Source organism: Lacerta agilis, chromosome 2, assembly GCF_009819535.1.
Source record: "Lacerta agilis isolate rLacAgi1 chromosome 2, rLacAgi1.pri, whole genome shotgun sequence".
In the NCBI taxonomy this organism is placed as follows: Eukaryota; Metazoa; Chordata; class Lepidosauria; order Squamata; family Lacertidae; genus Lacerta; species Lacerta agilis.
In genome coordinates this window covers 71147525-71219158 of record NC_046313.1, presented here as the reverse complement: position 1 = coordinate 71219158, position 71634 = coordinate 71147525, and the positions used below count along the sequence as shown (strand labels likewise).

General features: G+C 43.9%; 2 protein-coding genes across 3 annotated transcripts; both read left to right on the top strand.

Annotated features, from left to right (window-relative positions):
- Positions 1-17003: 17003 nt before the first annotated feature.
- On the top strand, positions 17004-28333 carry ALAS1 (5'-aminolevulinate synthase 1). Its single transcript, XM_033140681.1, has 11 exons — positions 17004-17129; positions 18584-18807; positions 20466-20681; positions 21603-21755; positions 21856-22078; positions 22504-22688; positions 24094-24273; positions 24369-24533; positions 25570-25838; positions 26507-26669; positions 28033-28333. The coding sequence occupies exons 2-11, from the start codon at positions 18609-18611 to the stop codon at positions 28191-28193; spliced, it is 1914 nt and encodes a 637-aa protein (XP_032996572.1). The 5' UTR covers positions 17004-17129; positions 18584-18608; the 3' UTR covers positions 28194-28333.
- An 8778-nt stretch (positions 28334-37111) lies between these two features.
- On the top strand, positions 37112-65453 carry LOC117041675 (hyaluronidase-4-like). 2 transcript variants are annotated; one of them, XM_033140679.1, is made up of 5 exons: positions 37112-37239; positions 56701-56811; positions 60167-61175; positions 63158-63247; positions 64635-65453. In XM_033140679.1, exons 1-5 carry the CDS (start codon positions 37205-37207, stop codon positions 65025-65027), a joined length of 1638 nt encoding a protein of 545 aa, XP_032996570.1. In that variant the 5' UTR covers positions 37112-37204; the 3' UTR covers positions 65028-65453. The 2 variants fall into 2 exon arrangements, with proteins under 2 accessions (XP_032996570.1, XP_032996571.1); XM_033140680.1 differs by lacking the exons at positions 37112-37239; positions 56701-56811 and adding an exon at positions 52261-52452.
- The last annotated feature ends 6181 nt before the right edge of the window (positions 65454-71634 follow it).

Genomic DNA, 71634 nt, shown 5'->3' with positions numbered 1-71634 from the left:
CCTGAGCGCCCAGTTTTTAAACCAGGAAGGGTGGGGTATAAATATTTTTTTAAAAAATGAATGCTCTATAAACAAGTATTAAGTATATGCAAGAAACAGTTTATAAAGTAGGCCACTCACAAAAGAAATGAAAGTAACACGATACAGCAAGAGGCTTGGTAATCATATATATATATATATATATATATATATATATATATATATATATATATATATTTGTGTGTGTGTGTGTGTGTGTGTGTGTGTGTGTGTAAAAGCAACAACACTAAGCCAATGTAACAAGGTAACTAAGCAGAAGCTTAGTTACTATCCACATGCAAAGCTTAGATAAGATCCACATATGAAGCATATAATTAATTAGGCCACAGTCAAAATAAGCCCATAGACTGAGGCAGGGGAGATACATCATCCGATCTATGTGTCACCAGATAGTTAACACACAGGAAGAATTTTCAAAGCACTGAGAAAACCAGGAACTGTGCAAAATGCGTCATGGACAGGGGCACTGAAGCAAAGCGGCATATACCAATGTACTCTGAAATGTACACCAAGCAGCTAGCTCCTGCCATAAGCCCATCTCCTTCTCCAGAGGTAAGAACAAGCAAGAGCAAGAGGGAAGTGGCATTCTTGGAGGTTCAAGAGGTGTCGGTGTACAGGCTCAGATTATGAAAGCGATTCATCCAGAATATCTGTTGACGCAAATCTTATCTAAAATGAAGGGGAGTAGCTGGAGGACGGGGCCCTTGAGCAACTCCATTCATTTCAGCACAGCTTCTTCAGGAGACAGTGCCAAGAGTCTAGATTCTAATCTGCTCTGCAATGTGATCGCCTTGGACAGTTTGATCTGCTTAATGTGTTGTTCTTCTTCTAGCAACAGGCAAGTGGCCAGTTGTGGTGATGAAAAACAATTCAAATTAAATTTCCTCAGGAGGCACCTCCTAGTATTGCCTGGTGAGCTAATTAAATGTGTGAATAAAGTATAATAAAAGGCAAGCATGTCATAAAACAACTGAACAAATGGGGGGGATAATGTGAAGACGCCGACACATGCCTACTTTTGGTTCAGCTCCCCTTGAGCTTTATTCTGGCTTATTTGGGGTTTCTTCTGTTTTTGTGATTCCCCCCTCCTGTTTTTGTGATTTATCTTTTAGTTCGGAATTTTTACACTGATTTTCAATCTGTTTTCTTCTCTCTCGACCCCTGCTGCCGATACCCTTTACTAATGAAAGCATTTTTTTTCATTTTTAAAGTGTGAGATTTTTAATGGAATGGTTCTGTCTGCTGAACATTGCAAGCTGTTTTGGGGACTCAGGTCAAAAAGTAGCATATTATTAATGCATTAAACAAAACACTGCAAGGAAAGGTTAATTTCAATGTTTTTAAAGGAAAGCTGCTGAAAACAAAAACCATCCCAAATCACACCTGAAATTGTGTCGTTAAAGAAGTTAACTTTTGAAAATCTGTATCAAATTCAATGATCTGTATTCAAAAGTAATACGTATACAGTACTCAGATGTAGTAGTCCTTTTTGAGTCAGAGTGAAATGTAGAAATCAATTCTGAGATTTTGATGTTTGGTTTTAATACCAGTATTTGACTTTTAAATGGATATTTGAATTTCAGCACAAAAATTGTTACAACGAAAATTTAAAAAAAAAAAACATGAGCAAATAATCTATGGCTACATACAAGTAATTAGGACATAATTTACTTCAGAGGAAGAGCCTTTCACTTCCCTCACTGATGAACCTCAAATCAATAAATCAATGGTACCATCATCATGGAATGCAGGTGGCGATGTGGTCTAAACCACTGAGCCTAGGGCTTGCCGATCGGAAGGTTGGCGGTTTGAATCCCCACGACGGGGTGAGCTCCCGTTACCCGGTCCCAGCTCCTGCCCACCTAGCAGTTTGAAAGCATGTCAAAGTGCAAATATGCTTACAGGAGACGCACATCCAAAAGCAACACACTAGAGTCCTCTGCAATAAAAAATTAGGGATAGATTTTGTATCTTCAAATAAATCTAAAAAAAATGGAGTTGTAATTTATGTAAAACCATACTTGGACCCAAAATTGATTTATACCGATCCACAGGGGAGGGTTGTGGTTGTGGAAATATCAGTAAAAGGGGAAAGAATTAAGGTGATTGGTTTCTACGCACCAAATGAAAAAAAAAGTGAATTCTATCAAAAGCTGTCTAAACAACTAGACGTTTGTATAGGAGAAAAGATTATTTTGTTAGGAGATCAAAATGGGGTAGTGAATCCGGAATTAGACAGATCTGTAAAGACAGCCAAAAGAAAACAATTAAAATTACCAACAACTTTTTTTCAGTTGATAGATTTATTAAATCTGGAGGATGCATGGAGAACCAAAAACCCGTGGAATAAAGACTATACGTACTTTTCATACCCAAATAACTCGGCAGGAAGGATTGACGCCATTTGGCTAACAAAAGATTTAATAACAAAAATATCTAAAACAGAAATCCAACCAAAAACCATCTCTGATCACAACCCAGTGCAGGTAAATTTATCATGCGGGTCAAGAAAAACTACAAGGTGGAGATTAAATGAATTAATACTGAAAGATGAAAAAATAATTGATAAGGCCAGAGTGACGTTAAAAGAGTTCTTTGATTTCAATTTAAACAAGGGTACAGATGTAAATACGGTCTGGGATACCAGCAAGGCGGTCATCCGTGGCTTTTTCATTCAACAAAGTATAATCCTAAGGAAACAAAAAGAGAAAAAGAAGCAAGATTTGCTGGAAAGTATTAAGAAGAGGGAGACTGAACTATATGAGAAACCAAATAATTTTCAAGTTAAGAAAGAGATAAAGATGTTGCAATCTCAATACTCAATGCTATTAAATGAAGAGATAGAGGTGAAATTAAGGTATTTAAAGCAAAGATATTTTGAGTATGCAAATAAACCGGGGAAACTTTTGGCCTGGCAATTAAAAAAGAAAGAGGCAGAGAGATTGGTAAGCAGAATAAAAGTAGGGGAAGAGATAATAGTGAACCCTAATGAAATAGAAAAGAGATTTGCCCAATTTTATAGAGATTTATATAGGGAAGGTAATGAGACGGGTGAAGAAGTAACTGATTATTTAAGAAAAAACTGCCTGCCAAAATTAACTAAAGAGCAAAGAGAAAGTCTAAATGGCCCAGTAACACCATATGAAATCCAAATAGCAATTAAAAAGGCAAAATTAGGAAAGTCACCAGGGCCGGACGGCTTATCAGCAGTATATTATAAGAAATTTGAAGATATTTTGAGTGAGCCATTAAAGAACATCATGAATAATATTCTAAAGGAGGGAACTATGCCGGACTCTTGGAAACATAGCTATATAGTATTAATCCCAAAACAAGGTGGGGACCCTCAATTAATGAGTAATTTCAGACCGATCGCACTCCTCAATAATGATTACAAATTATACGCAAATGTATTAGCAGAAAGATTAAAAAAGATATTGCAGTCTGTGATACATGAAGACCAGGCCGGATTCCTACCAGGGAGGCATATGTTTATGAATACTAGAAACATTATCAACCTGCTGGAATATTTGGAATTAGAAATCAATAAAGAAGCGGCCTTTATGGCGATAGATGCTGAAAAAGCCTTCGACAGGGTTTCCTGGAGGTTTATGATAAGAGCTCTAGAACAAATGGAATTTGGAGATCAGTTTGTAAAAGGAATAGAAGCCATTTATTCAAATCAGACAGCGAAGATCATAATAAATGGAAACTTGACGCAGGAATGCGAAATAAAAAAAGGGGTCAGACAAGGGTGCCCACTCTCCCCACTAATTTTTATTCTAACGCTCGAAATCTTATGTAAGCAAATTCGGGAAGAGAATGAAATAAAAGGAATAACGCTCGGGAAGAGTAGTTACAAACTTAGGGCTTTTGCGGATGATCTCATAATTACAACGGAACAACCAATTAAGAGTCTGACAAAGGCATTGGAGTTAATTCGAGAGTATGGCAAGGTTTCAGGCCTGAGGTTGAATTTAAATAAGACTAAACTATTAGTTAAAAATCTTCCAATGGCTCAGAGAGACGAATTAGAAAAAATAACACAGATAAAGATCTACCCAAAAATAAAATACTTAGGATTAACAATAACAGCAAAAAACATAAATCTGTACAATGACAACTACTCCAAATATTGGAACGAAATCAAAAAGCAATTGGAGATGTGGAACAAACTAAATCTTTCACTGTTGGGACGCATTGCAGCTATAAAAATGAATGTTTTGCCAAAGTTTCTCTTTTTATTCCAAACTATGCCAATCTTAGGAAAAATCAATAATATAGACAAGTGGCAAAAAGAAATCTCCAAATTTATCTGGAATGGCAAAAGACCTCGAATAAAACACAAGATAATGATAAATACTGTAGAAAAAGGAGGACTGGGCCTTCCGGACCTTAAGATATATTATGAAGCTGCCTGTTTTATGTGGCTTAAAGAATGGTGTATACTCCGTAATTGGAGAACATTAGATTTGGAGGGCCACGATTTGCGTTTCGGATGGCATGCGTATTTAAACTATGGCAAAACAAAGGTGCACAGAGGCTTCTGTAACCACATAATAAGGAATGCGATATATACGGTGTGGGAAAAATATAAAAGATATATTGAGACAAGGGTACCAAAGTGGATCTCCCCCTTTGAGGCAGTGGCAATGAAACGAAAGAATAATGAAAAAGCAGAATGGATTTCATACAATATGTTGCTAACAGAAAGAGGAGATGAATTGGTAGTAAAAAAATATGAGGAGATTAAAGAATATTTATCAAGTTGGCTGGATTACTTTCAAATAAACGAAATTTACAAACAAGACAAGAGGATTGGATTTGGGAAAGAGCCATCAAAATTCGAAAAAGAATGTTTAAATACCAACTATAAAATAATATCCCATATGTATAAGATGTTGGTGGAACATGAGGTAATGGAGGAGACGGTAACTGCCTCAATGACAAAGTGGGCGCAGGATCTGGGCCACCCAATTATGTTTGAAGACTGGGAGAAATTTTGGCAGGTCAATCTAAAATTTACTGCAAACCAGATTATAAGGGAAAATATGTTGAAAATGGCCCATAGGTGGTACCTCACACCGGCTAGACTCTCAAAAATGCATAAATGTGTTGCAAATGTTTGTTGGAGATGTGGAGTGGAAAACGGAGATTTTATACATATGTGGTGGAGGTGCCGAAAAATTAAAGCATTTTGGGGGGAGATATATGATGAATTGAAAAAAATGATGCAAATTGTTTTCCCTAAAAAACCGGAGATGTTTCTATTGAGCATAATAGATAAAGAGATACCGAACAAATTCAAGGAAGTCTTCTTGTACGCAACTGCAGCGGCCCGTTTAGTAGTGGCAAAGGTTTGGAAACAGCAGGATGTACCAAGTGTCGTTGACTGGCAAGTTAAGCTACAAGAACTGGCCGAGATGGCTCTACTTACGAGCAATATTAGAGGAAAGTCTAAGCAGAGATTCATTGGAAAATGGGAATGTTACAAAAATTATGTGTTGAAATATAACAAAAGTTTTGTCAGTATGCCAGCTTTCGAGGAATAAGGGAAGAGAGGTAGGATAAAGGGAGATGGTGGAGTAAATAGATTTTAGAGAATGCATGGGATAGTAAATATAAGATAAAGTGCGATGTCGTAAGCACTCAAATTGAATCTCAGTTAAAGCAAGGGGATTTACCAGGAAGTTGGACACAAGGGTTCATATGTATGTGTAGGTATATGTATGTATATGTGTATGTATGTAGGTATGTATGTATACATATATGTATATGTAGGTGGGTATATTTGCTGTTGTTTTTTTTTTCCTTTTTCTTTTCTTGTTTTTTTTTTCTTTTCTTTTTTCTTTTTTCTTTTTTTTTCTTTTTTTCATTGTTTTCCTTTGGTTTACTTTCTCCTCTTCCTTTCCCCCCCCCTTTTTTTTTTTTTTACTTTTTCCTTTTCTTTCTTTTTTATCTCCTTTCTCCCCTTCTAATATAAAAGGAGGTGGCAAAAGGCAAAAGGTACAGAAGGATGAAAAAGAGACATAAATAATCACTAAGTAAGGTTCCAGATTTTATTAAAATCTTGTGTTTGATGGAGTTGGTTTGGTAAATCAATGAATAAGATCTAAATGTATAGGCGATATGGATTGGTTACTTTGTCATTTGGGAATTTAGGGGGGAACAAGGTATTCTTTCGTTGTTTGTTAATAGGAATTTTTCTTTTGGTGTTTTTGGTTTGATGTGTTTATTAAGTTTATTTCCTTATTTTTTACCATGTATCTGTCTATTTGTGTATGTCTTGTGTTTTTGCGGTTTAATAATAATAATAAAAAAAAGAAATAATAAAAAAAAAAAACAAAGTGCAAATAGATAAATAGGTACCGCCCCGGCGGGAAGGTAAACGCCGTTTCCGTGCGCTGCTCTGGTTTAGCCAGAAGCGGCTTAGTCATGCTGGCCACATGACCCGGAAGCTGTCTGCAGACAAACATCAGCTCCCTCAGCCAGTAAAGTGAGATGAGCGCCGCAACCCCAGAGTCATCCACGACTGGACCTAACGGTCAGGGGTTCCTTTACCTTTACCTTACCATCATCAAATCTGCCTTTAAAGTTGCAAATCTATTCCAGCACAAGAAAGTGTGCATGACAGCAGCCCATGACTGCAAATTCAGCCAGAATAATGCTGACCAATTGAAGTGCTATTCCAAACCAAACACCTTACCTAGGCTCTGCATATAATTCAGCCACTTTCTGGAGACCGCAGTGGGGAGAGAGTGCTCTAATGTTTGGGTCTTGCTTGTGGGTTTCCCACAGGCATCTGGTTGGCCGCTGTGTGGGAACAGGATGCTGAATTAGATGGGCCATTGGCCTGATCCAGTAGGCTATTTTTATGGTACTGTTATAGTCAGTGTCAGCTCCAGGTTTTGGAGGATCCTTGGGCAACACCCCCTCCATGCCCCCCCACCAGTGAGTCTACTTCCTCATTGTGGCTGGTCTAAGGAGCTCTTGGCTGTGGGCTCCCTAATGAGGTGCAGGTTATCTGCGCATTCCCACCTATGCTAACCCTCGATCCTAGCCCTGAATGGGTCAAAGAATAGTGTGCATTTGTGCACATTGCCTTTTGTTCACCAGAAGACCAAACTGAGATGCCCTCAGCATAAATACTAAATACATAGCTGTGTACTGCAGAGAGCCAGTGTGGTGTAGTGGTTAAGAGTGGTAGACTCGTAATCTGGGGAACCGGGTTCGTGTCTCCGCTCCTCCACATGCAGCTGCTGGGTGACCTTGGGCTAGTCACACTTCTCTGAAGTCTCTCAGCCCCACTCACCTCACAGAGTGTTTGTTGTGGGGGAGGAAGGGAAAGGAGAATGTTAGCCGCTTTGAGACTCCTCCGGGTAGTGAAAAGCGGGATATCAAATCCAAATCCAAACTCTGCAAGGGCTCACACTTACCGGTATTTTTCTTGGCATGTTGACCACCTTATTTTTGTTACTTTCTATATATTATGTATACACGCTGCCAGGCTGTGCAACAGATCCTAACATGTACACACACCATTCTTCCCTCCATCTTTGCCCTGCCATTCAAGATTTCTCAATTTAAGGCAGAGTCTGTTTTGTAATAAAGTGCTGTAGAAATATTAAGCCACCCCCTTGCAGTTGCACACACTAATGAACATTAGCACATGTACCTTTGAGATGAAACGCTTAGCCCGCAGCCTAATTCAACTAAGCTCCTGCTACAGCAGCCATGAGAAGCGTCTAAACTCCTCTGAGAAATGTCCGGGTGTGTATTTTAAGCACAACAGCCTACCAGCCTGCTTCAGGGAGGCATGTGACTGGGGGGGGGGGGACAGGTGATGCTTATCAGCACTGCTATCTCACAACTCTGCTGCTCCTTATGGGATCAAAGCACTGAGAACTTCAGCAAGGAAGTTTTTAATGGGGCTACTGACTCATCCAGGCAGACCCCAAGAGCTTCTAATATTACATGCACACACACCCCTTATCCAAGGGTTACATTTTGGGGCCCTGTGTGCATAAATGAAATTGCATAAAGTGGGGAGCACCCTCTGAACACCCTTTAAACTTCAAACTGTACCAAAAATACTGTGTCCAAAAATATCCACAAGGACTCTCCAGCTCTCTCTGGGGAAACACCTGTACTGAAAATGCTAATGCTTTTAGGTAAAGGTAAAGGGACCCCTGACGATTAGGTCCAGTCGTGTCCAACTCTGGGGTTGGGGCGCTCATCTCGCGTTACTGGCCGAGGGAGCTGGCATACAGCTTCCGGGTCACGTGGCCAGCATGACAAAGCTGCTTCTGGCGAACCAGAGCAGTGCACAGAAACGCCGTTTACCTTCCCGCGGGAGCAGCACCTATTTATCTACTTGCACTTTGACGTGCTTTCGAACTGCTAGGTTGGCAGGAGCTGGGACCGGGTAACGGGAGCTCACTCCACCACAGAGATTCGAACTGCCGACCTTCTGATCAGCAAGCCCTAGGCTCTGTGGTTTAACCCACAGTGCCACCCACGTCACATACTAATGCTTTTACTTATCCCCATATTCTGCTATAAAAGAGGGGTGTGTGTGTGTGTGTGTGTGTGTGTGTGTGTACCCCAGCCCAGGGGCGTAGCAAGGTAAATTGGTACCCGGGGGCAAAAAAAAATTTGTCCCCCCCCCCCGAGGCATGGAAGGTCAGGTGGTACCTGGTGCGGAGACTTTCTTGTCAACCCCCCCATTGATCCCCCCCGCAAAAATGGTTTTACGTTATTAATATTTTCTTACAAAGGAATAATAACAAGTAATAATAATAATAAAACTTTTATTTATATCCCACCCTCCCCGGCCGAAGTCGGGCTCAGGGTGGCTAACATCAGATTAATAACATTGGTATAAAATCAAACAATAATTAAATTACCTCCCAAAAACATCTCAAAATCAAATTAAAGTCTAATTAGATAGTTTTCCACAGTGTTAGGGTTGGGAACAGTAAGTGTTCTCTGAACTGAAATTTCAGCCGTCAAGATATTAACTGATATGCATGAAATTTCATATATAGCTATATAATCCCTAGTATAGTAAGATAAGACCTTCGGAGCAGGCATTTTCAAAAAATTTGTCACCCCCTCCATTATGGAACCCGGGGCGGCCCGCCCCCTCGCCCCCCCTTGCTACGCCCCTGCCCCTGCCATCTGACTGGGTTGCTCCAGCCACTCTGGGTGGCTTCCAGCACATATAAAAACATAATACAACCATAAACCTTAAATAGCTTCCCTATACAGGGCTGCCTTCAGATGTTTCCTAAATGTTATATAATTACTCATTCCCCTAACATCTGAAGGCAGGGCATGCCACAGGGTGGGAGCCGCTACCAAGATATATGAATATATAGGTATTGTAGCTTTGGATAGGATAGGACAGGACAGGACAGGATGGGATAGTAAAGCAATCCAAGTAAATCAGGGTCACCTTAGAGTTCTATTTTTATAATGTTTGTTATAAATCTCTAAACATAGTATCATGGATACACATAACTGAGAAGCCTGTCTGAGCTTTGGTTTTTTTCAGGAGGCATTTGAGGTTGGCTGTTTGCTTGTTATTGTTACCTCTTGAAAGTGCTGCTATTGGCGGTGTTGTGTCTCTTTATTGCCTGCTCTTTTTGCTCTCTAAAGAAAGAAAAAAAGGTTTTTCTGGATATATCAAGTTGGCCTCAAGTGACAAGAGAGAATGACACAAATACCGTTCTCTCATACTGTATATGGTACTTGCAATTTCTCTCCAGACAAGCAACATAATTGGTCTATGGTTTTTATTGATTGTTGCTCCGCAAGGCTGCCTTTCTTAGAAACAGACTTCAGATAAGACTTCAAACATGAACACCTTTATTTAAGTATAGTCCAGCTTATTCCTCACTCTCCAGGCCTGCAGTGGTTTCTGCCTTCCCCTCAACTCTACAGGCATTTCCAGTAGGGAGCAGGTGGCGCTGTGGTCTAAACCATTGCGCCTCTTGGGCTGGCCGATCGGAAGGTCGGTGGTTCGAATCCCCGTGACGGAGTGAGCTCCCGTTGCTTTGTCCCAACTCCTGCTAACCTAGCAATTCAAAAGCACACCAGTGCAAGTAGATAAATAGGTACCGCTGCGGCGAGTTTCACATTTCCCAGGCAAGAACCTGGCACTGTGTGATGTCTTGTCCCAGCTCATGTATATGTGGCAGATTTTCCAGTTACTTCATTTGGTCTGTGGGTTAAAAGTAACATTACACATGTGATGAAGTGTAGCTTTAATATTGGGTTGCATCTTGTTGGTAGTTTGTGGGTTGTATCCTATTATTTGTTTTTAAGCTGTTACCTCAACTGTACCATTAGGAAGGACTGGGTAAAAATATAATCCTGTTGATTTATTTATCAATGTTGATTATATGCCTTCAAATGGATTTGTGAAAAGCAACCAAATTAAGTTGCTGAATCATCTGTGTCCACTAGGTCAGTCCAATGTCAAATGAGAAAATGAGGATACAGTGGTACTTCGACTTACGAGCGACTCAACTTATTTTTTTTCGACTTCCGAATGAGTTCCGGAAGCAAAAAAATGGCCGCCGCTTCCGAATCTTTCGACTTGCGAAGGGAAAGCGGTGGCACGATACCTCAACTTACGAAGTTTTGTATGCGGTTTTTTCGACATACGATTTTTTTTTGCCGTTTGGAGATGGCGCCTTCGACTTATGAAGATTTTGACTTATGAGGGCGCCTTCGGAACGCATTAACTTCGTAAGTCGAGGTACTACTGTACTGCTATATGAAGTGAATAAACTTCTATTGGGAACATAGGATCTGCTTGTTACTGAGCCAAACCATTGTTCCATGTTGTTCAGTACTGTCTACTCACTGGCAGTGGTTCTTCAGGCTTTCAGATAGGAGATTTCAATCTCCTACTTGGTGACTTGAAACTTGGACCATTTGCATGCAGAGCATGTGCTATACGCCTGAGCTACAGCACTTATACCACTTGGCTATAGTCCTTACACATATTCAAGTCAGGCTATATAGTCTATGTTGGGTTGCACTTGAGGAAAGCACAGTAAGGCCTGTTCATCCCATCCTGAAGACAAGGAATAACCAATAAGAATCTGTTACCGCTGAATTTGGGTTTTAGGGGCTGTCACTGTTGATGTTTATAAAGACAAACTTGATATCTGCAAGATGTTTTGGACTACAACTGCCATAAATCCCAGCCAGCACAGCTACCACTTTTCTATATAGACCGATTTATTAAACCCCTGTTTACGAATGGAACACATTTGAAGAGGGTGGAAAGGGAGAAATGGCTGCTGAGCGACACCAATGACCTTGTTACTTAGAAAGTAGCACTCTATGCACTGGCAGCTAAGAAGGTCAGGAGGAAGGAACTAGACAAAATAGCGGACAACTGTGAAGGGGATTCAGATATTTACTTTGGCACATCTTACCTGAGAATCTTCTGCTATTCTATTCGATTTAATGCACCAAATAATTTTAGTAGCCATGACCGTGGTTTTATTGTATGTCTGCGCCCAGTGATTTTTATGGTTATTGTTTTTTTCCTTTTCTTTTTGTTCTCCTTCTGAATGATGCCATGGCCGATGGCTAGTGCAATAAAAAAGTTTAATTGGAATTGGAATAACGTTTATGTAGAGACGGATGGTTCTTAAGGGTGTGCAGGCTCATGGACTACTGATTTAAGAGACTTCAGTGGAGCCCACTGGCTCCAATGTCTCTGTCTGATAAGTTCCACCTCCTCAGGTCTGGTCACGATGCTGGATGCAGGGTCTGTAGTCAGCATCTCTGTCCGCAATGCCATTGGCCCAACTGAACTGATTGGTCCCAGGTGGCTGCTCAGGGTGGCAACATATGTATAGGCATTATATTTTACTACACTAATGTTTATTCCCATAATTCAGATTGATGAACTCCATAAAATAGCCTCAATGGCAGCAGCAGTATGCCATTTAACTTTTACAGAGGCAATAAAGACAGCACCCTTAAACCTCATAGGCATCACCTTTCTGCAAGCTTATTGGCACTACTTGCAAAGGCATTTTGGTGGGTGGTGATATAAGAGAGTTTTGGTTTTTTTAAAGGCACTATCCTGTAAAAGTTAAGCAGTTTTTAAGTCCAACAAATACTCAAAACAGGGTACTTATCATAAACATGTATAAAACTGAGCTGCATATTCAGAGGGATTTATTCCCAAATACTATAAGTGTGTTTAGAATTGTAGCTGAACGGCTCAACTCCTGTTAGACCATGCCCTATATTTCTGTGCAAAGTCAGCTTCCATTTCAGTGGAGGGCTGGGAGGAGACAGGCAATTTTAGGAGAAATCACTTTAATGGTAAAAACAGAAGATGCAACAAAGACACTCCCAACAAAATATAGGCTAATCTAGTGTGTGCACTAAGGTCTCCTGTTTCATAATTCTGTTGTACTCAAATTACATCAGGGCTGGAGCTAGAGCCAAGGTAGATAAAAGCATAACTGTTAAGTCCATGGCTGAGAATCTAGGACATGGCTTAGTTACTTACTCTCACAAGTCTCTTAAACAAGGTTAGCTTGTTTTTTTATTGTTCATCCCTTCAGCAGTCTGCTTACACTCATGACCCTTTATTTCTGGGTACCAAAACTAGTATTTATATGCATGAAACAAGTACAATGAAACCTATTATTAGACCAATTTGGTTAGAATTCACCAGCTTTTGATCACTGAAGTTCATTAAGTAGAAAATAGAAGGCTTGGCCTAGGGTCGGTTTCTTTATGAATAAGAGGTCTGTGTATCTGAAGCTTGAACACATTAATTAATAGCATTATAGCCAATGAAAGAAAGCATTTGGTCTTTTTTTTTAACCCTGCCTGCTGTTGCCTGGTATGTTATTAATGTTTCTTTCTTGCTGATGACATAGTATATCAGATTTTCTAAGTGGTCTGCAAAATGAGCTGTTTGGCATCTTATACTGTTTGGTTGAGGATGTGGAGATGTACATAATAAAACTATTGTACTCAACAATATTTACTGTATCATACTGTATCTTTACTTCAGGAATTCAGTTAAACAGAGCCATTCATCTTTAAAGTGCTATCAGTTTTGCTTACATCCTCTAAGTCTATCTAACCCTGTAATTATGCATCACAACTACCTTTCAATTTTTTTGCTAGCTATTCTTTTGTTATTGGTGGTGGCCTGTTTTTCCATTTTTGTGCCACTAGCATGTGAGCAACAAACATTAAATTCCATATTAATATGCTTGATTTGTTTCCCAAAATTCCCTAATAAAATTCTTATAAAATCATAGGGTTGGGTGGGACCATGAGGGTCATCTAGTCCAACCCCTGCAATGCAGGAATATTTTGGCCAATGTGGGGCTCAAACCCATGATCCTGAGATTAAGAGCCTTATGCTTTACCAGCTGAGCTATCCCAGGATAATGACTCTAGGGATAATAGGTCAGCTTTTTATCATTGAAACAGTTTTAACCACTTTCCCCCATAATCTTTTGATTAATGGATATGTCCACCAATTATGCTTCATGACTGCCCTTAGCATATATAGATTGCCATGTTGGTCCATGGGGTGGGGGGAGGCCAAATATTGCAGTATAGCAACACCTTTATTAGAACCCAACAAAAGGTCACGAGCAAGCTTTCGTGTTCTCCAGAACTCTACATCAGCCTGGATTTTAAACAAAACGAGGAGTAAGGGAGAAAAAGCTGGACACGCTATTCTCGCTCCAAAATCTGCAGTTTGTGTAACAGTCTTAAAATGGAATTCAGGAAGAGCTGTGCAGAAATAATTGGATTAGGTGCACAAAGAGCAAGACACATTCCAGGATGCACCCAGGGCTACTTGGGATAAGTAAGCAATTCCACATTTTTAAAAAATAGAACACCTAGTAGTTACCCAGTTCTGTCTCCAGATAACTACAAATCTATCAACGGTGCAATCCTAACCATGTCTAATCAAAAGTCCTATTGAATTCAGTCGGGCTTACACAAAGTAACTACCGGCATACCCGTAGGGACGTCTCCACCCCCAATGTTCAGCCTGAACATTGAGGTCGAACTCTGAGGGCCTTCTGGCAGTTCCCTCATGGCGAGAAGTGAAGTTACAGGGAACCAGGCAAAGGGCCTTTTCGGTAGTGGTGCCCACCCAGTCGAATGCCCTCCTGTCAGATGTCAAAGAGATAAAAAAAAACTATATGACTTTCTGAAGACATCTGAAGGCAGCCCTGTATTGAGAAGCTTTTAATGTTTGATGTTTTGCTGTGTTTTTATTATGTTAGAAGCCTCCCAGAGTGACTGGGGCTACCCAGCCAGGTGGGCAGGATATAAGTAAGAAAATTATTATTATTATTATTATCATCATCATCATCATCTTCATCTTCATCAGCATCATCAATTCAAGTTAGGATTGCTGCTTGTTCTACTAGATTTTATATTGCCTGTTACAAACTGCAACTGCGACTTTTCCCTCCAACCCCCCCCCCCGGTTTTGTTTTAATAACCAACATGTTGAAGAACTCAAAAGGTTTGCTTATTACTTTGTGATTTTTTGTTTCATTCTAATGAAGTGTTACCATATTGTGGCTTTTGGAAAATGTTGTGTTATTTATTCGTTTTCTTTTGTTTCTACCCTACCTTGTTGCCAAAACCACTGGGTGGCTTACCACAGTATAACAAGCCAGAGAATTAAACACGAAAAGCTGAAGGATAAAAAAAAAAAAAAAACAATACAAGCATGTGTAATGTGCTTGTTTACATCACTGAGGTCGAAAAAGGCTGGTGTGGAATTACAGTCAAGGAATATGGAAACCAGGACTCTCCCATGCTTCCTGGGTCCCCTGAACCATTGCATTTTCATTGCTCATGTGTGTTTTGGTTAAGTTTTGTAACTTGGAGCTGCTGACTCACAGCACTGAGGTCACAGGGAAATTTCACACGCAAAGACCAGGAAATAAGTCCCACATCCTCTCCAGACCAGTTACTTTCTCTTCCTGGAGGGAAGCAGGCTTCATCTTAGCCATACTCATACCATCTACTAGTTTGAACAGAAGAGAGCTTGGAGCAGGGACCTGACCACTCATATAATATAAAGCACTGAGTGCAGATGTTCCCATATATAGAATAATGAAATTAGTTTCTCTCTTGGCTTGAGGACGCTGTGCTTTTGACTGTTAAGATTGTTCCACTGATCCAGAGACAACCAGTTTATTTGTTGTTGCTGCTGTTTTAAACCTCTTCTTGGGCTTCTGCTTTTGCAATACTTCGCAGCAAGAAGCAGCACAAGTATCTTCGATCACAGTCTTTTCATTTCTGTTTCACTCCCCACTTCCCCAAGGGCACAGGGTAACAACATTTTGAGGGAACACACATGTTTTCCAATTAAATAAATTAAATGGATCTCCCCCTTCAGCTTTGTTTGTTAAACCCAGCACAAGTAGAAAAGGTATTTAGGCTTTGTCCTTTCATGTTTGTCTAGAGAAGAGTTCCCCAACTGACACACACAGCTCTTCTCTAAGATGTGCCCTTGATGTTTTAACCTGGTGTACAGACGCACTTGGCTGACATTTAAAGGCCATGCCTGAAGAAATTAGAAAAGGCAGGCCTCTGAGATATACAGAGCCCAAGCCATTAAGAGATTTACTGATCAATACAAGCACTCTGACTTGTTATCAGACAGTAAAGGAGCCAATACATATGATTAAGCACTGGAGCAAGATACTCTTCACAGCTCATCCCTCTCAATAAACAAGTTTTTGCAGTATAACAATGAAGATTTCAGCAGCCTTCAAGAACTGCTCCATTTGCAGCATCAGACCAACTCTGGAATGGGCAAAGCCACAATTAAGGAGAATAATTGATACAGAGTGCCTTTCCTTCTCCCACTGAACTGAAGTTAAGCAAAACCTGTCTTTGGGTTTTCCACGCATCTGATAATATCTCATTCAGTGGGCAAGATTGGATTGATTCCTGTATGATCACAGTATGATCAAAATACAGGTCAAATGCAAGTGTGGATGTGCTCTTAGCACACAATTCCCACAACTTTGGCCCCGATATTAGAGAAAAGGACTTTCAGGCTGGAGAAGGTGGGAGCTTCCCAACATCGCTCTACATGCTGGTCCAAGCTTGACTCAAGCAGCCACCATGCCTAACTAACAGGAGTCCCCCGGCTTGTTCCCGATAAGCACAAAAAGGGCTTCTCTACACTTCCCTTTCTTCTGCTCTTTCCAGGCACTGCCCCTACTTTAAAAATCTGTGTCCGAGGACCCCCCCCCCTCCAAAGCTTTCCTTGTGAAAACCTGTTATCTAAAGCTGAATCGGAGCAAACAGTAATCTGTGGGAAACAAAAACTGACACTTGATCTGACTGAGTGCTAAAGAGCAGGCTTTTGCAGGGAAAGCTCCAGTGCAAAAAAAAAAACAAAAAAAACCAGCTTGGGCGCAGAGGTTAAAGTGCCTGTAAAGAGAAAGAGTGGGGTAAAAGGTAAGCGTGGATAAACAATCCTAGGTGGAATTGGACAGCACGCTTCTGTTGTGTGTGTCCTTAGGGGTTGCCTTTATCTCTCTTAAGGAAAAACACTTCGCACATACAGTATAACTGGATCATAAAGCAGAAACTGGAGGCGGGTGGGAGAGATGGTCATGATCCTTGAGTTCTGCGATTCTATTAAAACAAGGCACTTCGCCGCAGCCGGGAGACACAGAGCCGTCTCAACTCCCTTCGTCCCTCCCTCGCCGCCCACCCTGCAAATAAACCCGGGAAAAGAACGGACGAGCGCGACGGGGATTTAAGGGGCTAAGCCAGGGACAGAGCGAAGGGGCGGGGCTCGCGTTGAGCACGCCCCCTCGCGGGGAGGGCGAGTTGCCAACCCCGGCGGCGCATGCGCGGCGGCCGAGCTTTGTGGAGCGGTGGCGGGGGGGGGGCGGATTGCCGCGGGAGAGGCGTCTTCGGGTGCGCGTGCGCGGTAGTGCCCCTTTGCTTTCGACTATATAGGCGGCGGCGGCCGGAGCTGGGTTGACACTGAGCGGAAAGAACTGGAGGGCGAGTGTTGGAGGGACGTTAATTGACGGGTAAGGGACCGGGGGGGGGGGCGGATACGATGGTGGCGGGGGGCGCGTGAGGGAGGGAGGCCCGGTTTCCTTCGAAAGCGGCGCTTAGCCCTCACTTGCTCGTGTCCGAGGCGGCGGCGGCGGCGGCCCAGCCGGCACTTCTCCTCCGTCCCTGACCTTGTCCGGCCTCGGATGGACGGAGCTGTCCGGGGCGGGGGAAGCGGGTGGCCGCTCGGGGCGCCTTTGGCCGCCGAGTCCCGGGAGGGCTGGGCGAGATGCGGAGCGGCTTCTCCTCCTCCTCCTACAAAGCACGGGTGCTGCCCCTGGGCGAAAGGGGCCGGGAGGGACATCTTCGTCCCCAGGAGGGGAGAGGGAAAGCGGGGGGGGGGGTGGTCCTCCTCCTCCTCCTCCTCTTCCTCCTCCTCGCCCCTGATCCCTCTGTGCCCATTGCTTCGTTTCCACCGTGCGCCAGGAGAGACACGGCCCTCCTTCACTGGCAGGCTCGCGATCGGCCACAGAGGAGTCTTCACTTCGGTCCCCCACAAAAGAATCCGACAAGAGGAAGAAGAAGTGGCCGTGTTTGGGCGATCTCGTTCAGCCCTCGGGGATGGAGCCTCCCTAGATCTGCCCGTGTCAGTTGTCTTAGGAGACTTGGATGGGGGTTTCCGACATGTTCCGCGTCCTCTCCACAAACGTCCCTCACTCAACACCAATAAATTTCCCTGGTTTTTAAACGCCTTGCAAACAGAAGTGTTGGCGGGGTAGGGCGAGGTCATTGTGGCATAATCTTAGGTGGGCTAAAGATCGCTTCACTGAACCCATGAAGTATTGCCTGTCCAGATACTGGCATCTAGCGTTATCTGTCATTTTGGGCAAGCACTCAAGGCTGGCTGTAGTCCACAATGTGCTATGCCGCAATAAGTCTTAGTTTTTAACATGCTGCACGACTCTTTGCACACAACGTTGCAACAGATCCGCAGGCTACCCTTCTGGAACTGGTGAGTCAAGATTCCTCGGACTGCCTATCCTCCCAGTTTTTCTTTCCTTCTTGTGTCAGTCAAGGGGTCATATGTGAAATTATCCACTGCTGAATTACTATGCCAGTGGTTCCGGTATTTTGGCCTGTAGCTCAGTGCGTGTGCATTTAATGATCTTTGGTGGCACTATGTTTTTGTTTTCTGTTGTTAGCTTTTGCTTAAAGGTTGCTTCATGCATTGTAAACATCTTGAACTGGAGGGCTCTCCTTTGTAGGACTAAACCTGCAACTGTGTGTGTAGATTGAAATATGTTACAATCTTGTGTGCATCTAAAAGCTGCAAGCACATCCAAAAGTCAGTAACCTATGTATGCCAGTCATCTATGTTTGTCATATGTGAAGTGACCCCAGTAGTTCTTGAAGAAGTCTTGTACAGTATATAGACTGTCTCTCTTGCATCTTTGTATGAGGTTAAACTGCATTGTTTTGTTATTTTCAGCAAGACTTTTGAAAACTTTTGAAAAATGGAAGCTGTTGTTCGCCGCTGCCCATTCCTGTCAAGGGTATCCCAGGCTTTCCTGCAAAAGGCTGGCAAATCCCTTCTTTTCTATGCCCAAAACTGCCCTAAAATGATGGAAGTTGTGACTAAACCTGCTTCACGTGCCCTGAGTACTTCATCTGCTCACTGTCAGCAAACTGAAGAAACCACTTCTACTAGTGAGAGTAAGGCTCAACTTTGCGATTTTGCTATTTAATACTGCATAACTTGAAACTTTCTTGAAATTGAATTGAAATACAGCAGTGAGCACACTTCTGAAACCCAATGGAGTTGCAATACCATTGGCCTGATCTTATTCATCCACAAGAGTTTTTGCAAAATACTGATAGTTAAACCTCCTAGAATTGCCTGCTTGTTTGTACCTGTTCAGCAATTTAATTTATTCTACAGTACTCTGAAACATAGGGTGAGATGTAGTAATGGCAGTCTGTGAGTGCAACAGCCATACAATTGGGGAAGGTGGGGTGACATTCTCAATGTAGTGCAATGGCCAAACCCAGTGAGTGGGCAGCTTAGGCCAATAGAAATGTCAAACAGAATTAACCTGTGATATCCTGTTTTGTACTGTTATACTACTTCTTCTTGAGTAGCAAATAGCTTGCACAACAATGCCAGCTCTCCTTGATATGGCATCTTGTCCATAGTGATTATGATAGAAGTGATGCATTACATTTTAAAATTAACTTTATATTGGCAGCATGTTTGGAAATGGTTTATTATTTCAAGGCAGAATGATGTTAGCCAAGTTCACTTTTGAGAAAGTGGTAGGCTGACCGAACTTTGAACCTCCTTTCCCCAGTTACAGAGGCCAAAGTATATTGTAACTCTCTGTGTACAATCTAAGAACAAGGGTGAAGAAGAGTATAAAAATTATTACATACGGTGGATGACACTGATGAAGCTTTTGCAGGGCAACCTTCCAGGGCCCACATGCCAGCAGTGGGGGGGGGGGGCAGAGACAGAACTGGGCAAAGCAACAAATGGAAATGTTACCTTTGAACAGTACCCTAGTTTTTACACACACACACACACACACACACAAACCTAGGCAAGCAGAAGGCATTATCAAAGTTCACATTCCAGCCATGCAGTAGTGTATGAAGTGGGACTGGTGAGGAGAATGGCTGGTGTGGCTGGGCATGGGGTGTGGTTTGCAAAGAGATTCAGGGGGCAGATAGGCTTGCGAGGCTGCATTTGCCCCTGAGCCTCAGGTTCCTCATTCCTGATTTAGGGCCATCTTAAATGGCAAATGACCTGGCACCACAGTTTTGCCTTCCTTTGAACTTTGCTTTTGTTGCTAAAGGTATCTTTAATCACAGGCTTTCTAGATGCTGTTGAAATATGTTTTCATCGCTGCATCAGGAAGTACTAACTAAAGGCAAGAGCCTGGCAAGGAGAAACTTCAGGAAGCAAGAACTTAGGAAATACTAACTGTACAAATCTGTGTTTTTCATTAGAAGAAAATCCCACGTAATTAAATGAGGTTTACAACCCTTCAAAGTTTGCATAGGACTGCAGTCTATAAGGCTTTTATCCTATATACTGTAACTTAGAAGTAAATCCCATGGATTCAGTTGGATTTCCTTTTGAGTAAATGTACATAAGAGTGTGCAGCTGGTTCTCCTGAACACTTGTCAGGACACTTGTTTTCAATCCTTACAGTATCTGGAGGTGTTCCATTGAAACCTTTTGTTCTTAACTGCTAATATTTAATGTATTGCGCATAAAATATATTTTAAGACACGTACAACTAGCATCCCTATCAAAATGAGTGCCTCGGATACCTTTGTTGCATACTAAACACTTTATTCTTTTATTCAAGAGGCCAAAAATTCACCAGATGTGGCCCAACGAAACACAAGCAGATCCCAACTTCCATTGAGCCACCCACCTGCTGCTAGCCAGAGTGCTAGCCAAGCCACTGTGACTAAATGCCCATTCTTGGCAGCACAGATGAACGAAGGGAACAGCAATGTTTTCTGCAAAGCTAGCCTGGAACTCCAGGAGGATGTGGAAGAAATGCAAGCAGTAAGAAAAGGTATGGCCTCTTCTGAATATTTGGAGGTTTAATAAAATTTGCTTCTAATCGTTCTAGGCAGATTTTAAAGAGAGGAGACAAAACTGCTTGGCAGGGGGTTGGACTGGATGGCCCTTGTGGTCTCTTCCAACTCTATGATTCTATGAACAAAGTTGAGCCCAACTTTCTCAAGCTCTTTAAATTGTGTAGCTCTTTCAGAATCCACATGTTGCACATCCATTGGCTTGGGTTTTTGTCTCTGCTTTATTTACGGTTCATTGTTGGTGTAATAATAAGGATCATAATTCTGAAACCTGTCTGAGCCAAAGATCTCTTTTTATAATGGTGGTGTTTCCTGTAAGAACAGTTATGAAATAGACGGAAACACTTTGGGACAGTTAATTCACATGCTGCTTTAAATGCTCTGTAAAATGACAGATTTTCACTTGCCTGTGCTCTGAAAGCATGGCTGCTTTTAGAGAAACACTAATTGATTCTCAGTGACTTGGACTTTGAATAGACCACAATACAAGGAAGAAAACAAGTGGACACCAATGTAGTGCTAAGCAGTTGCTCATGTATAACTATAAACTTTTGTTGTCTAGTTAACTAGAGTAGATTTCATGCAGCTGTGTTTTATTGGTTGGATTTTTGAAAAAAATGTGGGATAGTCCTGAGTTTGAAAATAACCAACACACATAAAACTGGGAAGATACTTATCATGAAGTGAATGGCAGAGGGCTGAGAAACACTTATTCCCTATGTGAATCCCCAGCACTGCCAGGACTTATTCGGAAGAAAAAAAGTACTTGTATTCATTAAATATACTACTTTATTCAGTTACAATAACATTTTTTAAAACGGCTGCATTGTTTATACATGAAATTTTATTTGAGCTGTCCAATCACTATTTTCATTTTCTTATGCCACCTTGCTATGTAGAATTTGCCAAAACACCAGAAAGTACTGTTGCGGTAAACACTAAAATGGATGGGGGAAAGCCAAATGATGGCTTGCTGAAGAAATTCCAAGATATGATGTTGAAACAGAGACCAGAAAGGGTGTCTCATCTGCTTCAGGAGAACTTACCAAAATGTGAGGCACAGTCTTGTTCAACTTGATGGAAATCAAAAGCTTGTATAAACTTTGTTGGTTGTTCCAGCTGCTTACATGTGCTAATGTCTTCCTCTTCTAGCTGTTTCTACTTTCCAGTATGATCAGTTCTTTGAGAAAAAAATTGAGGAGAAAAGAAAAGATCATACCTACCGTGTGTTCAAAACTGTGAACCGAAGAGCCCAGGTTTTTCCCATGGCAGATGACTATTCAGAATCCCATAGCAGCAAGAAAGAGGTGTCTGTCTGGTGCAGCAATGATTATCTTGGGATGAGTCGTCATCCTAGAGTTTGTGGAGCGGTTATGTAAGTCTTTTTTAATTGAAAGTAAAATGTTGGCTAATTACATTTTAGAAGTCTACCCAACACCCTTGTTGGTTACAAGCAAATTATTAAATGATAGGTCCTCTTTGGTTATTAGGGGACCTTTTGTCACTGTCTTTTCTTTGGTTTTAAAGGATTAAATGGACTTCCACTCTATTTCTTAATACAGAATGCTTCTCTAATTACCACAAATAGTTTGCTTATACTGAAGAATGTTTAAAAAAAAAAAAAAAATCTCAAGCTGGTAACCTATGAGATTCTCCCCAAAAATTATCCTAGTTTGTGCTTGGATTTATCACTCAGGCCAACTATTTAAAACTCCCCAACATAATGGGAGTGCAGCTTATATGCGAATGTGAGATTGCTTCAAGTTGTGTTTAATGACCCTGTTGGAACCTTCCTCACAGGGAAACACTGAAACAGCATGGTGCGGGAGCAGGAGGCACCAGGAATATTTCAGGAACCAGTAAATTCCATGTTGATCTTGAGAAAGAATTGGCTGATCTTCATGGAAAAGATGCTGCTCTGTTGTTCTCTTCTTGCTTTGTAGCAAATGATTCAACACTCTTCACACTAGCCAAAATGTTGCCAGGTAAATCTAACATGCATATGCTGTTCTACTGTACCTTGAAGGAATTGCTAAAAATATATATATTCCGTGGTACATTCATTTCAAATACTGTAAAAACACCAAATTGCACCAAGATTGCCTTAGATTAATTCAATACAAACACTTAACTAGTTTGGAATTGAATGTGGCTAGCAGTTTTATCAGTCCAGCCAGGCTAAGTGCATGTTAATGGTTTTTGCCATCTCATGGAGATTGTATCAAAAGCTTTGAACTGAAAAAACCCAAACTAGATGCGTGAAGACAGAATGCAAGTACAATGCGGTTGCATAGCGTGTAGGGTTTTGTTCCAAGGATTCCACGTATACATGAAAATTGCTTATACCCAAACCCTTGGAACTGCCCCGGCGGCTAGCAGGTGAGGAGGAGAGAGAATCCCCCACACTCCCATAGCCTGTGCACTGGGCAGGCTTTGCTTCTCAAGTCAAAGCAGAAAACTTAGAAGCTCTTTTTACGCCAGGTAGCCCCAAGTGGACCCAGTACAAAAAGAGCTTGCTGGGCACATCCCGCTTGGCACACTGGCTCTGGGAGGCTAGGGATGCTCATGTGAGATCTTGCAGGAACTTGGATGGCCCCACAAGATCGTGCGCTGAGCACACATCCCAAAGCTTGTGCGCTGAGCACACACACACACCCCAGGCAAGACAGGGAACTTAAAAGCTCTTTACGCACTGGGTAAACCCCAAGCAGACCCAGCAAAAACATAACTTTTAACCTCTCCACCAGGCTTGGATTTAACTTGCGCAGTTTCAGCCAGCTTGTTGAAACTGCACAAGTTAAATGGGTATAAGATGCAGCTGTACGGTAGCTGAATTTGAAGGTACCACTTTGGTTTTTTGTTTCTTTACATATTTATCCTATGTTCTGGGTATCTAATGACACTTCCTACATAATGTGTGGCCACAGCAGTACCAAGGCAACACTGGATCATTCCTGCCCTGCTCGCTTACTAGATTTCCTGCTTAAAAGACTACCTTGTTCAGTGATGTTGCTTCCCTTCCGGAATGGGGTTCTCCTTCTAACAATTCTGGATTTGAGCAATAGCTGCCAGGAAAATTCCAAGAACAGAATTTAAAAATTGAGGTGACTTGCAAAAGGCAGGACTAGCTGGGTAATATCTGGGTTCAAGGTTTGAACCCGCTGCCTCCTTTCCCCCGGATGCAGTATCTTGTTTGACAGGTTCCCACAAGAATCCTATTGCTCTCGGTTTCTTTACATTCAGGTTGGGATAATCTGATCTGTCTCTAGCTGGATTAGAGAGTTGTCCTAATCCTATCCAGTTACAGATGATCAAGATGTAATGTAGTAACTGATAACTTTTGATTGGCCTTCTCACTCTCTCTCTCTCTCTCTCTCTTTCCCTCCTCAGGTTGTGAAATTTACTCGGATGCGGGAAACCACGCTTCTATGATTCAGGGGATTCGAAACAGCAGAGTGCCAAAGCACATTTTTCGCCATAACGATGTTGGTCATCTCCGAGAACTGTTGAAAAAATCGGATCCATCTACTCCCAAAATTGTTGCTTTTGAAACTGTCCACTCAATGGATGGTATGCTTGCTATATCACGCTCCAGGTCCTGAAAACTGGGAAGACATGGGTTCTGAAACGCAAGAACTTGATATATTACTATTACCTTGTTTTAGGTGCAGTCTGCCCATTGGAAGAGCTTTGTGATGTGGCTCATGAACATGGGGCAATCACCTTTGTAGATGAAGTACATGCCGTTGGGCTGTATGGAACTCACGGTGGAGGCATTGGAGACAGAGATGGGGTCATGAATAAAATGGATATCATCTCTGGAACGCTGGGTATGTGCACACTGGTGCTGTTCATTCTAATTTTGAATAAGAGTGACTATGAGTCATAAAACAGAATGATCATGCCATTTGCAATAAATCCATTTGGAAGGATAATTTGTATTTGTGGTAGGTCCTCCATTCCTGCATTAAATCAATGTATGTGAAAATGTTAGTTGTTTTACAGAGTCCTGCTATCTTTACCTTGAGAACTTAACTCTGTAAAGTAGAACGTTCTTAATCCTGAAACCTGACGTGGGAGTTGTGTAAGGAGATTTGGTAGGAACAGAAGTAGTAAATCTATGTCGTAGCAACAAGTTCTACCAGTTAAAGCTATTGCTTATTGCAGTTTCAAAAGCTGCAATCAAAACAATGTACCAGTGGAAGCACTTTACCTCTATAAATTTTAAGGAACTATGAACTGGCAGTTGGTGTTACATAACAACTGCAAAGTTGTACCCACCCCAGACTGCTTGCTCTTATTATGCAAGTGAAATATATGAGTACCTCCCTTTGGAGGTATTGGCTTACACAAAGTATGCTTTCTCTGTAGATAGTAAGACTCTGTGAAAATGCTGTTAACACAAAGTAGCAAAGCTAGTAGAGAGGACTGAATATTGTGCTAACCTTTCCTAATTTTTTTGTCCTGGTGGGCCAGTTAGAAAACTGCTCCTGCCACTGAAACCTGTTTGACAGTTTTTTTTTAATTGTCACCATGTGATGTCAAAATGTACTTATTCCCCAAAGAAGGCTTCATGTCTGCCTTTTCAGATTTGGTCAGGGGTTTTCTTTATGCACTTTCCCTGTATACATGTGTTTGTGTACACACACCTTGAAGCAGCTTATTTAAAACTGGGGTGGTAGTTCTGTATTAAACGTACCACCTTACTCTGTTGCATGAAGACTTAAAACAGCTCTCTTCTGTAGAAGAGGGATCAAAATGCTGCGTTGCTTGTTGGAACACCTGCTTTTTACCAAAATTAGTGGTTAGGTATGAAAAGAACTGTAAGTCAAGGATAAAATAACCTTTTGCTTGTTTTTCCTGCAGGCAAAGCCTTTGGCTGTGTAGGGGGTTACGTGGCCAGTACAAGTTCTCTGATAGACACTGTCCGTTCCTATGCTGCTGGCTTTATTTTTACAACGTCCCTGCCCCCCATGCTCTTAGCGGGCGCACTCGAGTCTGTGAGAATCCTCAAAAGTGCAGAGGGGCAAGTCCTTCGCCGCCAACATCAACGCAATGTTAAACTCATGAGACAGATGCTGATGGATACTGGCTTCCCTGTAGTGCACTGTCCCAGTCACATCATTCCTATCAGGGTAATTATTTAAGGACTTAATCCAGTACATAAAAATTCCATTGTTCTTTTATGTCCCACAGAAATTTCATAATTAAGTCTGTATGCATTTACATTCTTTATCTTGTTGAACTCTGTAGAATGTGACATCTTCCCCAATTCTCCAAGAGGCATCTTAATGGTCATGACTTCAGCAATTCCCCCCCTACTGTCTCAGTTTAAATTTATGCATAAAACACAGATTGAGAGAGTAGGAGATTGATGGCAACCAGCATTTCTTTGCTTTCCTGCCCAGGATCCACAGAATACAGCAATCTGACATTGATTAGGGAAGAGATTGGTATGAAGCCCACATGGTCTGTTGAAGGAACCCGGGATGGGGGTACCCTGAGGTCTCCCTGGCAAGAGAAGTGGCACAGGAGTTTATCACTGGCCTTCTTGGACCACACAAATGTGCTTCGTTCTCCCTGCCTTTTCTGCTTCCACGCCACCCCAAAGCACTTGCCTCCTAGTTTTAGCTTGTATCTTACTGGTTAATAGTTCGTGCAACTGGCAGTGTCTAAGTACAGGTCTTTGTAACTATAACTTTTGGAGTCTGGTCATGGGAGCACCTAGTTGGTCCTTGGTGGTGCAAATAATGTATTTTTACAGTCTTGGGAAATGTGTCTAGAAATAATCTTTCTGCCTCAGGTTTCAGATGCTGCTAAAAATACTGAGATCTGTGACAAAATGATGAGCCAGCATAGCATCTACGTCCAAGCGATAAACTACCCCACTGTGCCACGTGGGGAAGAGCTGCTACGTATTGCCCCTACCCCACATCATACACCACAAATGATGAACTATTTTATTGGTGAGTGAACAAAGACATAAAAGCACAGCAACATTTCGTAACACTTTTCTAACATTTACAATGAAAACCTGATAAATCTGTAGTGCTAAGGAACTATTTAGGCACTTAATTTACTTGCACAATTCCAATCGGGTGTGGCAGAGAGTAGGGCTGTCGTATCCACAACACCCCTTACTCTCATTAAGGTTGAAGGCTGAACCTAGGAGCCCACTCTACACTCAGACTTCTCCATGTGACTTTGAACCCTGATCATGTATGGGGAGCCTTTTATGTGGAGCATGGCCCTGGTGTACCCCCGCATGCAACTGGAATCCCCTAAGTAAATAATGCTCAAATAGGATTTCCCCTACAGAAAAAAAAAGTGCTTTGTCCCTAAGGTTGAACTGTCATAAACACAAGAAGTGCAAGTACCACTTCCTAAAATGTACATAAACTTACACAGTGCAATATATAAAACTGAATTTGAGACCAGTAAGGTTTTTTTGTGATCGAGTTAGATTGCTCTCCAAAAGTTTCTGTATCAAGGAAGCACTGTGCTGACTTAGTTCCACTTGTTTGTGCAGCTTGATATTTCTTTAATGATTATGACAAATGATAAGGCGAAACATGGTACATCATCAGATCCTCACCCTAGCTGAGTCCTTGCCTGTTAAATTGCATGGGTCTCCAACAGGCAAACTGCATCTGCGCTTCTTGCTTCTTTAAAGAAAGCCATGAGTACATGTAGACTGCATAGCACTATGCCAGTAACACAGTACTGGGTTAGTGCCAGTAAATCTGCTATCTCTGTCCTAACGCACACACAAGCTTACTGAATAGTTGCTGGCATCCATCTGTCTCAAGAGACAATGGAGTTCACCTCTGGGGGTGAAGTCAAACTGAAGTGACCTCTTTGTGGCGCAAGCCTGGGCAGTGTGTATGGAGGTCCTGGACTGCCCAGATGACAACCCCCCCCCCCCCGGCCTCACTGATGTGGTCCAAAGGAAAGTTGAGCAATACGTTTGGCACCAGCCTGGCTGCAGGAGTTGCTGGAAGGAGGCATACAAGGCTCCATCCAACCGTTTTAGAGCCTCCACTTCAGATTTGTGTAGGGTTTTGGAGGCTTCCTCCAAAAGCGAATATTGTCTAGCAGGTAATACAAGAATTGAGATTGCCTCTCCTAGTAAACCTGTAACAGGCAAAGGGCCATGAAACCTTTGAACATAACGGGGGCATTCGTGTTTTAAAATTCAAGGCTACTGTGTTAAAGCCAATAAGGATGAACCTTGTATTCGTTGTTCTGTGTCTTCATGCTGCAGATTAGCAAGAGTGTTTGCTTTGTCTCTACAATTACCAATAAGCCCGTTTCCTTCTTCTCTTGCAGAGAATCTGTTAGCTACTTGGAAGGAAGTTGGCCTGGAGCTGAAGCCACACTCCTCTGCTGAATGCAACTTCTGCAGGCGACCCCTTCACTTTGAAGTAATGAGTGAAAGGGAAAGATCCTACTTCAGTGGAATGAGCAAGCTTGTGTCAGCGACTGCATAAAGCAAACAATAGTCTCATCTATGTCTAGTTGTCTAGTGTTCAAATGTTCACTGTAGCCTCTTTCCTGCATAAGACATGCATTTTATTCCGTAGCTTAAGAACAGAATTCCTGAAAATAAATTTTCAGATGGTGTATACTAGTTCTGTATTTTATGGTGGTGTTTTCTTTTCCCATCCTCCAATTATAATCATTGCAGATATAACAAAAAGCATGTTTAGATAGCAGTAGAAACAAGCTGTGGTCTTGTTAATGAATAACTCATCTAGTCTTTCAGTTGTGCTAACAAATTGCCTTAACAGGCTAGGCTAGATCTTACTAAGCTGGCGAGGTTCTGAACCTGGATATTCTTTCTGCCTGTGCCAGGCCCTCTAATACGAGGAAATCTAAAAGCCAATAGGAAAGAGATGTTATCCTTTATGCGGGTTTAAGAATTTTTTGGGTATTGGGGAATGAATAGGTTGCATACTTGTTCTCCAGTGCCGGGGGGGGGGGAGTAAATGCAGAAAGAAATAGCACACGTGTAATATCACTTGGGGTAGGGAGGAAATTTTATCAGCGCTAGTGGAGTTTGTCCTCTGACCCTTTTCAAGTCCCAGAACTCCCAAAAATGGATTTGGGGAAGTAATATATGTATAGACACCCAGGAGTAGAGGGGATATGATGAAGCTGCTTTCCGGGCTTTGATGAAAAAGGTTTTCCTGCAGCTTTTAGTAATTTTATATCTAGTACTTCAGCCTCACCCAAACAGATGTTGTCTCAGCTGGAAAAAAGTGCTAGATTTTACATAGGTGTGCACATACCAGCATCTATATAAAAGTGAGGATGTTGGGGTTGTCAAATGCATGAATTAAGTGAGTCATAAAATCTGTGAGGCTTTTCCTCAAAGTATAGGAGAGACAGTGGGATAAGTTAGAGAAAGTTAGAGGATTGTGTTCACTCTCTCACACACACACTTAACATGGGTGTGATTATTTACAAAAAAAAGTTTCCAAAGTAATCGGACCTTGAGAAAGGAGTAGGGGAGAAGCACAACTCCACATACTATGTTCAGAATGACTGTTCACTTCCTGTTTCAAATAAAGGCAATGGTCTCTAGTGGACTGAGAGAAGCAAACAACACTCTCAAATTACTGGAGGTAAGAGTTATGAACACACAAACCCCTTTGAAGCCAATAGAGACATAGCTAAGGATTTGGTATGTTTGAATAACTAAAAATTGCATAACAGTAGGTGAAAATGAATTGGCAAAGGGTGTGTCAAATCTATTTAGTAGGGAAAAACATTCCAACCACACATTGTCAACTTGTATGCTGATAATCCATGCATATATTTGGGTTGGGGGGGTGGAATCAGTGGGGACATGCAGGTGGAGCTGGCACCCACAGCCCCCTCTTCTCTATCCATTCCCTCTCTCTTTATTCCCCCAGGTGTTCTTTTGAGAACCTGAATAGGATTATAGTTGGACTATAAACCCTATTATCCATTGCTTGGCTAATTTCCCAGATCCATGACTGCTTCAACAGCTCAAGTTTTCAAATGTACTTACCATCCAGAGTCTTTCATTATCTGCATTCCCAAATCAAATTCCTAAGTGGAGGGTGAATATTGGTTAGCAACTATCAGGACTCGTATTCCACGTGTGCCCCCCCCCCCCGGGCACATATTTGAATTCAAGTCAAAAAAAGATGCTAGCGGCTGTTTCATAAAACCTGGGCAGGTTGGCCTGAATCCAATAAGACAGATGTTATTTTAACAGTTTGTGTTTTGCCTTGGAAAAAGGAAAATCCTGTGAGAAATTAAGCTTCCGTGTTCTTCTGAGGGAAGATGGTCACATTTCTAATGCCAACTTTCCAGTGAGCTCAGAACTAAGCATTGTTTGAGCTTTATAGTGATCCTGTGAGGCAGCCTTGTCTGAGGGCCATTGTGTTCTCCAATCACAAAATGAGTGATAAATAGCAGGCCAAAGGACACCTGTGCTCCTTTCTTGCATTCAGTTTTCTCTGTGCTTACGAAATATAATTTGGCAATATGTCTGACCCCAGATATCAATGGTGAAAGGCCAGCGACAGCCCTGCCATTAGTGAGGCAGCCCATTTGGGGTGTCATGAAAAGCCTGCACATTGTTGTTGTTTAGTCGTGTCCGACTCTTCGTGACCCCATTGACCAGAGCATGCCAGGCACTCCTGTCTTGCACTGCCTCCCGCAGTTTGGTCAGACTCATGTTGGTAGCTTCAAGAACACTGCCCAACCATCTCATCCTCTGTTGTCCCCTTCTCCTTGTGCCCTCCATCTTTCCCAACATCAGGGTCTTTTCTAGGGAGTCTTCTCTTCTCATGAGGTGGCCAAAGTACTGGAGCCTCAACTTCAGGATCAGTCCTTCCAGTGAGCACTCAGGGCTGATTTCTTTAAGAATCGATAGGTTTGATCTTCTTGCAGTCCATGGGACTCTCAAGAGTCTCCTCCAGCACCATAATTCAAAAGCATCAATTCTTCGGCGATCAGCCTTCTTTATGGTCCAGCTCTCACTTCCATACATCACTACTGGGAAAACCATAGCTTTAACTATACGGACCTTTGTCGGCAAGGTGATGTCTCTGCTTTTTAAGATGCTGTCTAGGTTTGTCAGTAGTGATTAAACTGTAGTGCTTTTTTCTTACTTCCTAGGCGAGATGCTTGTGGGATTTTCTCATTCAAGCATTAAAGTAACTTGGTCAGCTTTGGGTACTATGCACCTTGCTTGGGGGGAAAGGTGAGGGGGCAACCATTTGCCATTCCATCTCAGGCAGAAAAATGTCTTGGGTCAGCCCTGTTAAAGGCACTCCTGAATCCAGTTTGGAAACCATGCTGATTTCAAGCATGTGGTCTTGTCTATGGCATAGAGAGGACCCTCTTCAGCTGTGATGCTCTGCAGCTCAGTACACTAAATGCAAAAAAAGACCACATCAACAAGGCCCCAGAGTAGGTTTGTGTGCAGTAGCTTATATTTTAGAGTACTTTAAACATTGGTCCCTGTTGGTTTATTGGAGGTGTTACAGAAATGGAACAATGTTTTGGCCTGACCACCAAGGGTTCTGCATAGGGCCCCTATGAATACTATTCTGGCAAATGCTGAACTTAGGAAACCAAGTAGCACCCACCCCAGTGTGTGTATTGGCAGCACAAGCCACATTAACAAAAGGAACTATGGTCTCAACTAAACCTCCTCCTGCCAGTGTCAAGCTTCGTGGGAAGAGGGGAACTGAGGGAGCGTGTTTTGCGGACCTGCAACTTCCTTTGTGGAAATTTCTTCAATCCTGCACTCTTCAAACATCTCTTCTGATGAAAAAGAAAAGAGCAGCTAAAACAGTTTAGATTTGTTTACAGGTAGGTAGCCGTGTCAGTCTGCCATAGTCTAAACAAAATAAAAAATAAAAAAATTCCTTCCAGTAGCACCTTAGAGACTAAGTTTGTTATTGGTATGAGCTTTCGTGTGCATGCACACTTCTTCAGATGCACTGAAACAGAAGTCACTAGACTTTAGATTTGTGTTCGCTATATAATTAGGCAGATGAAGGTAGAAATTAGAAGCCAGTTTTTTTGGCCTGCTGTTGCATTCCTATCGTGTGGTGCTCCTGCCTTGCTTACAATATATTATTTGAACTGCACCTGCCATTGGAAATTGATTGGTTCCAGAACACAAATCACTTGTCGTTCCTCATTCTAGATAAGGCACTGAACCCCACATTGTTGCAGATTACAATGGAATCTGCATCTCACAGCTATTATAATAATAATAATAATAATAATAATAATAATAATAATAGTTGTTGTTGTTTGTGTGCTCTTGTTCAAAGAAAGATGAGAAAGACAGATGACAACTCTGATCTCATTTCCACCCTTGAACTCCCTCATCTTTCTGTCATAGTAGCACCAGAAGCTGCTTCTCTTCAGGAGAGGGCCTAGAATCTGGACAGCTGCCATGGTCTTCAACAGGGCCTGCCCAAGGCATCCTCCACATTTCAGATATCAAAGCCAAACAGAATCTTACTTCAACACTGACAATGGGCAGCATCCTCCGCTGCCCAGCAGTCTCACTTAGGGGCAGATCATGTGGCGCACAGTTCCTCCGCTCCTCAGCATCTGCTGCCATCTCACTCTGCCTAATAGTAGAGCCGGCCCTGCTCTTCATGGATTTCTCGTTTTCTCCTCAGGCGGCAGTGACTGTGCACAAATCAAGTGATCCTCTCACTCCTAAACTGCTTTAAAAGCATGAAAAATCTCACTGCTTTCTGGTCTCTTCACCCACCCAACCCCAACCCACATTTTCTCTCTTCTCAATTTTGTTGTTGTTGTTGTTTTTTTCCTTCCACTCCGCTTCTGCTTCAGCATGGACAGAGGACAGAAACTGCCCACACCCCACCCCTAGACTACAACTGAGGAGAATAGAAAGGGGAAGGAAGCACCTGCTCTCTCACACTCTGCTGCTGCTACTATTAGGAGGCTGCTCCGGGGAGGGTTGCATGAGCCCAAAACTTTCTGTTATCCCTTGGTTGGGCAACAGCACCAAAAAAATCAGAAATGCATCACATTGGAGCCTAGCGTATTCTCCCACTTATGATCTTGCTTGACTCAGGGTTGCCCCTATCATTAGGCAGAATGGCACAGCCATCTCAGGCAGCAGATGCTGAGCAACTTAGAGCAGTGTGGTATGTTATGTGTCATAAGCTAGTCTGCTGAACTCAGGTATGATGGAGGTACTGTCCATAACCTTTGCCAGAGTAACATTCAGCTGCAGTCTTATTGACTTCTATACATGGAATAAGGAGAGAATCTTGCCTTTTGCCTCAGGCAGCATAATGTCTTAGGCCGGCCTTGCTTGGACTTCTTGTTACCATGCAATGATGTACATTTAGAAGTTGAGGGCTGCAGAAGGGGCTACAGCCCTCCTCAAAATTTGTTGGAAGGCGGCTGAGTGCCCCCAGGAATAATCAGGGAAAGAAGACTGTTGTTGCAATCAGGGTTTAAGTGATGCTCTGTAATGTTATTTTAGATTGTACCCCAATAAATTACTGTTGGATTTTGTTGGATGTTTTGTAATTGATATGAGATTGGAAATAAAGTTTTATTTAATAAAAAATGAGCATTAATAATAATAATAAATAGATTTTACTCCAATAAATTACAAGGAACATGATGCCATTCTTTCCTTCTGCCAATTAGCCCTTTCAAATTGACTCAGAATACTGTCCCAGGGACAAGTGATGTGTGTATAATTTTTTTAAGATAGTGATGAAACCATCCCCATTTCAACCAGAGGGGTTCCACAATCCCTCTTCCCAGGCAGTTCTGCAAAATGTAGCTGTGTGAGGGGAATCGGGGTCTCCTAACAACTCTCAACACTCCGAATAAACTACAGCTCCCAGAATTCTTTGAGGGGAACCATGACTGTTCAAAGTGGTATCCTCCTGCTTTAAATGTCTGGTGTAAATGTGGCCCTAAGTTAGTCATGCATATTAACTATGTGGGTGCATTGAGGAAGACTGCAACACTATGTTGTAAGAAGTGAGCTTCTCTCTTCATTTCTTCATTACATATTTTAAATGTGCAAATGTTTGGAATATTGTTACACTGATGAGGCTGTACCTGCAAGTCACTTATCTGATATACAAATCACACACACACACACACACAGTATTATTTTTGACATAGGGCTGATGAACTGGGAACAAAATTTGCAGTCTGAAAGGGGGTCCTCAGGATTTGTGTGATCCCATAATTTGTTGCTCCATTTCAATAAATGAAAATGCTCCCTTAGTGGTCAATGAGATAGCTTGCTAGATCAAGAAACCACTCTTCTATTTTGCTTTTCATTTGTTTTAATTTTTTTTTTAAAGAAATATTGCCTTTATTTACAACATATACACACATGTTCATATAACCAATGACAACGACAAAAACAAACAAAACCACCACCCAAATTTGCTTCTTCTTTTCTTCACAGCTTTTGCCAAAATAAAAAAATATTTTTAAAGTTCACAAAACTTAAAAGCACAAGCATCATGTGTAACGCATACAATTTCTCCAGAACGTTGTTAAAAAAAACCAAGAGCTGACAATGTTATTCTGTCTCTTGCACATTGAGCAAATATCCCAACAAAATATATTAGAAAAAAATGAACCGCAGTGTAACAATCAGACTAGCACACTTTTGCAGCCTTTTCCCAACACATCAAGCCATTTCCACACATAAGGGCACCACTTTATTTGGCCCACATGCTCCATCATTTGGCATGCATTTAAGGTGAACAGGGCACTGCCCCAGCAACCTCAGTCTGCCCTTTGCCAATCTCACCTGCCAGTCTTCTTACCTAAAACCCATTGTGGGGGGGGGGGCACACACTAGCTGTGAGCTTTCTCATTCTCCTTAATCCCAGTCGTCCTGTCCTTGTAGAATTCAGCAAGGAAGATGATAGGTCAAAGGTAGAATTACAGTGGTACCTCTGGTTATAGGTAGGTAGCTGTGTTGGTCTGCCATAGTCAAAACAAAATAAAACATAAAACATAAAAAAAAATCCTAGTAGCACCTTAGAGACCAAGTAAGTTTGTTCTTGGTATGAGCTTTCGTATGCATGCATACTTCTTCAGATACACTGAAACAGAAGTCACCAGACCCTTATATATAGTGAGAGAGTGAGGAGTGGTACCTCTGGTTAAGTACTTAATTCGTTCCGGAGGTCCGTTCTTAACCTGAAACTGTTCTTAACCTGAAGCGCCACTTTAGCTAATGGGGCCTCCCTCTGCTGCTGCACCGCCAGAGCATGATTTCTGTTCTTATCCTGAAGCAAAGTTCTTAACCTGAAGCGTTATTTCTGGGTTAGCGGAGTCTGTAACCTGAAGCGTCTGTAACCTGAAGCGTCTGTAACCTGAGGTACCACTGTAGTTGGCTCTGCCTCTCAATGACTCTGGCTCCACCTACTGTTAGTTTCTTTGCCTTGCACCCTACTAGTCCCAATGGGCTGCAGAAGAACAAAAACAGCTGTCTTTTGACTACAAGTCACCTGGCTGCAGTCCTTTCATCAGAGGGATGAAAAGGAAAGCAAGACTATTCAGAAAGTCATCCCCCCCCCCGCCCCCGTTCTTTATGCATTTGGACTCCTCTTAAGATATCACAACCAGATTCTGTGTGATAGTTCCTGAGCTGTTTGGGTAGAATTGGACACTATTGTGAACCAAGATAGTGGACTGAAACTTTCTAAACTGCACTGATTTTGTCTGTTTCTTAGAATACCTAAGCAATTCTGGGTATAAGGCTGCTCATTGCTTATAAACAATACTGGAGTAAGTTGTTCCACAAAGCAGCTTGCTAGTTATTTTCTCCAAATTGTCTGTTAATTCTCAACAAGGGAAATACTAAGTGCTTAAGGGAAGGGTTGTCCAAATTCCCAAGGCATAAGCGCTTTGGAGAAACTCCCTAACATGAAGATCTAAACCTCCCTGTGGAAAACCGTTAACAAGGTACGCAGTCCTTGCATTTCTTTGCCTTTGTCTATTTCTTTGTCTCTACAAAGAAAAAAGAAATGTTTTCTTGCAAAACATGGGATTATCGTAAACAGTCATTTTAGTAAACTATGGAGAAGCATAACTGCCCTTTTACTCATGGCTGAGGAAATCTTAATAATTTGCATAGCAATTGTGTTGCCATGGCTACACCAGAGTTTCCTGCAGCCAGCCTGTGTGAAGTGGGAAAAGGCAGAGCACATTCCTAAGCTTCCGATATGCAGTGAGGCCTAAGGTTCATTACAGCCTTATTAAAGCAGAGTGGAACAGGGGCCAAAGTGCTGAGATGTGGGTGCGGGGGAAACTAAGGTTCAGATTTCTGCTCAGCTGCTGCTTGGGCAAGTTACTACCGCTCAACACAAGACACCTCACAGGGTCCATTGTGAGGATAAAATACTCCTCACAGCTTCCGTGAGAAAGAATGGGGTGTAACTATACCAAGCAAATGATCAACATTCCTACATTGTGCTTTTGCGACAATTTATTTATGATAAAAAGATCTGGCCCATAAGAGCCTTAAACCGATGATGTGGACTATGGTATGCGAAAGCTTCTGCCATAATAAATTTGTTAGCCTTTAAGGTGCGCCAAGACCTAGTTGTTGCTGTTATTTTTGCTACCACAGGCTAACATGTGGCTACCCTTCTGGAAACTGTCAATGCACTGCATGCCAAAGTTCACATTTACTTAAGATGACTGTCCTGAAATAAGGGCAACTGTCGTTCAGACCAGTCCTGTCAAAAGTAACTGGCACCGATATAAAATTATAACAAAATGTTTCATGATTTATAAAGGGCTGTAGCATGACATGTCAGCAGGTGGCGCTGCAGAATCACAATACTTAGGATTCTCGACTTCGGTTTGAGCAGCTGAAACAAAAGTCCATGCAGGAGCCTTTGAACTGCTCTAATATTAACCCAGGATCGTCCCTCTACTGTAACTGGTGGCTACTTCCTGCGGGCTCGGGAAGGGAATCTTTCCCAGTGCTGCTTCTCTTCAATGAATATGCTATGGGTTGAACCTATCCATTCTTAAGGAAATCAGCCCTGAGTGCTCACTGGAAGGACAGATCCTGAAGCTGAGGCTCCAATATTTTGAAGCTTTCAATGCACAACTTTCCTGGCAGGCAGCCCCATTTATTTTAGGAAGCAACCACCCCGGGCAAAAGCCACTGAGGCACCTGCAATTGCCACCTTATTTCCCCCTTTATCTGCCTCCCTCCCTTTCCCCATGTCCCACCCTCGAGTTCACGAGCCTTTTCCTGCTTACTCAGAGATGAGTCACAGGTGAAGACATCGCTGAGCTGCTCCCAGAAGCACCAACTTCTGACGACTCCCGGGCGTGAGAGGCCAGGGTTCGCGGCCAGGTGAGGCGGTGGGCGGGGCTAGCAGGTGAGGGGCGGTCCTCTGCCCTCCTCCCCTAGGTAAGCGGCGCCGGGGGATCCGGCGGGACTCAGGCAGCGGTCCTGCCCTGGATGCCTGGACTGGGAGAGATGAGGACGCGGCAAAGGTACGTTTGCGTCGCGGCGTCTGCTGAGTTGGGAAGCCCAAGCCGGTCCTCTCTTCTTCCTATCTGTTGGGAGCGGAAACCTCCCCGCTCCCTTCCTCTCTCGAGTTTCTCAGTGACTCCTTTGTTTGCAAAGACTTCGGGCGATACAAATACCAGCGTCCTCTTGGGAGCTGAGTTCAAATCCAGGGGGTTGCTTTTCTACCTGCTGAATTGGGTCTCGGTGGGCTTCGGCCGTTGCTTCGTGGTGGGTCAACTTTTTGGAGACCTCTTCCTCTTCCTCCGCCTGCATTTCCACTTCCACTTCCTGCCTTCTCCGGGGCTGCTTCTTCCAAGAAGCCCCATTCTCCCCGCTGCACGGGTCTTTCCCTTCCTGGTGTGTAGATCCAGGTGTGTAGATCCGCTAGCGCCGCAGCGCCCTTTGACATTTGCATCTCTTGACCCGAGCTCAGCAGCAACTCCCTTATCGCCTCTCAAGATCGCGGCGAGTTAGATTACCTTGCTGAAAGGGGCTGGAGAGAGAGACGGAGACACGAATGAAGCCCACCCCACCCCGTTTGCTTCTGGAAACAATTGGCAAAATCAACGCGGGAGTGTGTACATCGCAGCAACCTGTTGAGTCGCTGCCCTGCCCAGCTACTCCACCCTAGGCGTTTATTTCATTATCTGTGCTTGATAGTTGGAGAGCTAGCCATTCTATAGAGAACATTTCACCCCATGTCTTCTGAATATTGATGGTTCCCCTGACCAAAGCACCTGAACCTTGGGGTGTGTGTGTGTGTGTTTAAGCCTTGCTTTAGTGAAGACACCCTAAAGCTGTTAGGTAGGCTTTGTATGCTAGATGTATTTAAAACATGTACTGTTGCCTGTAGTGCCTATGCAACATGTTGTACCTGTTACTGAAATGACCAATCCTGCTCAATAATGTCCTGATTCAGTCAAACAAAGATGGCCCTTGAGGTCCCTTCCAACTCTGCAATTCTGTGATTCTAAGATGGGGTTTGCAGGCACTTTCTCTCAACCGGGCATTTAGCAGACCCGACCTCCTTAGCTTCAGCAAAGTAGTGACCTCATGTGCCTTGAGCACAGATACCTTGGGGAAAACTTGGATACGTAATACCATAGCTGTCAACTTTCCCTTTTTTTTGCAGGAAATTCCCTTATTCCAGCGCCGTTCCCCATTGCAAGAAAGGGAAAGTTGACAGCTCTGGTAATACCCATTTCCCTCTCCAAAGTTCCTTCTGTGCCAATCCTTACATGCTGTCCTTGTTCAAGTGTCCTCTTAAAATACTTTTGTGGAGATTGCCACATACTTGAGCAAATACTCAAGGAGGAGAGGTAGGAGTGGGGAAAACCTGCCTAAAAACCCAGCATTTCTTTTCCTTCATTATGCAACCCCCAAGGGCTGCAGTTGATCTGCCAATCAGATTTTTATTTGCAGTTTACAAAGGGTCTGCAGCAGCTATGTGGAGCTTGCTGTGTAGAAGATGCTGTGGATGACATCAGCTGAACGATTTGCGGTGGCTTTTGCCATCACTGAGTGCAGGGCATTGAGTGGAACGGTTTGTCTGCCCCAACACACCATGTCAAGAGAGAGTGCCATTTTCAGTGAAGTGCCCAAAGCTGATTGACATGTGACACCCACAGGTATCTTGAGTTCATGCAGCTGGCCTGGAAGTCACCAGACCAGGAGCTGCCTGAAAAATGCTACTGCTCTAAGCACAAGGTTCTTATGTGCACAGGTGTGCACTAAGGATTATGGGCTGTGGAGTTCATGGAGTGTGCTGGACCAGCTTAGACTAAAGTTCCACTTGATCTCTCAGGCATGGTGATAGCTAAAGTCAGTTTGTGTTGGATATGAACCTGCTTGTCTGACTTCTCCCCATGATGATAAAAAACAACCTTCCTATCAACATAAGCAGACCTGCCAATCTTCTCTCTAGCTCTTTAGGAAATGGGCTGAAACACAAGTTTTACTGGCTAAAAAAGCATTCACTCTAATCTCAGGTATTTATTGCTAGTAGCATTTCCTGGTTGTTGTTGTTGTTGTTGTTGTTCAGTCATTCAGTCATGTCCAACTCTTCGTGACCCCATGGACCAGAGCACGCCAGGCACGCCTATCCTTCACTGCCTCTCGCAGTTTGGCCAAACTCATGTTAGTAGCTTCGAGAACACTGTCCAACCATCTCATCCTCTGTCGTCCCCTTCTCCTTGTGCCCTCCATCTTTCCCAACATCAGGGTCTTTTCTAGGGAGTCTTCTCTTCTCATGAGGTGGCCAAAGTACTGGAGCCTCAACTTCAGGATCTGCCCTTCCAGTGAGCACTCAGGGCTGATTTCTTTGAGAATGGATAGGTTTGATCTTCTTGCAGTCCATGGGACTCTCAAGAGTCTCCTCCAGCACCATAATTCAAAAGCATCAATTCTTCGGCGATCAGCCTTCTTTATGGTCCAGCTCTCACTTCCGTACATTACTACTGGGAAAACCATAGCTTTAACTATATGGACCTTTGTCGGCAGGGTGATGTCTTTGCTTTTTAAGATGCTGTCTAGGTTTGTCATTGCTTTTCTCCCAAGAAGCAGGCGTCTTCTAATTTCGTGACTGCATTTCCTGGTAGTATCAACTGAAAATGGTGAATATAACTGCAACAGTTATGAATGTAGATGGTTATGAACAGAAATGATCCTGCACAATTTGAGCCTTGATTCCATTTTAGTGCATTATTGTCAACTGGTAGCAGCTTTCCAGGGTGTTAAAGCAGAAAGGTGGTTTTGTCCTCAACATTCACCCGAATTTCTAGCCAAACTACAGACAGAGGCAGGCGCTGCATGTGAGCTTCATGGCTGAGCGGGGATTCAAACCCCGGTCGCCGAGGTCCTAGTCTGACACTCTAGCCATGACACCACACTGGCCGTATTTGTGGCCATAGTCTAAGTATTAAACTACATGTGTTGGCAGCAGATCATGTACAGACTCCTTTTACTCTGATTCCCCTCCTCAATTTGGGGGCAATTTAACCTCAGCTGTAGAAGCGGCCCTGCAAACATGCCCCCTTCCTTCCTCTCCCCATATAAACTCTGTGATTGGGGCAAATCCATGTTTTAAACACATGCATCTATTGCTGCCATGTGTACTTTGAGCCTTAACTGCTCTTTTGATCCACAAATACTCCTTAGTGCAGGAATGCAAGCATTCACAGGCATTTTACAATATACAGTATATATAATGTTATAGTCCTTTAACAGCCTTGCTAAGCCAGCAATTTTATCATGAATGAGAACAGGCTTACAATCTGGGTGTGCATCTGTTACGTTTCTTGTATTGGTTTAAGAGAGGAAACAAGTTGACTGTTAGATTTGTCTCCCACAAATTGCTGTACCTGTTCTGTTCTGTGAGTAATGAACACATCATTGTTTGTTTTAAAAGAAGCCTGAAATGATAAAAAATATTTACAACCCGAGTAAGAAATTGGTATTTTGGGATATGCTCAAGGAAGAACCTGGTACCTTTTGAGCTTCTGCTAAAAAAATGTTTTGTGCAGTCTTCTGAAAAGTAACCGGCCATCTGCCACATGATACCCAGACCTGGAAACTGCTAGATAACAGCAAGGCAGGCTGATTGAGCTGAGTGTTTCAACATTTGAGCTTATGAATCCAGCTGTTTAAATCATTGCAGGATGAACATGAAATTATGATGTCAGTTTGCTAATCCAGAGTGAGTGCTCTTCCCTCATGCATAACCTAAATATATCTGCATGAATTCATTTTCTGGAGAGTAGGCATGCTTAGGAGAGCTTGATATTTAAGGGAACATCGGTTAGCAGTACCGCCTCAAGCTGGAGAATATTATTTGGAGATTAGTGTCAGCTGCTACCAAGGGCAAAACTAAACTGAGTGTAGCAGCATTGTAGTCTTTGCTACACGGGTGGAAATCTACAGCAAATGAATGCTAGGCAGCTATTCCAGACTGAAACCAATTTGACCTGAAATCCAACTGAAATCTGCTGTTGTCGTATTTGCTCAGAGTTGTCTCCCCGTTCTGTCCTTTGCCAGGATCCTTTAATGTTCAACGGATTCTATACTGCCTTTTATGGTTTGTTTACTTCCACGCATGTCAAAAGTGCCTTGCAGTGCAATTAGAGATGTCAAAACAGTTCAGAGAATGGGGTTCATTATCGTGGTCTCTTGTGGATGGCTGCCTCTGCAACTAAGCCAAAAGAGGAGGAAGAAAGAAAATGAGCTGTTGTACAGTACAAGCACAGCCCATTAAATCATCAGTGATGGTGCTAGCCAACTGAAATGTGGCCATTTTTCTTAATAGGAATTTTTTGAATTGGATGCAGGATACAAAGCTACGGTACCTCTTCTCTTTATATGTGGCATGCTTCTCTAGAACCTAGTTGTGATGGAAAAGTTCACTGGCAGCTAGGGAGTCCTGCATGCGTTCCTTCGCACGAATCCACATTTTCACCCTGTCAACTCAAGTGTTTGGCAAAGCCTTGGGCTGCTTTTCCCCTATCAACTCACAACAGGTTCTCGGGGCTGGATAGGCCAGTCCTAAACCTGTATACTCAGCAGAAAGTTGTACTGAGTTCAGTGGGACTAAGTTCCTAGTAAGCATATGGTTAGGATTGCAGCTTGACTCTTTTGGGTAAGGACAAGGAGAAAAACAGGCTAGCTTGGGCTTGTTTATGGATTAGGGTGAAACTTGCCACTTTCTACTAATCTTGCCTTTCTAAAATAAATTAGAGCCAAACTAGACACACCACATAGCTCGCCCCTTTACAAGTTGGTTTTACAAAATAAATAGCGAGTGTGTTTCCTCTTATTGTGAATAGCAGATGTAGTGTGTGTGAGAGAGGGGGGGAGAGGGAGAATCTATTGGATCCCATGAATCTTTGATGTGGATGGTTATCCCATTTCTGCAGGGAGGACATGTGACAAAACCTCAACGGGAAATGGTCTGACCCTGACAGCAGACTTCTTTTGGCTCGCACTATGTGCAGATCCTCTCACACACACCTTGAGGCAAAGACAAAATGGAGGATTGCATTCTCCTCTACGTATTGGGCCAATAACAAATGAGAGGGCCCTATGGTTGTCATGGATGCCATGAAGTCTCAAGTCTGCCCATCTAAGGCAGCCTTGGAGTGAATGTTGAAGACCCACAAGACAAATGTCTTACAGCTCCCTAATATCACAACTGTTACTTGCTAGTACTCTACCTGTTATTTTTAGTCAATGCTTGTTGATGTATATTTTGATACATCAGTGTCGGCGGCTGGTAGGCAGGAGGAAAAGCTTTACAGAGAACCTTGTATAGTAAAGGATAAACATCTCTCTCTCTCTCTCTCTCTCTCTCTCTCTCTCTCTCTCTCTCTCTCTCTCTCTGTTTCACCTTTGAAAATTGCACATAGAAAGCTTTGGGCTTCTGGTGTTGTTTACTTATTCTCTGGGCCGTTTCAAAAAATTTTTTTTTACCAGGGTGCCCACTGTCCACCTACAAGGAAGCCATGTTAGATTGATAGTCAACAGGTGTAGGTTCACTCACACTCTCAGGCTGGCAACACTAGAGCGGAAGCAGTTCAGAGTCTTTCTGAGCTGGCAGCGAATCCCAGCCACGCCATCAGCTTTCATTGCAGGAAGCAACCGAGCAAGGGGAAGGTTTCCCGGCACTGCACCAGTGGCAGCCTTAGAACGCACCTGTGCAGAAGACAGCACCAGTTTCTCCGAGGCACAGAAGTCAGCCAGGAATAGCTGCCTAGGGAAGAGCTCTCACTTTCAAGTCTCTTCCTACTCCCGCCTCACTAAGAAGCAGCTTAGGCAGGCAACTGTGAAGGATTTGGGTGAGGGGAAGTACAGGTCCGCAACATGGATGTTTCCAATGCCCTCACCAGTACTCAAATCATAACTTCTTGGTGTGCAGTACCATCTGGGGCACCTAGCTAATGCCACAGAAACTCTGCCCACAAAGTCACACAGCGAGAATGTCCAGCGCTAAGGGCCTTCTGGCGGTTCCCTCACTGTGAGAAGTGAGGTTACAGGGAACCAGGCAGAGGGCCTTCTTGGTGGTGGCGTCTGCCCTGTGGAATACCCTCCCATCAGACGTCAAGGAAATAAACAACTATCTGACTTTTAGAAGATATCTGAAGGCAGCCCTGTTTAGGGAAGTTTTTAATGTTTGATGTTTTATTGTGTTTTTAATATTCTGTTGGGAGCCGCCCAGAGTGGCTGGGGAAACCCTGCCAGATGGGTGGGGAGAAATAAATTATTATTATTATTATTATTATTATTATTGAATCCCACCCTTCCAATTAACGTTTAAAGGTTCTCCCTGGACCTGGAATTTGGCAGGTTTCTTATCCAGGGCACCTTTCTCATGTCTGCTGTTTTCAGACTGGTTTTCCTCAAACCAACAGGGAGAATCGCTTACTTCTTTTTTTTTCTTCTTTTTTTTTTACTAACCTCAAAACTGTAAACGCTACCCTTGCGGGAAAACCATGGCAGCTATTAACCACCTTGGAAGGGTCTCTGATGCCAGAAAACTCCATCAAATTCTGCCCCCCCCCAAAAAAAAATGTATAGATGTGATGCTGATAATACCAAGATTGCAAGTTTGACCACCCCATATGGGACAGCTGCATATTCCTGCATTGCAGGGGTTGGACTAGATGATCCTCAGGGTCCCTTCCAGCTCTACGATTCCTTTTTAAAAGAAAAGCAAATTTTATTAAGGTGCTCAGCACAAGAACCCCCAGAAATATTTCTCATTTGGCATACTTTACACACACCGGAGGGGCTATTGTGTCTGAAAATTTCACCCACTTCAATTTCATTTACTTTAAGTACGCAAAGTTATGGACTCTCTCTCTCTCTCTGTCCCTCCCTCCCTCCCTTTGTGCATCTGAAGAAGGCCAGCTGAGAAAGGAACATGGGAAACAACCCTCAACCTGGGCAAACCTCAAGTTGTTTTATAATCTCTCCCTGCAATTGTGTGAAGGTGATTCTCCAGGCAGCTGCATTTCTAGAATCTATTGGCTTGCATTCTGTTTCACAAAGGGAATCGTCAGGCACACAAAGGTAGTGGAGATGTCCTTGGTTTCAATCTATTTGGAGGAAATTATTCCATTCTTCAGATCTGCTTTGCATGACTGTGCTCTCCAGGGTGGTCTCTTTTAAGAGTTACTAGCCACAAGAAAGCCCTGTAATCCTTCCCTTTGGTATTTTTATTTGTCAGGAATCTCCAATCTATGGGAGCTGTGCTACTTTCCTTCCTGAAGAGAACACTGGTTGCTCCTATTTTGCTGTAGCAGGGCCTGCAAAATAAGGAAGACTAGTCTTGATTTTTTTTTCATTTAAAAATATTTATTTTATTACTTATTCCATAAAATTTATACACCGCTTGACTCTAAAAAACAACAACAACCTCAAAGTGGTTTACAAAAATATAAAACCACAAAATCAGAAGTTAAAATAATAAAAGCAGATTAAAATGCACACCAGCACTTCTAAGCATCTGGGTTTGTTGTTGTTGTTGTTGTTTAGTCGTTTAGTCGTGTCCAACTCTTTGTGACCCCATGGACCAAAGCACACCAGGCACTCCTGTCTTCCACTGCTTCCCGCAGTTTGGTCAGACTCATGTTGGTAGCTTCAAGAACACTGTCCAACCATCTCATCCTCTGTCGTCCCCTTCTCCTTGTGCCCTCCATCTTTCCCAACATCAGGGTCTTTTCCAGGGAGTCTTCTCTTCTCATGAGGTGGCCAAAGTATTGGAACCTCAGCTTCAGGATCTGTCCTTCCAGTGAGCACTCAGGGCTGGTTTAGGCTTGTCTAAACAGGATTGTTTTTCACTGTACTCCTGATGTTTCATCATCAGGGTCTAATGATGGGAGTTCTTGCTATGTTCTGTTCACTTCTCTTGTTTCCCAGCCTGTGTGTGTGTAAGAGTCTTAACTGAGACATTCTTCTGGTATATACTCATAGAATCACAGAATTGGAAAGGACCATGAGGGTCATCTACTCCAACCCCCTGCAATGCAGAAAACTTTTTCCCAACGTGGGGCTTGAACCTATGACCTTGAGATGAAGAGTCTCATGTTCTACCTAGCTAATGCCACATCCACAGGATCCAATCCTTGTACTCTGCACAATTAATTAATCTGGAAAAAAGAACTATCCCTGATATTGTATATTCTATCAAAAATTGAATTAAAATATCCTTTCTTCCCTCCCAATAAGGATTGATTAAAGTTCACATATTCCATTGTGCAATTAAGTGATGATAAGGTAATTTGAGCCATGTGCATTCCGCAATACAGGGTCATCAAGTTTTAGGAATAGCTTGTCATGGCTTTGTGAGTAGAACTATCACACCTGTAACCTGTATTCCAGCAGCCAAGGGAAATGGGGTGTGGAAAAGCTGACAAAGAGCCATCACTTTTTCTTATTTTCCCAAAGCTGGCTGTTACTGCTTCTTTTGATCACCACATATTTTCTGATTTCCAGAGATGTCCCCCAACTCATCAAGAGCCCAGCTGGTACAATTGCATATAATTGTTGCCTTTTGAAATTTGCTAGCCGATCGTTGCCAGAGACAATCAGCTTGTGTTTCCTTTTGCAACTATATCCTAGAACCACCAGGCTAGAACCTCCTTTGGCTTTACTGAAACGATATTTCAAGATGGTGGGTACCTGAATGGGGAGGAATTGCTCAGCTGCCAGCACTGGGTATGGGTCAAATGTTAACATTACAGTTTTCAAGTGGTAACCTGCATGTCAGTGCAAAAATCTATCAAGCACCAGCTCCTCTCCGCTTGGTACATGTTAATGAAAAAGCTGTAGGGGGTATTCCTGCCGCTGAACAACACATTATATGCGTGCCAAGTTAATCAAAGGGAATTGCTTTTGTTCTGATGAAGCTATAAATAAATAACGAATGCACATCTGGGCAAATTTAAATGAGGAATAGTTTTGGATCAAATATAGTTGAGTGCATTTGCCTGGGATTCCTTTGGGATGCCAAGGATTCAGTTAAGGCAGTTTTTATCACTGAGAGCTGGTGAAACGTAAGAAATCATCTTATACTGTCAGACTGTTGGTCCATCGGCCAAAGCCCTGAGGTCCACTAATTGGGTGCAAAGCAGTGTATCGAGGAAGGAGGGGGGAATGGCACGACTTGCACTTGGAATTAAGGAGCAGAATGTTTCTGAGCATATGCTCAGGCACGAAATGTGGCCTTAAGAGCAGAGGCGAGCGCACAAATTCACACAAAAACCCACTCCTGCCCCTCCACCAGTGTGGTGTAGTGGTTAAGAGCAGTAGACTCGATGAACCAGGTTCGTGTCTCCGCTCCTCCACGTGCAGCTGCTGGGTGACCTTGGGCTAGTCACACTTCTTTGAAGTCTCTCAGCCCCACTCACTTCACAGAGTGTTTCTTGTGGGGGAGGAAGGGAAAGGAGAATGTGAACTGCTTTGAGACTCCTTCGTGATAAACTACATTAGTGATAAGAAGAGTTTGGATTTGATATCCCGCTTTTCACTACCCGAAGGAGTCTCAAAGCGGCTCACATTCTCCTTTCCCTTCCTCCCCCACAACAAACACTCCTTTGAAGTCTCTCAGCCCCACTCACTTCACAGAGTGTTTCTTGTGGGGGAGGAAGGGAAAGGAGAATGTGAACCGCTTTGAGACTCCTTCGTGATAAACTACATTAGTGATAAGAAGAGTTTGGACTTGATATCCCGCTTTATCACTACCCGAAGGAGTCTCAAAGCGGCTAACATTCTCCTTTCCCTTCCTCCCCCACAACAAACACTCTGTGAGGTGAGTGGGGCTGAGAGACTTCAAAGAAGTGTGACTGGCCCAAGGTCACCCAGCAGCTGCATGTGGAGGAGCGGAGACACGAACCCGGTTCCCCAGATTATGAGTCTACCGTTCTTAACCACTACACCACACTGGCTCCCCATAAAGTGGGATATCACATCCAAACTCCTCCTCCTCCTCCTCAAGTCTGATGTCAGCAACCTAATTGGGGAGTGGGAGTGGGGAGAGGAAGCCATTTTGTTCCTGCTGTTGTGAAACCATCCGGCAACAGAAGCCCTTGACGCCCTCCTTGAATTTGCTACCACAAGATGTAGTGATGGCCACCAACTTGGTTTAAAACAAATTAATGGAGGATTAATCTACCACGCAGTACAAGTTACGGTGGTTAAATATTGGCTCACCTTATCACTGTCTATATGCCTCTGAATAATGGAGAACGAGAGGGGGAGAGGGGGCCTATAGCATTCATGACCTGATGTGTAGGCTTTTTGTATCTGGATGGGTTACTATGAGAACAGAAGGCTGGCCTTCTTACATTCTTACTTGCCAATCCTACTGCGAACCACCCAGTCAATCCCAACCTATGTTCTACCCACCCCTGACCAGGGCTGCAGTTGAATTTCTTTTCTAGCCTTCCTACCTGAGACTTGTCAATGGAGTGAACCTGGGGCATTCAGCACCCAATACATGAGCCTCTGTCCCTGAACTCTGGCCCTTTTGCCTACTCTTTGTAAAGCTAAGCGTACTGAGTTACATCTAAGCTCCCTGATTCAAATTGCACTACGACCGCTAATGATGTGCCAAGCCTTGGGGAAAGCACGGTCCACAATACAGGGATGCTGCAAACCTACCTTACAGGTAGGTTGGAGGAATAATGGAGCAAATTTATGTGAAGTGTTTAGACTGCTCCAAAATGTAACATAAACACTAAATATTATCACAATCCATTAGCTAAATTAATCATACTGTTTGTATAGCAGGTGGAATTTTCCACTGTGTTTTTAAAAGGGGATAGTGGCGCTATTCCCCCCCCCCTTTTTTATTCCATTGGAGGAAAAGTAGCAGCAGCAGCCCTGAAGTAGTTCTTGGATTCTTGCGGCTTCAAACTGCCTCTGCTGAACTTGTCCATGCCTTCTCTCCCCAACTCCCGCGTCTTCCGCTGTCGAAAATGTTTTGAAGTCTGTTTTGCTTCACGAGAACCTCGAGCAAATCGGGTACCCGAGGGGAAAAACCAAATAGCTACCGTTTCGATCTTGCTGGATTGTGAAACGAACCACAGCAGGTGGGATGGGGCTGTATACCGTATGCTTCGGGAAATTGCAATTCCCAACGGTTCATGGGGATTCTCATTTAACCCAGCATATTCAAGAGCTGCTTTTGGAGGCAAATCTTTGGAATGAGCACCTTCCCAGCAGAGCCAAATCATCACCAGCCCTTTAGCCTGAGTCTCGACAGCTGAGGACCAGGGGAAACTGTTTGGTGAAATGAAAGACTTTGGGGTTGGCAGCAACACTTGCTAGCCTCCAGATGTCTGCCTGTCGCTCGCCAGTATTTGTGACAGTCAAGCCATCTGCACTGATAACTGCGAGAACTACAGGAAGACAACAGGAATGTAAAACGTTGACAGATCTCACACGAGACAGGGGTTCTTTGCCATTTAATAGTCGCATGGGAGGGAGTTTATAGCAGGCCTGGCTTTTCTGCCATAGTTAAGGTAAGAGAAATTACATCTGTCAAAGTTCTCCTTTGTACACAACAGTTAACAGATACAGGAGCCTTATCATATGTAGAATTGGCAACTTAAAGTGTGCCTCCCCATACATCTGTAGTGAATCTTCCAACTTGTTAGTATTAATTAGCTGGTTTAAACCAATCAGCCTCACCAACCTAACTGTTTCTGTGTTACAGTCTTGGCCCTAAATTTCTTAATACAGTTCAGGAAAAGAGCTGGTCCAAAGTGCAGATTTTTCTGTCCTTGCGCACTCATTTTAATAACTCGCTTGATTCGCCATGTTGCAACCTCTTCTGATTCTTCTTTGGGCGTGACTCCTTGTTTTCTGATCAGAATGACCAAGAAGCTGTTTGGGTCAGGTTTCTCCAATTCTCTCATATGCTAGATATCCTTTGGGACTAGCAAACTGAGCAGGACACATCACTGAAGTGTTGTTTCAGTTATGCCTACGCCTGGGTCCGCACCCACACACTTTTGTCACGCTTGCTTTGTTTTGTTACTTGCCGTTCCAGAACAGACCACTTCCTATTTCTCCTACATCTGCTGGAGTTGCAAGCTTGGGTTTTTAATTAAAGAGTAAATTTGAACAATTGCACGCATACACCAAACCACCACCACCGCACAAGGATTTATATGCATGCTTTTGGAGAATAGGCACACCAGGCACACATTCACTGTTTAAGCATAAGGAACTCACCCTTTTACATTTCTACTGAAGCGGCACACAAATACTGATGCCTAACGGGCCTGGCCCTACCATTAGGCAGAGGAAAGCGGCAGCAAATTGTCAGCTATTTAATTTATTACGACTGCATTTTTACTGCCAAGGAGGTTGAGAGGCACTTGTGGGATTCTCTGCCTCAGGTGCCAAAATAACTTGGCCCCTCTTTGGTGATGTGAACCTTGACCAGTGGGGAGTGGTTTCCATTTGTTGCTTCACCTCAGGCAGCAAAATGTCATGGGCTGGCCCTGATCACTAGCCGAGATGTGGGCTATCCTTCCTTGCGCCAACATGACAGATTGTAGAAAAATCAGCCATTCTGGAAACAAACACTGACATGCAACCTGTGTAACAAGAGAATATTAAACTGAGGGGGGGAAAGGGGGTGGGGGAGACCCAATATTTTAAGGAGGTTTAGAGAAGCATGCCTATGCTCAACTATTTGCTCAGTCAGTCTTTCTCCCAGCCTGGTGGTGTTTGTTTCACCAATTTCCTCTGTGTGTAACCACCAGTGAAGCAAGGTAGACTAAAATGCTGTCATAATGTATTCATTCATGCTTTGGGTTGATTTTTGAGAAGGGATGACACTGTTGTGCCTTGAAGAGAGGCAGCAGAGCAGTTGGGTAACTTTAGCCTCTGGACTCTATTGTCTTCCACTCACCCCCTCTGTAAATAGTATGGTATGGTGTATTGATAAACCACCTTTTAGCCCCAAAGAAATATACAATAAAGGTATAATACATAAAAGACATAAATGAAAACCATATAAAATAGCTGTTGTTCTCACTGAGGGTTTTTATGCATTGTATTTTTTTGTATTACTTTGCTATGGTAATGTGTATTACTTCAGAATGTCCTAAGCCAGTCCTACGCTCTGTGTGCTTTTTTGGGGGGGAGGCCCTGGATTTGTGCCCCAAAGTCTCTTGCCCAACAGGCACCACTGCGGGGGGGGGGGGATGCGCCGTTCTTCCTGTTGTGGTGGAGCAAACTATTATGATTCGCCACTGATGGAGTATAGCACCATGACATGTGCTGGGAATGTCTGGCAGAGCTGTTTGACCACTCCTCTTCCTCTACGCTGCGCTGTTCTTTCCCCCCAACCAGATGGCACCTGATGCCTCAGGGGACTGGCAATGGGCTAAGGAAGCCTTTAGTCCAAAACGCCGTTTCTCTGATCCAGACGGCCAGTTGTGAAATATCTGGCCATTGTTTCCTGCCACTTTTGCTTCAGTTGCCTACTTGAAATTCGTTGGAAGGTTTGGGCTTGATTCCCACTCTGCACCATTTGGTCCTCCCAGAAATACTAAGGCATGGAGGCAGTTTTGAAACTGAACTCTGGAAAGACATTCCATTTATGTAGCTCCCAGGGTCAGAAAGCAATATAAATGTGGGGTTGTAGTTAGTTTTTGGTGCCAGCCTGGGACATTTTGCTCCCTGAAGCAGCGGGGTCTTCTCCCTCACTCCCACCTCACCAGGGCCAACACTTAAAAATCTATACCTTGGCTTTCTAGAGCTGATTCAGTAGCCTTTCTTGCTATGCACCTGTGTTTAAGGTGTACCTGAGAAGAGCCCTGCTAAGTCAGACAATTTGATCTAGTCCTGCGTCCTATTTTGCACAGTGGCCAACCAGATACTACTAGGGATCCCACAAGTAGGGCATGAAGACGGCAGCCCTCTCTGGTTACGTAATCCTAACATGTCCAGTAGCTCCGAGAGAATCCACCTCCAGAATATTCCTCCTTTTGGGACCATCCTATGAATGATCTACTGCTTCTGGAGAGGCAACCTATAAAAGACTGTCTGACACATTCCCAAGACAATCTCGTTGCCCTGCAGTAGCAGAAGAGTCAGGGTAAGATTGTTTGGGCTCATAAATTCTAGACAAAGATTTCCCTTTAAAAAACATACATTCCAATTCTTATCTTAACCAATCCGGAGATTTAACAGTCTCAGACCTGTTGTCAGAGCTGGCCCACATGAGGCAAAGTGAAGCAATCGCCTCGGGTGGCAGTACTCGCAGGGACAGCAGATCCCGATGTAGATCTTTATTCCTGTCTCCGTGGTTTCTGAGGTAGATTTCCACTCACCCCTCCTTCTCTGGCAGGGTGTGTGTGTGTGTGTGTGTGTGTGATTTTGTAGTTGCTTCAGGCTCCAAATGCCTTAGGACATCCCTGTCTGTTGCCACCCTCTCCAAAGTTTGCAAGTTAATACGCCACCTAGCACTTCTGTTCCGAACTGGCAAGCGCAGCCTATTCGATTTGGAACTTTTGAGCGACCGTCTCTCTCTTGGCAGCCCGCCGGGTCCCTTTGCACATCACAGCTGCTTTGGGGTTATAAAATGCATCGGAGCAAAGAAAAAACCACGGAGCTACAAAGGGCAAGATTGCTGCCGTCTGCTCAGAGAGGCTGTGAAGACAGGACAAAAGTGGCTGCTGCCGCCGCCGCCGCCGCCCATCCTTTCTTACGGGGTCGAGCGCAGGCGAGCTTTCTGTTTGACTGAATGAGCACACACCGACCGCACTCGAGCACGAGGTTAGCCTGGAGGAGGTGCTCACAATAAACACAGCTGTCCACAGAGCACACACAGACATGGGCTGTACCACTTCAGATGCAGGGGGAGAGCGGCCACAGGTAGTTGTTCCCCTCCCTTCCTGGTCCCTTGGTCTAGGGAACCACCTCCTGGGTGTCTCTGAGCACAAAACTGATGTGCAAATGCATCTGGCAGGGATGCAGGCGAGAGGCGCTGAGGCACCCTGAGGAAAATATAGGGCTTGGTCCTAGCCAGAGGGGACCCACTGAGGGAGCTGGCTTAGCAGGTGCCCCTCATCTTCCAGGTCTGAGCCTGACTCTTAAGAGGGAGACAGAGCACTGGAGGGGCCAGGGTGGCAGCCAGGAAGGAGGAGGTGGAGGGAGTGGCTCGGTCCCATGGCTGCAAAACTCTTCAGGTAGGTGCCCCCTTTCCCCCCCTCCCCACGTGTTTATTTTGTTTGGCTGAGCAGCTGTTTTTGTATTGTTCTTTGGAAAAGAGGGGGGGAATCCATTAGGGCTGAGCTGGAAATTCACCTGTCAGAGCTAACAGCAGCCAGAACCTCATCTTTAATCCAACCGCTCACATGGAAAGAGCGGGGGGGGGGAGGGGTGTTGAAGTAATGAATTGCAGAGATGCGAGTTTCCCACAGGCTTCCCTTCAGTCTTCTGAAAGCCTGCCTTTTAAAATCAGAGTGGGTTCCCATTTCTCTTCATTCGTAAAAGTGGCTGATGGAATGAAGACACGGAGGGCATTGGGGAAAGGAGCTTGGCGGCTTAGAACTGAAGCTTTCTGCTTCTGATGCAAGCAGCCAGGATATCTGAAGCCTTTGGAAAACTGCTGCTTCCTTGCTTTTAAAGTATATCTGTACTTTCCCTCTACTCCTATAGTCTAATGTTGGAACATCCAGGAAAGAGAATCTATAGCTCACTTTCTGTGGCTCGTCCTGCTGCTTATTTATTGGATAATTGTAGTTTGTAGAGCTTCTGGGTTTTTATGTGACTTCCTTCCCTTTGAAATGCAATTGTTAAGTGACTGAGGTAAGATAGCCTGCCTCTTATTTGCCATGAAATGCATAAGAACGAGGGAGAATAATTCTTACGTGTGCGTACACACACACACACACACAGGCCTGACTTGTGTCCTCCTGGTAAACAGCTCTAGTTTTTAAAAGCAGCTTTAAATGTTTAAACTGTAGCATTGTTCTGAGTAAATTCCTGTTTTGTAGTGTTAATTTCTCTGCCTTTTACTTCAGAGGGAGACCAGAATATATGAAATTAAAACGCAAACTTCATGGGACCCTCATTTACAGACATGGAGATGCTTAGCATTACTTAAGTGTGCCCCCCCACCACTGTCATGGAATTCAATGCACCCCTTAAAACATTGATAATTGAATGTTTGTTATTTATATTCTTCCAAGCCCAGAAAAGGCTGGAAATGTGTGAAGAATAAATAGAATGTGATGGTGGTGAGAGGAGTAAACTGGGGAAGAAAGCAAAATGTTTTCAAAGGCATCAAATGTATCTTGTTTTTTCCTTTATTCTTTGCTTTACACCAGTGATCCTGCTCTGTTGCACGAGTCCTTAACCTTTGCTGGATCATGTCCTAATTTATTCTTTATTTCAAAGCACTCATCTGGCAGGCAGGATGCTATCCTAGCACAGGGGGTTTGTTTTCCTTTTTCTTAAAAAAGTTTCTTCGCAAAGTTTTCATACCATTCATATGTTAACATTTTTTCTGTATTGTACACCTGAGAATACTTACTGTTACCTAGTCTTCAGCATGATGCTCTCGTATTTTCAGGCACAAATGCAATATTAATTCTTTTTAAAGGATGGCTGAGGGCAATGCCCGATGAGCTAAGAGCTTTATGGAAAATGGGATCATGTGGGAGGCAAGTCTTCTATATCTGTCATAGTTTCTCCAGAAACTCCACCTGGATTTACAGCTTAAAGAATCGATAGCTGCCCCAAGAGCACTGATGCTACCATTCTCTAAAGAGCAACTGATGCTGAACACACACCCTCCTATATATCATTGTATGGGATCCATTTAACAGCCATCAGAACTAAGTGCCTCAACACGAGGCCCCTGAGGGTCAGTGGACCAACACAGAATTGGCTGGAATAGTTAATGGCCATTGTGGCAGAGCCATTATTATGACAACCTGTAGGTTTGTGTTGCAATTGTAAACTTGGCCCAGAAAGTTACATTAGCACAAAAGGCTGGTTTGCTGCTATGGCGCCAGTAACACAACTGCCATTCCATCACAAGGCCTCTTATTTGTCTCACAATAAATTTTCTCATTAATTTGTTTGAAAGGGGAGAGTTGGTACAGGCCGGGATTTAGGGATGACTTCACTGTAGACTCTTGCAACAATGGTTTTGGCACAGCCCTATGCACGTTCCGTAGAATAGCAATTTTATAATTAACGATGATTGGCATGAGAACTTTCCCCTCGAGACGGAAGTGCACATGATGCTGTAACTGTCACTTGAAGGTGCACGTTTGTGCAAAACCTTAAAGCAGGTGGTGTGGGGGACTCATCAGGATTGCAGCATGGTGGGCTCTATCCATGACCACCATCTACAGTTCTGTGATCCCAATGCAGGTTCTTCCTCTCCCCCAGTCTGCTGTTAGTCCCAGAAAAGTGTTCCCATGGGCGCCACTTCTCTTGCACTGGGAGCAAATCCTTCTGGCTGCTCTTGTAACTGCACACAGAGAAGGGGCCATGGCTCAGGGGTGGAACATCTGCTTTCTTTGCTGAAGGTCTCCGGTTCAATTCCCGTCAACTCCAGATAAGACTTGGGACTCAGCTATACAGCTGCAAATAAGATGTTTTAAATATGTTGTCAAGTGCAATATACAAATGTGACACAAGATGGTGACCATGAGCTATGCCAAATTCAATGTATTTTTCAAAACGTGGTGTTGTTTTTAAAGCATTTTCACAGCATTTTTTATATGTGTGTAGGTTCCACCTTGGAAGTACACAAATAATCTGGCTCTTACAAGACAGGGAAAGTACTACAGTACTATGCATGTGAACCCCCCTGACTCCCTTTTCTGGTTCTTTCACTTTCCTGTAGCAAAGTCTTATCTTTGCCTTGCAATTACATGGCAGGTGGCTCTCTGCCTCTAGTCTCTTCCATGATCCATTTCTTCAACAGGAATTGAGTGATCCAGGAAGAGGTGATGGCCTTGGCAGTGGAGGCATTATCAATCCTTTCCTTTTGGCATGTTTCTGCAGTGGCATTTCAAGCCGCGATGCTGCTTTTAACTCATTAATATTGTCATATTATCATTTAAACCTCTATCGGTTTACAAATAAATATCACAACTACGCAGCTGTGTGGTTATTGCTGGCTCTCTGGAACAAGCACGCTAAGATTGGTCTGTGTTAAAAAAAAAAAAAATCCCCTTAATTATGCCAGGTTATCAAACAAATGCAATTCTATCTGCCCTCTCCAGTAAAGATCCCAAGAGTAGCATCACAAATCCGTCCCCTCCCCCGAATAACTGTTTACCCGTGTAAGACATGTGAACATGCATATGTATGCATTGGCACACTAGGGCAGTGTTTTTCAACCTTTTTTGGGCAAAGGCACACTTGTTTCATGAAAAAAATCACGAGGCACACCACCATTAGAAAACGTTAAAAAAATTAACTCTGTGCCTATATTGACTATATATAAAGTAATTTTCCCATGGCACACCAGGCAACATCTCGCGGCACACTAGTGTGCCGCGGAACAGTGGTTGAAAAACACTGCACTAGGGAGCACCATGTTATACTATTTATCGCTCTGCCACAAAGTTGCCTGGTATCCTTCCAGCAGCCTTCTCAGAACTTAAATGAGCTAGCATCTACATTAATAAAGAGCATGAATTACGAGCAGGAAATCTCCTTAATCTCTGAGCTGACTGGGTGGCCTTAGGCATGCCCTCCTCTCGGTCTTCGCTTTCAATCTGTGAAATGGGGATAATAATGCCAGCACTTACAGGGGCGCTGTAAGGATTACTGAGATACATGAGAAGCACTTTGAACATTTCAGGGGGGGAAAGCACTATAATTAAATATTAGTGCATTATTAAATAAATTTGGTGCATGGGATGTGAATCACACACGCTACCCCAATGAGGAGAAGAAACTAGCTGGCAAGTATACAAATGCTGTTTTCAAGGCTTCCCTGGAGTAGATCCCTCTGATAGATTTTTACTCACTGTTTAGGAACACTCCTGAGATGTAAATTATGTCTTGGGAGTCAAGTGTGTGAATTGCTATGCCACTGAGACCGAAGGCTAGGTAGTATTTAATTATAGTTTGTTCTGCATCCCCACTACTTAGAGAGGAGGGGGAAAGTCTTTCTTTTGGGAACAAACTCCGCCATACAATCTGCTGCACTGAGAGCCGTGACTCTCCAGAAGGAAATCTTAGCTCTGTATCCAGTGTTGCCATTTAATCTTCCCTGGAGGTCTAGTTAGTGCTTCTGAAGCTTGGGTTCAGATAAAAGCAACTTCTCCTTTACAGCCTGGGGTAAAAGCTTATTCTGCTCCTGGGTTGCTTGGTGAAAGTGGTGCTGCTGTCCTTCAACAAAGGGCAGCATGGCACACCATGTTGGCGCTGCTGCGAGCTTGTGATTTTTGTTGATTTCACTGTAGATCCAGGGGCTGGAGAGATGCTGAGTGGCTTATAGGATTTATCTGGGAGATCAAAACCACAGACAGAAGCAGGAAAAAGGAAGGCCCATTTACAGGCACCCTGCTCCCCAAGTAAGTTAATTGGTGGTTTGGCTGTTGCTTCGTATTTTCTGGTCATCTTCTCTGAAAAAGCCACTAAACTCCCATTGTGATTGCTTTTTTGGCATTTCCCCTTCTAAATATGCAAATACACCTTTTCAGGTCTGGATGGAAGATCTGCTGGAGATTATGGGAAGAATAAATAGGGAGGAGACAGGAAGAGGAAAAGAAGATTTTGATTTTTCCTTCCAGGCACTATGGCACCACCCTAGACTTTTCATCCTGCCTTTCCTCTTCCTTTACAACAACCCTGTGGAGTAGCACTCAGGGATGATGAGTGGCCACATGGCTAGCTCAGCAGTCAGGCGGGATCTCCCTGTACAGCAGTGTTACCACCACCACCACTGCCTTTGATTTCTCTGTGCCACTTGCCCAGCCTCCCTCCCTCCATCCTCTGCCCATGTGCAGAGTTTCAGGCTGGGCGTGCTCCGCTGGCTCCTACCCACCCAGAGGCCTCTTTCTAGCCTTCATTCTGGTTGATATTCTGCGCCACTGCCCCCCAGCCCCTCAGTAAGCCTCTGATTCCCTGCTCCGGAAAAGCTCACACGGAGGCACTTCTTTCCTCGCCCCGATCTGGCTTCCACGCTACTTCTACCCTGCCATGTTATACAAGGTTCTCTGAGTGTTTCTGGACATTAGTGGGTAATGCATTTGACTAAGAAGCGCTTCACCTCCAGGGAAATACTAGGCTTTAATGCAGGTCAGCAATGATTGAAAGCTGTAATCATCAGATGTCTGCTCTGTGGCCTATGCAGAATGAGGTTAATGTGACTGCTCAGTTCCTGGTGGAATTGGCCTCACTGAGCTGGGGAGCATGAGAAGGGGAGAACGAGACGCTTGCAGTGGAAGGGGGGGGGGAAGGGAGCACCCTGAACGTGCCAACAACAAACTGGAGCTTCTGGGGCCTTCGATTCAGAATGTATATCCATGCTATTTTATAAAAACATGGAATTGGAGCATCAGGGTTTTGTTTTAAAACAAAAACAAATCAATGGATTAAATTATAAACTGGGCTAGGGAACCTGTGGCGCTCTAGGTCGGACTCCAATGCTGGTTTTTGGACTCAAGCTCCCATTATCCCTGGCCACTAGCCATGCTGGCTGGGGCTGATGGGAGCTGGAGTCTGCCAATGCAGGTTCCCCACCCCCGTTTTAAATGGAGAAAACTGCTAATGACAAAACAGACAAGGCTATACCGACACAGCAAAGCGAGGCCACCGTTTCCCCCACACTTGAGTAAATAGCACTGGGAGCAGATTTGTGACCCTGCAGCCGGGTGGCCTCTAAGGAGTAGCAGCAGCAGCTCTCCTTCCCTCCCTCATGTATGCTGCAAATTGAATTACTCTGCAAATTAGCTGGAGGGAAGCCTTTTGCAGCCGTGGCAATTAACAAAAAGGCAGCTTTCCTTTCAGGCCTGATGTGGAGAGAATGGAGCCCTTAAAAAGCCACCACTCACCCCTTGTCCTGAGCTCGCCACCACTTGTCCTTTTCCTACCCAGTCTGCTTTTGACCCCTGACCCTGGGATGTCAGACAAAAACAAGGGGAGGTGCATGGTTTCATTTGTGCTTTTTGCAGCTGGAGTCTTCAGAGGCTCTGTGATGCTCACAAGTGTAAGGAAGAGCCTTCTGACAGCAAGAGCTGTTTGACAGTGGAACAGACTCCCATGAGGGGTGGCCAGGCTCTCCTTCCTTGGAGGTTTGCATTCACTGCCTTCCAAACTCTACAGTTCTATGATTGTAACATGGCTATCGGATGGAAACATCTATGGTAAAGAAGGCTTTGCATATATAGCACTAGTTAATGAGGCAGGAGGCAGGGTGGCCAACAGGAGGCTGAGCAAACTAATTCTAATTTTGCTCCATCCTCCTCTGTCTGGGTTCTAAGAGCAAGGAGGTTGCTGGCAGCCAGTGTCAACCACTAGACTGTTTGCAAATAAGGAGGCAAGCAGTGGCTAAGCGTGGTGGGGCAGTGCCCCTCTTGCCCTAATGGATCGGCCTTGGGATGACTGGGGAGCAGTCACACTCTGTGCAGTGTTAGAAACTCAGTTGCGCCAAATGGCACCTTAAACTTAGGTTACGGTTGTCTGTTTGCCAGGGGGCTGGACTCTATATGACCCTTCCAATGCTACAGTTCTACGATTCTATGATCTCAGCTACTTTGCTTGACAGTAGCTTGCTCTTACAACAGTTCATTTGTCCCAGTATGTCAGAAGGAGAAACACACACAGGGGAAATGGAAATGGTATTAACTATGGACCAAGGCAGAAGTTTTTAAACTGTGATCTGTGAGTTCCATTTGGGTGGCATATGGAAATGCTGCTACACAGTCAAATATATCTGCACTGACTTTCCTTGCTGGGATGATGGAGGACTAAGATGACCAGCAAAGGGTTCATGGTTCGTGCAGCAGCACAGAAGGACAAGAGGCTTGTCTTTTGCTGCACACAAGTTAGTTGGCATGATGGAGATGTCACCTGCCAACCTGGTGCCCAGAAATCTCCATGTAGATTTCTTCAATTGGGCCTGCAATTGTGGGGGAATTAAACTTCCATTTACAGAGTTATGTGGACGAGAGCCTGGGGCGTTTGACCCTTTAATCACTTTGCTTTCCCCCAAAACTATCCAAGACACGCTCTTTTAAAGTTCAAACAACGTATAACTTTTACTTAGTGTACTTGCAACTTGCAAACTAAAATATACAACACAGGTAGGTGTTAACTTACATTGCTAATACATCTTACATGTCTAAGATAAATACAGTGGTACCTCGGGTTACAGACGCTTCAGGTTACAGACTCCGCTAACCAAGAACTAGTACCTCGGGTTAAGAACTTTGCTTCAGGATGAGAACAGAAATCACATGGCGGTGGTGCGGTGGCAGCGGGAGGTCCCATTAGCTAAAGTGGTACCTCAGGTTAAGAACAGACCTCTAGAATGAATTAAGTTCTTGACCCGAGGTACCACGTACTGTTACAGACTAAGTCTGAGACAGACAGCAGCACAAGTTCAGCTGCTCTCACATAAAAGACTGCCATAACTGTACCAACTGAAATAACTGCCTCGGATGTGTGACAACACAGATTTCTATAGCCCTTGTGAGCATGAACCCTTTCCTTAGCATTTTGGGTTTTTCTTATCCCACAAATTGGACCCGCGGCAGTAGCAAAATGCACTTGGGAAATTCCAAACATTGCTGCATGGGGAAACTGATTTGTTAGCTGTTCACCGAAGTTCCAAATTGGCATACGGTTGGGTTTGTTTTACAATACCTGGCCAGTAAGCATCATGCTCATGTAACTCTTGACAGGCCTCTTCTGTCTTTCCTGCAGCATTGCATGCGACGCAGCGCCCTCGTGCTCAGCCGGGCCACCCACGTGGGCATCCACACCCTTGAGGCTGTGCCAGCCCTTCAGCCGCCATGCCCTCCTGCTGCTTCTGCTCTTGTTCCCAGACCTGCCTGTGGCATCTCCCAACCTGAAGCCGTCCTTGCCTCCCATTGTCAAAGAGAGCCCCTTTCTGGTGGCCTGGAATGCGCCAACCGCACGGTGCTCGGCTGCCTATGGGGTGCCCCTCAGCTTGGACTCCTACAGCATCCTGGCGAATGCCCAGGAAGCCTTTGTGGGCGGCAACATCACAATCTTCTACTACGACCAGCTGGGCTTGTATCCCTACTACTTGAACACAACGGTGCCGCCCACTGCCGTCAACGGCGGCTGCCCTCAGAACGCCAGCCTGACAAGGCACTTGGAGCAGATGGAGAGCAACCTGACGGCAGCCATGCCCTCCAGCTCCTTTGCGGGCCTCTCCGTGATAGACTGGGAGAACTGGAGGCCCCTGTGGGTCCGGAACTGGGACAAGAAAAGCGTCTATCGGAACATGTCTGTCCAGCTCGTCAGGCAAAAGAATCGCCATTTGTCGGATGCCCAGGCCGAAGTGCAGGCTAAGTGGGAATTTGAGACGGCCGCCCAGGAATTCATGTCTAAGACCCTGCAGCTGGCCCGCTCTCTCCGCCCCAGGGGCTGGTGGGGCTACTACCTCTTCCCAGAGTGCTACAACTACCACTATTTGGATAGCTTTGAGAACTTCACAGGGCACTGCCCTCCGCTGGAAGTGCAGCGCAACAACGAGCTGATCTGGCTCTGGGAGAACAGCAAAGCCCTCTACCCTTCCATCTACATGGAGGAGGCGCTGAGGAACTCTACGCAAGGGAAGAAGTTTGTGTGGGCCAAAGTGGGGGAAGCCCTGAGAGTGGCGGAGCTGCCTTCTGTTCAACATTCCCTCCCTGTCTTTGTGTATGCCAGGCCGTTCTACACCTACACAATGAAGGAGTTGTCTCAGGTGAGATACTTGCCCTCTTCCCCACCCTTGCTCCTAAATTGCACAGTGTGTGTGTGTGTGTGTGTGTGTGTGTGTGTAGTGTCCATGCTTTGAGGCCCAGTAGATTTACTGCTGAGCGAGGTTGCTAACAAGTCTGAGTCTTAGTTAGAGCTTTTGATCAATGGTAGCCAGTGAAGGAAGGAGCCTTGTGGCAAAGAGGAATGGAAAAGAGATAAGGTGTTAGTTGATTTCTGAGTTTATCAGAACTTCACTCCTGGCCATGGTGATGCAACCAAATAGAGGGTGAAAGGGCTATTGGGAGAGACTTAATTTTGTTTGGATTAAAACACAATATTTATTGCAAACATTTCAATACCCTCTTCATCTAAAGTGACTCCACGATGAATGGCGTCCTTTTTTTAAAAAAAATGTAACTATTACAAGGAGTTGGGAGAGATGACACTTCCAATATTCATTCACACACACACTCTTCCTTCAGCATGTGAACATCCCTTCTCAACATAACGCTGTTAAATCTGATACACATGGCACTAATGTTGAACATTTAATACCTGCACTCAGATTTCACACCACTTTACTGGACATGCTTTCCGTGGTTTTCTTCCCCTCCAACTACGAGCCAATTAAGTCTGCCTGCGTGAGCAATTCTCAAATATTCTGGGCCCTGTGGCAGGAGTAGAGGTCCATTAGGAATCTTGATTTTCTATGGTGGTGTAATAGTCATAAAAATGTTTAAAACGTGTGTGTGCGCACGAGCTATGTTGGGAAATTCCATTCCATCTCTTCAGGACTGCAAATTTTACTATGTTTCACAAGAAAACAAAAACCGCTTCTGTTGCACAGAAAGCGAAATGGATTAGGTTTATGGTTTGACAATAAACTTACTCCTACTCACGCTCCACACACACGTGTCTCACACTGTGTGTGCAGTGTCATTTGCATCAAGTGAGACTGATATTCCTGTATAGCCATTCGAGCATCAGCAGTGGCCATATTGGGCTATATACAGTGGTGCCATTCTGTTCATGCAACAGGCTTCTGTTTGCTCAATCAAATTTCCTTCTCCTTTCCTCTGCAGCCCCTGTGCACCCTCAAAATCCACCCAGAGGACCTTCCAGAGCATATTTTATTGGGGGGGGGCACGCGCAGGGGGATGAGAGGATTTCCTATTGCGTTGAGCAGAGTCCCATTATTGCAGTACTGGACACAATCCACAGCTTGGGTGTTTGTTCTGGACTACAGCAGGAATAGAGGATATCCAAACTGCGAGCGAATGTCAGGTTCCTGATGGTCTTTGCTTTTAATTCAAAAGGAGATGGGATCCAGAAGTTGCCAGCAACTCGCTTATCCATAGGGACAGTACCAAAGAGAAGGCAATAGTGGAATGTGGTACCCTTGCTAAAGCTTTGGCAAATACCGGTAGCTGGGATTGGCTACCAATACTCTTGGCCATTCTTTCCCAACCCTTGCTGCCTGTACTGACCACTTCTGGAAAACATGCATTAGAGGGCTTGATTTCCTACGAGTAGTGTGCAAATTGCCTGTAAGTTTGTAGCCCTCATGGTTGAACAAAGAGAAATACTGGTAAATGTCCTGAAGCAGGGTGGCTAACCTGGACCTGGGCCCTCCAAATCTTATTGGATTACAACTCTCATTCTACTGACCACTGGCCATGCAGGCTGGAGCTGAAGTCCAACAGTATCTAGAAAGCTTTGTCCCAAAAGCTTCAGAAACGAGAAGTCAAACAAAAAGAAACCCAGATTCGTAACTGTTATTTATTCAGTTGAGCATCATGATTTATAAACTCATGTAGAAGCTTCCTTTCTTTATAAGCCAACTGACTTAGATCTTTGTATGTATGGGGAAGAGTTCTATGAGAAATGTTATACCAAATATATTCTGGTGCCCAATGTCCCCCAGAAACGGCTTGGGTATTTACCGTAAACTTGCAAATTAATGTGTGCTGGTTTCTGTTGTTCTAGACAGACTTGGTGTACACCATTGGGCAGGCTGCAGCCATGGGGGCTCACGGCATTGTACTCTGGGGAGACGCAGAGTATTCTCGCAACCGGGTAATTTCAATAGCAGCCCTTGAGGCTGCTTTTCTTATTCATTCTTTTCTTTCATCTCTCTTGTTTATTGTTCAGCATCAGGTTGATGGGCAAAGGGAGAAAGCAGAGATTCTACATTGTATACTTGCTACTTAAAAGACTAGCAGAGAGTACCATGGGGTATTTAAAATGTTCTAGCTTCACACACTGCTGCTTATTCTGAAATGTTGAGCTTATCAGTCTTGCTACATTTGCTCTTCTATATGCACATCTGCAGATACACAAATTCCTTGCATTATTAAAAAAAAGATGTCAGGGAGGTTTCTAGACTAGTCTTTTCCTTGACATCCTAGCTCCTGATATGCAAGGGGCATTAAAAAAAATAAATCCCTGTTCCTACAGTCTGAAATGCTGCACCCCTGATAAAGATTTGCCAGTGTCATGAGAACTTTTGGCCTAGGCATTGGTATGCAACCAGTGTTCAGGTGCTATATTTAAGTTACAGAATGAACTACAAAACCTCTCCTGTCACAGACCCTCCCATGTGATGCTAAGGGAATAGAATCATAGAGTTGGAAGAGACCACAAGGGCCATCCAGTCCAACCCCCTGCCAAGCAGGAAACACCATCAAAGCATTCCTGACAGATGGCTGTCAAGCCTCTGCTTAAAGACCTCCAAAGAAGGAGACTCCACCACACTCCTTGGTAGCAAATTCCACTGCCGAACAGCTCTCACTGTCAGGAAGTTCTTCCTAATGTTTAGGTGGAATCTTCTTTCTTGTAGTTTGAATCCATGGCTCCGTGTCCGCTTCTCTGGAGCAGCAGAAAACAATTTTAAGGCAGAATCAACCCCTTTGCAAGGATTTTGTGGCCTCGGTCCTGTATACCTGAAGGAGCATCTCCACCCCCATTATTCAGCCTGGACACTGAGATCCAGCGCTGAGGGCCTTCTGGTGGTTCCCTCATTGCGAGAAGTGAGGTTACAGGGAACCAGGCAGAGGACCTTCTCGGTAGTGGCGCCTGCCCTGTGGAATGCCCTCCCATCAGATGTCAAGAAAATAAGCAACTATCCTACTTTTAAAAGACATCTGAAGGCAGTTCTGTTTAGGGAAGTTTTTAATATTTAATGCTGTATTGTTTTTAATATTCAATTGGGAGCCGCCCAGAGTGGCTGGGGAAACTCAGCCAGATGGGTGGGTTATAAATAAATAAATAAATAAATAAAATATTCAATTCCACAGGACCCCGGCCTCAATTAGGACATTATGCTAGTCAAATAGGAATAAGGAAGTCCCCAATACCATTAAATTCCAGTATTTTCTAATAGATTTATTTAGTTTTGCATCACAGACTTTCTCCGGCATTTGTAGCTCTCTATTAACTCTTATAATAACTGTTTCCTTCGCAGACCAACTGCTTAAAGATTCAGGACTACCTGAATAGCACCTTAGGCCCTTATATTGTCAATGTGACCGCGGCGACCAAACTTTGCAGCCAGAAGATCTGCAACAGCCACGGCCGCTGCATTCGCCGAAGGATGGACTCGGACAGCTACTTGCACCTCAGCCCTGACAGCTTCCAGATCCAAACAATAGCAGAGGGCAACCAAACCCGAGTGCTGGTGAGGGGGCAACTGAGACGTTGGCAGGAGGACAAAATGAGAGAAGAGTTTGTGTGTCACTGTTACCAGGGCTGGAATGGAGAACGCTGCTCTGCCCGGGGGCGGGGCTTCTGGCTGCAGACAAGTGATTGGTTAATTCTTGGGGTGCTTCTGTCCGTACTTTGGGGGTGTTGTTTGTGAGCCTTTTGGACCAGTTGTGATACATGTGGATTTTTTGTGTGAAGCCCACAACCCTCTGAATAGTGGTGAGAAGGGAAGACCAAGACAAGCATGGTGCTTGGTGACAAAGGTTTTGTGAAGTGATCTGTGGCTCCCACTGGTGTTCCTTCTCCTTGTTGTGTTTCGCTGGAAAAGTGAGCACATAATGGATTTTTCCCTCCAACAACTTCCATGACCTATGCAGGATTCTATTCTTCCAATACACTGAAGGTTTTCTTTTAAAGTTTTGTATCTCTCTTCACCAGCATAGCTGCAGCTTGAATATTCAGCAGTGCATATTTTCCTAAACTGTGACAAGAACAGTAGTTTTCTAATTGTTTTTTTTTTAAAGCAAAAGTTAATTCAGTCATGATCTGATATTTATAACAGTTAAATAATGGCACAGTCGCCTTTAACAGCAGTGTACTGTATTTAAGCAGATTATTTATACACAGAAGAAACATTTCCTACTTGAACCAGATAGGAGTCCTCCAAATGTGATTGGTACTATTTAACTGTTGTGTGTCTGTCTGTCCGTTTGTATATGTCAAGCTACCTCTCTTATTAAGCGGGGGCAAAATAAAAAAAAAACTTTTAAATTAAATATTTTTCATGTGACAGATTGACCTAGCATTTCAATATTGTCACCTACTGAAAGCCATAACCATCACTGTTCAAGATCAGTGGCTCTCAGATATCCCCCTTACCACAAACCCATGGACTACGTAAAAATTGGGTGCATGGAGTTTCTCGACAGACCATAAGAGTAGTCTTTGTTTTCCAATTGCGATGGATGTGCCTGTTTTTGTGAGCGAAGTTCTGTGTAGTCTCAGGTGTCATGTTTGTCAGCTGTAACCTCAGGTCAAAAGGGCCTGAATCTGAGTCGCCACAAAGAATAAATCAAGTCCAGAGCCAAGTACAGATACTCTCAACTGTTTGACAACCTGAATGGAGTTTGTGGAGCACCAGGTGATAAACTATGATCTGGGGTGGGCCACCTGCAGACCAAGCCCAATTCCAAAGGCCTTCTGCAAGAGAACCAGGTTAGACTCTGGTAACAGCGACCTACTTCCCCGGCAGCCAGCTGAGCAGGGAGAAAGGAAGGGTGGGAGAAAAGAAATGGTTCTTCTCCCCTGCTGGCTTCAGCCCTGCCCACAGCTGCCCTGAACAATTACATGTAAGAGAACGCAGCCCTCAATAGCAAAATGTTGCCCATCTTTCCTGTAAGGATAGGGATTGTGTAGTCCAGAAACATTTGCAGGGCCACGACTCTCATGATCCATGATCATTCACCATGCTGGCTGGGGCCGATGAGACTTGTAGCTCATCAACATCTGTAGCACAGAGTTTTCAGGAGCTGCTGCCACCGCCATCACAATCTCTGTGCATGGTGTTGACTCAAATCTAGAGAACAGGCACATAGCTCTTATGTTGCAGGAGAAGCACAGACACAGCTCCCTTCAGCAGGTCCTCACCTGGTTTTATCAATTCTCCCCCCACCCAGGCCCAGCCATTTTTGTCTGTGCTATGCAGCAGGATGGGAGAAGGAACAAAACAACAAAGGGTCGTGAAAATGAGGAGTGAGTGGAAGGATCTTTGCTGGCACCACCTTATCCTTTGGTCCTGGGCTGCTGCTACATATAGGGAAAGAGGCAGAGGGGGTGGGCAGTAAGATGCTCCCCCAAGCATCAGCCACAAGATTGAACTAGATCAGATAGTGGAACCTTGTGGCCCTCCAGATGATTAAAAGCTGCAACTTAGATTTACACAATATTTAATCATCCATTAAAGCCATGATGGGAGAATAGTAACACATGAAAGATGGCCTGGGAAATGTTGAGATAGCAAGCATTCACGTTCATCCCATCGCTAGTGCTTCAATTTATTTTATTTTTGGCTGGTTATACGCCATGTAATTTTCAGTATTCATTCAGACAACGTTGAAGTAGTTCCTCCGCCTGGCTTAACAAGTCAAACTTTTTCTGTCCTATGCTTATGAGATCTAAAAACAAAGGATTAGAGAGAGGAGGTCCAATCCTAGCTTCCACTTTTAACAGGCATGGGAAGGGGAGGGGCTTACCACACCTTTTGATCATAATTGCCAGGGAAAGTCAAGTGTTTATTTTCCAACACAAGGCCAAAAAGGTATGTTAATTTCCTTGCTGGCACTGATATACAAACATCATCAAATGAATTATTCTTCCACTTCCTGGATTTTGCAAGAATACATTGGCAAAAGCTGGGAATGTGTGTGTGTGTGGGGGGGGGAGACCCATTACAAGGCTGGCATTCTGGGACATGATGGTGTGCGAGTGTAAAACCTGGCCAGAATACAGAAGTTGCATTTATCCCTGCATTAGAAGACGGCAGACTCCCCCCATGTCCCTAGAGAGCACCTGTCCCCTGCAATCATGAAAAATGGTTCCAGGGCCTTATAAACAAGGGATAACCAATTTATGTAATCTAAGGGGCAACATTATTTTCCATGAGATGGAATGAAAATTTGTTATGAGTCCAGGCTGTTTCATGGACAAAGTCTTCAAGCAATTAGGTTTCAAGACCCGAAAAGACTGAGAATGGAAGGCTTTGCTAAAAACCAATAGGATCAAGTGCAAACATCTGGTGTGTGTGTGTGTGTGTGTTGCTTAAAAAAAAATCAGGCAACATACCTGTGTCTTCATTAAGCTTCAGAAGCCTCCTTTGCTCAGTCTGTGCTTACAAATAAGTTTGAAGTCCATTCATTTGCAAAGCCACCTTACCTCCTTCCAGTGCTCCAGCTGAACTGATTGATATTCAGAGTTACCTCCAAAAGCAAGCTAAGCAGCATCAAAATCTACCCAGTAGGCAATGATTGCTATCTCCTTTTAAGCACCGAGAGACCCCAGGAGAGAGACTGAGAAAGGGTGGCAATCCCAAATGGAAAATGGAAGCTTCCATAGCTGCGTTGACGGGCAGGAATTCAGCATGTTTCGCATTCCCCAACCTTGGCAAAACCTATTTAATGTCTGGTTATCACACAGCTGCTGAAGGCATGGAGGCTCTCATGAAAAGAAGGTGGAACCCCCAGTTATAGCCAGAATACAACCAAGGCATGCAGCATCAATGGAAACAAGAGTCTGAATCAATGGGCAGGAAGACTTGACTGCGCACAAGCCAGCACTTGCTGTTTTGTGGAACTGGCAATCACATTCCTTTGGCTCTGGCTCTCCCACAGAGTTGCCGAGAAGTTAACGATTATACACTGCTGGTTAGGTTTAGAGCAATTAGGGTGATCTTACATGCTGCCTACAGACAATATCTCCCTTTTTATGAGGGGTCTGCATTCCTGCCTTTGCTCCGACTTGTCCCTTGCACATTCCAGAGACACAAACTTGTATTATTGCCGTCAAGCTGGCTACTGCAAGCGCTTAAAGGAAAAGGCTTGACTAAATTAGTACAGTGACCTTTATCTAGAAACTGAATGATTGATTATTGGCTGGGGTTGATTCATAATTTACACACCTGCTTGCTGAGCGCGTGCGTACACACACACACACACACACACACGGGTTTGCAAGGCTGAACATCAGAAGGGGTGATGGGGAGACGTTCCTTTTCCAAACACACAACTAGGCAAGTGGTTGGGAGTCCCAGCCTATTGGCACACAATCATGTCCTGTTCCCCCAACCGATGGGAGATGCACACTGCTGCTTCACCATAGGAAATACCAGCAGATACACATGGCTGAAGTGTAATAGGTGAGCTGAAATGTTAGCTTGAAAATTAATGCCCCTGGAGGTAAAGCACACTTTTCTTTTTACAAAAAGAGTGAAAGACAAAAAAAAAATACAACCAATATGAAAGATAACAAGAGTGCATTTTCCAATCACTGCTATGCACATTGACTGGAGAACTTATCCATACTAGAAAACAGGCCACTGTGCCACACATCACATTTTACAATATACAGGAAGATTAAGTAAGTAGGTAAAGGGGGGGGGAGTATTGCATGAATTGAGCCCTCCAAGACATAGAATTATAATTTGATGGTCTCCAGTATCCATGGCCAAACTGGTGTGGTAAGAATGTGGGCTGAAAATAAGCTGGGTTGAGTTGCAGTCCTAGCAAAGAGGTGGGGGGTAGCTTTGCTATGAGGACACCTTGCCACTCAACCTGTATTTCTTATGACCTCACCTGCCAGACTTGTTATCATGTGCAAAACATGTGAACTTCTGTATCTTCCTCCTAGTGTCCCCCTCACTCACCTCAATGTGCCAGAATCTCACATCAAGCTTATTAAAGAAACCTACAACCTATGACACGTATGATGAAGTAGGCTGTGGTCTACAGGTGCCTAAAACTAGTTAGCCACAAGCTGTTCTTAGCGCTGAGAATAAAGAGATTCGGAATGAAACAGCTCTTATACAGGAACAAGAACAGGATCCATAACCGTGTCCCATTATGTGCATGGCAGCTCTAGCTTGATTCTGGGAACATGAACAGGATTAATATTATGTATTTATTAATACCCACCCCCCAAATGGGACTCAGGGCAGCTTACAGATAAAAACAAGAATCACTAAAAACAGCAGCGGAAACTATAATTAAAAACAATTAAACATTAATCGAATTTAAACGCGATAGATATATAAAATTGGTTTTAAACATACGAATAATCACAACAAAAAGAACACAACCACAACACCAGTTCTTTCATTAAAAGCAGTCAATTCCGCAAAACCTGTTGGAACAAGGTCTTTCATTTGCTAGCGGAAAGACCGCTAAGAGGGGGCCAGTCTACCTTCTCCAGAGTCTGGGAGCAGCCACCCAGATTACATGGGTGAATGCCTCCTTCCACTCATTTGTGAACTTACCCTACTTATTACAAAATTTACAGCAAATAGAACTACTCGTCCTCAAGATCTCTCAGAGCAGGAATATTCACCTAAATGTCAAGTTCCAGCTGTTATTAAGTTAAGTACACTTGGCCTCAAGTGTGTACCTTCTATTTCACAGGACTATTCCTCCTCACGCTCTTGCAAAACACCTCTAACTTGGGCAAGTTGCTCTCAGCCTTGAGCGCATGTTGATGATGAACAACTTTTCTATGCGGTAAATCAAAGGGATATTTTGTGATTTCCCTGAGCAGCTGTGTAACAACAAAGAAAGAGATCTCACATTTCTCCGCTTGTCTTACACTCTGCTGTGCTGGAACCAGCCAAGAAGGCAGAAGAACAACAGCAACATTCCCGAAATGATTCAGTAAACTGAGCGGCGATGGAGTTTGGGAGATGGGCTGTTAGAAGCAAATGGAGCACCATCTCCATTTGGTGCACGGAAATAGCCATCATGGGGATTCTCAGAATTTAGCATGAATTCGCTAACCTTGTCTTCACCAGCTGCAGAAATGAACCTTTCACTCGCACAAAGGAAATACATATTCAAACGTACTCTTTAAACGAATTTGGCCATGAGGCACCATCTGTTGGGAAGCGAGTGCTACTCCCCACCCACCCAATAATTCTTACGAGACAATCCTCATCTTCAAGTTACCATGCATGTAGAAAGCCAGCACTGCTTATTTCCACATTAGTTATTCCAAAGCCAAATATTGCAGGGAAGCGTACCGGTAGCTTATTCAAAGGATGTCCAGCTCTTCTGAATTCAGGAATCTTCGCCCAGGAAGCTGGCATAGTAGCAGCAGTTTAGGAAGATTCTTCTTCCTAAATGGTCTCCATGATGACCCAGTCCTAGTAGGTTTTCCCCTGAGCAGTAAAGTCTACTGCTTGGTCTGGTTACCACTTGGGCAAGCCCACTGAAATCTGAACAGCAAAAGGAGTCACTAGTCCCAAGTGGCTTTATTTACACCAACTCAGGCCAAGGGTGGCTTATGCAAAAACCACCCAAACCCTGATGAGCAACCTATGCCACTCTTGGAGGAAGGATGCACATGGGGGACAAGAAATGAACGCCCTCCTGTGTTACAGCCAGATTGCGATAGCCACCTGCCCCACACCTGACATCATAAGAAACATCAGGTGTGGAGCAGGTAGAGATGCAACTAGGCCAAAAGGGATTTGCAGGCCCTTTTCATCAGCTATGCAAGCCCCAAATGATGGTTAGTTTGGATAAAAAGGGGTCAGCTGACACCAGGTGATTGACAGGTGGGCAGCCCCATCCATCTGTCAAAATTGGCCATGGAGAGAGGGAGGAAATAAGGATTTTGCCCACCGCTGCTGAATAGGAATGGTTTTGTCAAGTACCAGACATCTAAAACCACCAGAAAAGTCATGGGAGGTACCTACAATCTCACCATATGGCAAATGCAGCTATACAGAGAGTTATCCTCTTTAGCGAGCTGAAGTCTACCATGTCTAAGCAAAATTTCCCATCAGTCTTTGAGGCAGAGCAAAATTCACTTCGTAATGTGAGTGGGTACCACCGACGACTGAGTCTCTCTGCCAGGTGGCGGTCTTTGCATAGTGAACTTTCAAGTAGCCAACACAGGGCTGGCAGTTGCCTCAACCTACTAAAGAAATACACAAAACCTGATTGTTTTAAAAATACTTTTTATTTTATTTTTTAGAAAATACAGCATTCAGTACAGTG

Bases quoted from the DNA above. Each gene is read 5' to 3' on its own strand.
- ALAS1 (XM_033140681.1), top strand. From the start codon at position 18,609: ATGGAAGCTGTTGTTCGCCGCTGCCCATTCCTGTCAAGGGTATCCCAG. The intron at 21,756-21,855 runs GTGAGGCACAGT...TTCCTCTTCTAG, and splicing joins TCAGGAGAACTTACCAAAAT to CTGTTTCTACTTTCCAGTAT. The intron at 22,689-24,093 runs GTAAATCTAACA...TTCCCTCCTCAG, and splicing joins ACTAGCCAAAATGTTGCCAG to GTTGTGAAATTTACTCGGAT.
- LOC117041675 (XM_033140679.1), top strand. From the start codon at position 37,205: ATGCCTGGACTGGGAGAGATGAGGACGCGGCAAAG. The intron at 37,240-56,700 runs GTACGTTTGCGT...ATTTCACTGTAG, and splicing joins GAGATGAGGACGCGGCAAAG to ATCCAGGGGCTGGAGAGATG. The intron at 61,176-63,157 runs GTGAGATACTTG...CTGTTGTTCTAG, and splicing joins CAATGAAGGAGTTGTCTCAG to ACAGACTTGGTGTACACCAT.